At 50.5% G+C, this 70656-nt stretch overlaps 1 protein-coding gene across 1 annotated transcript; it reads left to right on the forward strand.

The window, feature by feature from the left end:
• The first annotated feature begins 23312 nt into the window (after nt 1–23312).
• Nucleotides 23313–39518, forward strand: VEGFA (vascular endothelial growth factor A). The gene is made up of 8 exons (XM_019738410.2): nt 23313–24420; nt 27429–27477; nt 30604–30800; nt 31542–31618; nt 32002–32031; nt 33930–34001; nt 35149–35280; nt 37562–39518. Exons 1-8 carry the CDS (start codon nt 24355–24357, stop codon nt 37581–37583), a joined length of 645 nt encoding a protein of 214 aa, XP_019593969.1. The 5' UTR covers nt 23313–24354; the 3' UTR covers nt 37584–39518.
• The last annotated feature ends 31138 nt before the right edge of the window (nt 39519–70656 follow it).

Consider the following 70656-nt stretch of genomic DNA (forward strand, 5'->3'; position numbering starts at 1 on the left):
TATTGATAAAGAATAAGTTGGGTGGGGGTATGCTGGCCAGGATTTCCAGTATGGGGATGGATTGGGGGGTCAATAGGTTCATAGAGAACAGTAGATATGCTCCACAGCTTTCCCCTGCATATATATATATATATATATATATATATATATATATATATATATATATATATATAAAATTTTTGTTTTAAGATTTTATTGGGGAAGGGGAACAGGGCTTTATTGGGGAATAGTGTGTACTTCCAGGACTTTTTTTTCTAAGTCAAGTTGTTGTCCTTTCAGTCTTAGTTGTGGAGGGCGCAGCTCAGCTCCAGGTCCAGTTGCCATTGCTAGTTGCAGGGGCACAGCCCACCATCCCTTGTGGGAGTCAAACTGGCAAACTTGTGGTGATTCCCTGCTTCTGATTAAGTCTTTAGAGCGTGGGAGAATGACAACGCAGGCTGGTCTTCTCTGACCTAAAAGAAAAGGAGGCCTCCAAATGCTCATGGTCATGATCGTTATCATCAAAGCCTCAGGCAGACAGGGAACACTGATCATGCTACAAAGATACTCAGCGCATGGCCCTCGCTCTCAAGATGCTTACAGCCAGGTTTGGAGCACCCAGCTCACCTGAGAGACCAATGAGGAGCCTATGGAGGTTTCAGGGGAAAGGCTTACTCATGCCAAGTGTTATCTTATAGGGATTATAAGATAGGTGGCTGTGACCAAGGAAGGTTTGAGGCAGGGAAGCGGGGGACGGTGAAACTCTCTGGGAGCCCTTGCCATCATACAGGTGAGAGCTAAAGAGGCCTCAGTTAGGCTGATAGTAGTGGGAAGACAAAGGCTGAGACTTAGGGGGAGGCATTTTGGAAAATAAATCTCCAGGACTCTGGCTATGGGGAGGGTGGGAGAGGGAGGAACTGAATGTGATTCTAAGGTGCAGAGCTTGGGTACCTGGGCGATGGTTGTGTTATTGGCGGCAGAAGGGAAAGTAAGGGGAAGCTGTGCTTGGATGGAAGGTGAGTTCTAGCTCAGCATGTTACATTTGAAGAGAAGCCACTCCCCTGAGAAGAGGGCAAGAATGAAGGCAAGCCATGCATACACAGAGTGCAATTTTGTCTTGAAGAACTTACACAAATATCAGCTGTCCTTCAAAGTGGTCAGTACAAGAGGCTAGACAATCTCCCCAAATAGCTTGCCTTTGATCAAAACATTTTACCCATTTATGGAATGGTTCCTGGGCGTCCACTAGGCACCTGCACAGTCTTGTGTAAGGACATGTAAACCGTTGAGTTTATGCCTTCAGGGAGTTTACCACCAAATTGGGGTGACGTTAAAGTAAAACTCATAATCAAGGGTATATGTATCTATGACTTCCCATCATACCGAATATATTAGATGTCTATTGCTATATAATAAATGACCACAAACTTAGCATCTCAAAACAACATTTATTGATGAGCCCACCGTTCTGCAGATCAGAAGTTTGGCACTGAGCGGCTGGGTTCTCTGCTCAGGGTATCAAAAGGCTAAACAAGGTGTTGGCTGGACTGAGTTCTGATCTGTAGGCTCTGAAGGAAAAATCCACTTCCCAGCTCATTCTTACTGTTGGCAGAATTTAGTTCTTTGCGACTGTAAGACTGAGAGTCTGTTTCCTTGTTGACTTTCAGCCAGGGCTGCTTGCAGCTCCTAAGGCCGCCTGTATTCCTTGTAACGTGGTCCCCTCCGCGTTGAATCAGCAATGGCACATCAAGTCCTTCTCATGTTTTAAATCTCTGACTTCCTCTTCTTTGGATAGCGAAAGAACACTCTTTGCTATTTTTCTTTTTCCATATATATTTTTTATTGTAGTAAAATACACATAACATAAAATTTACCATCTTAACCTTTCTTAACTGTGCAGTTCAGCTGTATTAAATACACTCATAACATTGCACAGCCATCACTCCCATCCATCTCCAGAACTCTTTTCATCTTGTAAAACTGAAACTCACCGCCCATTAAATAATAACAACTACGCATTCTCTCCTCTTCCCAGCCCCTGGCAACCACCATTACAGTTTCTGTCTCTATGGATTTGACTACTCTAAGGACTTCGTATAAGTGGAATCATACAGTATTTGTCTTTTTGTGACTGGCTTCTTTTACTTACTATAATGTCCTTAAGGTTCATCAACATTGTAGCATATTACAGAATTTCTTTCCTTTATAAGGCTGCATGAGATTCCATTGTGAATAATGCTGCTATGAACACAGTTGTACAACTATCTCTTTGAGACCCTGTTTTCAGTTCTTTCAGATAAATGCCCAGAGGTGAAATTGGTGGATCATTCTGATTTTAATAAAAAATAAAATAATTCTATTTTTAATTTTTTGAGGAACCTCCATACTGTTTTCCGTAGTGGCTCTATCATTTTACATTCCCACCAATAGTGCCAAGGGTTCCAGTTTTTCCACATCCTTGACAACACTTGTGATTTTTTTTTTTTTTTGGTAGCAGCCATCTTAATGGATGTGAGGTTGTATCTCATTGCAGTTTTTTGTTTTGTTTTTATTTTTTAAGATTTTATTGGGGAAGGGGAACAGGAGGGAACAGGATTTTATTGGGGAACAGTGTGTATTTCCAGGACTTTTTTCCAAGTCAAGTTGTTGTCCTTTCAGTCTTAGTTGTGGAGGGCGCAGCTCAGCTCCAGGTCCAGTTGCCGTTGCTAGTTGCCGTTGTTAGTTGCAGGGGGCACAGCTCACCATCCCTTGCGGGACTCGAGCAATTGAACTGGCAACCACGGAATTGAACTGGCAACCTTGTGGTTGAGAGCCCACTGGCCCATGTGGGAATCGAATCAGCAGCCTTCGAATCGGAGTTAGGAGCATGGAACTCTAACCGCCTGAGCCACTGGGCTGGCCCCTCTCATTGTAGTTTTGATTTGTATTTCCCTAATGATTTGTGATGTTGAGCACCTTTTCATATGCCTATCGGCCACGTGTATGTCTTCTTTGAAGAGAAATGTCTCTTCAAGTCTTTGCCCATTTTTGAATTATGCTGTTTGCTTCTTGTTGTTGAGAAAACTCTCTATTTTTAAAGGGCTCATGGGATTAGGTCAGGCCCATTGGGATAATCTCTCATTCTGGAATCTACTGTGCCATGTAACAACCTAATCGCAGGAGTGAAAGCTATCACATTCACAGTCCTGGAATTACAGGAGTCCCCCTTTATCTGAGGGGGACACGTTCCAAGACCCCTAGAGGATGTCTGAAACTGAATGAAGATGGTACTGAATCCTGTAAGTCATGTGAGTGTGGTCTCTCTCTCTCTCCTTTTCTCTGATAAATGATCTGATAACTGAGACAGCTACTATGTGACTATCAGGAGGGTAGTATATACAGTGCAGATACTCTGGACAAAGGGATAATTCACATCCTGGGCAGGATGGAGTGGGACAGTGCAAGACTTTATTATGCTTCTCAGAACAGCATGCATTTTAAAACTTATGAATTGTTTATTTATGGAATTTTCCATTTAATATTTTTGGACCAAAGTTGACTGCGGGTAATTGAAACCACAGAAAGCAAAACCACAGATATGGGGGGAACTACTGTACATAGAGTGTGTACACCAGGTCGCGGGGAATCATGGGAGGCCATCTTAGAATTCTCCCTACCACACTCAATTAGATGTGAAGTTTCTACAGCGGCCTACAGGACTTTACATGTTCTGATCCCTAACTACCTCTCTTCCAGCCATTTAGACATTATTTTCCTCAAAAAGGCAAACATGTTCCAACGTCAGGACATTGCACTTACTTCTCTCTCAGCCTGGAGCACTTTTTCCCAGACATGTGCGTGGCCTCCTCCCCTATTTCCTCCAGGTCTCTGTTCAGAGACAGGCCTTTGCTGACCCCATCTAAAATAAAAATAGTCCCATCCAGCCTGCTCGGTCTTTATCCCCTCACCTTGTTTATTTTTCTGCATAGCGTTTATTACCACCTGACATATTATATATTTATTGCCTGTGTTCTCCAACTAGAAGTAAGCTAAGTGAGGGCATTAACTTTGTTTTATTCACTATTCTATTTCCAGAGCCTAGAATAGTACCTAACACATAGTAGCTACTCAATAGAGATTTGATGAATGAATCATTGGATGTGTTTTCATACCTACTGAGAGCTTTCAAAATGGAAAAATTATTCTAGAGCACAAAATTGATGAAAAATTTTTCCTGGGTTATTTTTGTTCATAGTTTGAATTTTTAAATGTATTTAAAAGCCTTTAACTAGAGCAAATTAAACACAAAGTAAGCAGAAGAAAGGAAGTAATAAAGATCAAAGAAAATTAATAAAATAGGAAACAGAAAGACATTAGAGAAGATCAATGAAACCAAAGCTGTTTTTTAGGAAGATCGATAAAATTGATAAAACTAGCCAGATTGACCAGGAAAAAAAGAGAGAAGACACAAATTACCAATATCAAGAATGAAAGTGATGACTTCACTATAGATTATACAGATATTAAACACATAATAAAATAATATTATGGACAATTTTACTCCAATAATTTCCATAACGCAGATGAAATAAACAATTTTCTTAAAACACACAAGCTATAGAAGTTAACTCAAGAAGAAATAGAACAACCAAATGTCCTTCGATAGATGAATGGATAAAGAAGTTGTGGTATATATACACAATGAAATACTATTCGGCGGTAAGAAAAGATGAAATAGGACCATTTGTGACAACATGGATGGATCTTGAGAATATAATCCTAAGCGAAATAAGTCAGACAGAAAAAGCAGAGAACCATATGATTTCACTGATATGTGGTATATAAACCAAAAACAACAAAAGAACAAGACAAACAAATGAGAAACAAAAACTCATAGACACAGACAATAGTTTAATGGTTACCAGAGGGTAAGGGGGGAGGGGGGTGGAAGATGAGGGTAAGGGGGATCAAATATATGGTGATGGAAGGAGAACTGACTCTGAGTGGTGAACACACAATGTGATTTATAGATGATGTAATACAGAATTGTACATCTGAAATCTATGTAACTTTACTAACAATTGTCACCCCAATAAACTTTAATTAAAATAATAAAAAAAGAAAAAAGAAGAAGAAATAGGTAACCTGAATAGACCTATATCAATTTTTTTAAAAGTTGCATTTGTAGTTAAAACCCTTTCCACAAAGAAAACTCCAAGCCCAGATGGCTTTATTGATGAAATTTGCCAAACATTTGTGGAAGAAATAATACCAATTCTACTCAAACTTTTCTAGAATGTTATAGAGGAAAGAACACTTCCCAACTCATTTTATGAGGCCAACATTACTCTGATGCCAAAACCAGATAAGATTACAAGAAAATAAAACTATAGATCAGTATATCCCTCATGAGCATTGATGCAAAATTTTTCAACAAAATTTTTCTAAGTTGAATCGAACTCTATCACTGTAGATAGAGTCTCTGTCTCTATCTCTATATCTTTATCTCTACGTCTATCTCTATGATAATAAATCATGACCAAGTGGGATTTATCCTAGGGATATAAGGTTGGTAACATTAAAAATAATCAATGTAATTCATCATATTACTACATTAAAAAAGAAAAAAAAAGATCCTCTTAATAGATGTAGGAAAAGCATCTGACAAAATCCAATATCCATTCCAGATAAAAGAATTTCAGCAAACCAGGAATAGAAAAGAACTTCCACAACCTGATAATAAGCCTTTACATAAAACCTATGATGATGAAAGATTTAAAATCAGGAATGAGACAAGGTTATCTACTCATACTGTTTCTATTCAGCATGTAGCAGAGGCTCTAACCAGTGGGAAAAGGCAAGAAAAATAAATACAAGGCCTTAAGATGGGAAAGGAAGAAGTAAAATTGTCATTTGCTGATGACATGATCATCCAGGTAGAAACACTGATGGAATATGCTAGAACTAATAAATAGATTTAGTAAGGTTGCAAGATACAAGACCGGTATACAAAAATTAATTGTATTCCCATGTGTTAGTTATGAACAACTGAATTCTTTTAAAAATGATTATCCGTTGAACTGGGCTCTAAGGAATTCTTCAGTTCTGGGAAATTTTCTTAGATTATATCATTGATGATGTCTTTCCTTTAGTTTCTCTGTTTCTCCTACTATTCGGGTGTTCTGTTATTTGTATATTATTGTCTGAACGGGTCTTCCAATTTTATTGTATAGTCATGCATACCTTTCCGTCTTTTTGTTATTTTCCCTCTACTTTATGGACATTTCCTCAGTTTTAGCTTCCAAACTTTGACGGATTTTTTTTTTCATTTCTGCTAGCACATGTTTGATTTTTCAAGACCTCTCTTTTGTTCTCTTTTTAGAAAATACTATTGGGTTGGTGCAAAAGTCATTGCGGTTTTTGCAATTATTTTTAACTTTTTAAACCGCAATGACTTTTGCACCAACATAATATTCTGTTTTTGCTTCACTTTTGCAATGTTTTTTCTTATCATTCTCAGGATATAATGATAATGTGTTGTTATGTTTAAGCTTTTGTCTTGCTATGTAGTCTTGGCTTCCTCTAAGTCATTTTTTGTTCAGTTCTGTTTTGGTCTCTGTTTTTGGTGTGTTAGAAGCTTTCTTCAGAGGTCTCATAATCCTTGGTTGTTTGCTTATTTTTTAAGTGTGGATATCTGAAAAGCTGTTTGGAAGTGTGTGTATGTACATGTGTGTGAGCATGTGTGATTTGTCATCTGTGAGCCTCACAGTAAGGTGATGCCACTGACTGGAGTATTTCATGATGAAGTCTCCAATATTAGTATCTTTGGGTCTTCCCTTCCCTTCAGGTTGGTCAGATTCCACAGAGATACATCCTCCAGTTTCAAGCCTCAAGGACGAAGGACAGTGATCTGGGATTTCAGGAGGTAAGAGGATGCAGGTCTCAGCATCCACTATGTGAACATTTTCAGGAAGATACTTCTGCCTTCAGTATCCTGGGGTTCCCCTGTCAAAGATCCTCTGTTTTCTCCTCACCAGGGAACAAGTCTCCAGCCTTTTGCTTGAAAATCTGAAGATTTAACTGCTTTTACAAACCACTTTCTACCAGTCTTTTTTATTTATTCGATCCCCCTTATATTCACTTCCAGAAGTAACTAGTGCCACCAATTCCTGAGCCTTTTGGGGATTCTCGGGTGTAGATTAAATGGTGATGGCTTTCCTCATCTCCTACTCCATGTTCTTTACCGCTCTCCCACCTGCTTTATAGCTTCTCATAACGTGTTGCTGTTATCTTCTCTTTCATTCTCTTGCCTCTGCAGTTACACCTTGCCCCCTATCGCCTGCCCTTGTTGGTGTATACCTTAAGTAATCAAATTTTAGAAAGGCTTTAACTTTGCTTTAATGGAGTTTCAGGAAAGAGCAACAATGGATATAGGTGTTCAGGCTGCCATTCCCACCCCACCCCCAAGTCCCTTAATCCATTAGTAGAGGTCTTTATTATTGTCAGTTCCATATATAATATATGCTCTGCTCAGGAGCTAACCTGTACAGTCCAAGAAGGCAGGAACTGTATCCATCTGGTTTACTGTGGTATTTCATCCTCCAGAAGAGGGCCTGGTATATAAGGAAGTATCAATAAATATTTACTAAATTTATGCATCAACAAATGAGCTGCCTTCAGAGCCATTATTACATTAAAATTTTTCCTTAGTGTGTACAGATGGCCACAAGACTTGTGAAAAGATGCTCAATGTCACTAATCATCAGAGAAATGCAAATTAAAAGCACTCCTGTCAGAATGGCTATCTTCAGTAAATCAACAAACAACAAATGTTGGCTAGGATGTGGAGAAAAGAAACTCTCGTGCACTGTTGGTGGGATTGCAGATTGCTGCAGCCACTATGGAAAACAGTATGGCGCTTCCTCAAAAAAATTAAAAATAGAACTACCGTATGACCCAGCAATCCCACTTCTGGGTATTTAGCTTAAGAAATCCAAAACACTAATTTGAAAAGCTATATGTATCCCTATGTTCATTGCAGCATTGTTTACAATAGCCAAGATATGGAAGTAACTTAAGTGTCCATCGATAGACGTTTGAATAAAGAAGATGTGGTATATATAGTGGAATATTACTTAGCCGTAAAAAGAATGAAATCTTACCATTTGCGACAATATGGATGGATCTAATGGGTATTATGCTAAATGAAATAAGTCAGAGAAAGATGGATACCATGTGATTTGACTTATATGAGGAATCTAAAAAACAAAAAAACTAACAAACAAAACAGAAAGAAACTCATAGATACAGAGAACAAACTGATGGTTACCAGATGGGAAGAGGGTTGGGGAGCTGGGTGAAAAAGGTAAAGGGATTAAGACGCACAAATTGGCAGTTACAAAATAGTCATGGTGATGTAAAGTACAGCATAGGGAATATAGGCAATAATATTTTAATAACTATGTATAGTGACAGATGGGTACTAGACTTATATGGGATCATTTCATAAGTTATAACTGTCTAACCACTATGTGGTATACCTGAAACTAATATAATATGGAATGTCAACTGTAACTGAAAAATAATTTTCCTCAATGATGAATGCCAAGATTTCATCCTTGGAAACTGAATTGTACAAGTATGTGGAAAGAGCCAAAAGGTGTTTAATGCCAAGACATGTGACCTAGAAGAGTGAACTGAGCAGGTAATGACAACACCTTTTTTTTTTTTTTTTTGGTTCTAAACAATGTGTGGTATCAAATTATGAGATTGATTTCCTTGTTTGGTGTGCAACGAAGTCTGAGGTCAATTCACACAAAGAAATAAGGTCCAAAAGTACTTTGAGTAAACTTGGTTTCGTTGGCCTAGGTGTATAGGGCCCAATTTTTGGATGTATAAGATTTTGCAGGTAATTTGGAAGCAAACAGGGTATGATTTGGGGCAAGCCATTTAGGCTGCAGCTTTCCAAGGATGAAATCTTGACATTCATCATTTTCCTGTCAGAAAAAATAAAGTTGACTGGATGAACTCTCACTGCCTTTTCGGCCATGGAGCATGACTCTAAGTCTTTGGGGGGCAAGGTGTGACTGCAGAGGCAAGAGAGTGCCAAAGGTGATTCTAGGGGACAGGGGTCCATGTAGGCAGGAGGGAAGGGGGACTAAGAGTAGCAACTTCCCTGCAGCCAGAGTGGGGTCAGGCCGCTGGGTGTCTCTCCCTGGCTTGAAAGGACAATATCAACAGCCCCAAACATTTATTAGGTGCCTAGTCCATGCCAGCCCTATGCTTTATACACATCACCTCATTAGATCCTTGCCATAGCCTTGTGGGGTTGGTAGTGTCATCATCTCCATTTTCCAGGTAAGAAAACTGAGTCACAGGGCGAGGAATATAGCGCAGACATTCCAAGTCAGTTTAGCCGCAGAATGACAAGAGGACAATGGCAAAGGAGGCCAGAAGGACATACATTCCCCATAGCCAAGTTTTATTATAACAGCTGGGGAGTGATGGAGGTATACGTGAAAATCAGTCAGCAAGCGGTTTTCTGGTGCTTACTCCATGCTGACTGACCAAAGTTGCCAATTTAATTATCAAAATGTTGTTAAATTATTGATCAACAAAGGGTGAGAAAATAAGTTTTTCTTACAGACAGTTAAAATAGAGCTAGGATTGGGGTGGCCAGATGGCTCCGTTGGTTAGAGTGCGAGCTCTGAACAACAGGGTTGCCGGTTTAATTCCCACATGGGCCAGTAAGCTGTGCCCTCCACAACTAGATTGAAGACAATGAGCTGCCACTGAGCTTCTGGCCGGATGGCTCAGTTGGTTAGAGTGCGAGCTCTCAACAACAAGGTTGCTGGTTCAATTCCCGCATGGGATGGTGGGCTGTGCCCCCTGCAACTAAAGATTGAAAACGGTGACTGGACTTGGAGCTGAGCTGTGCCCTCCACAACTAGATTGAAGGACAATGACTTGGAGATGATGGGCCCTGGAGAAACACACTGTTCCCCCATATTCCCTAATAAAAAAAAAAAAATTAAAAAAAAGGTTAAGACTAAATTTAAAAAAAAAAGAGCTTAGGATCATTCTGGTGATTAGAACATTATGGTGATTGAGTGATCAAGGTAAGTGATTTTAAAGTAAGTGATTTTTCTGACTCACTCTGGGATGAGTACTTTTTTCAACCTCATTGGCTAATTTTTTTTTCTAAAACCCTAGTAAGGCAAGAAGACCTGGTGCCTCTTTCTGCAATGACTAAGGTACGCTGATCTCACTCTGAACTGGGTGAGATGGGACTGAACCTCCAACAGACTCTGACTTGAAACCCTGAAAGCATTTGATTGAAGTTTTGAAATCACCTTGCTTTATTGTTATTTCCTTCTTTGACTACAAAAAGGATATTCTGGTTTTCAGTTCATTCTTTTACTCAAACCAGAGTGTAGGCTCTGGAGCCAGCCAGCCAGTTTAAATCCCAGCTTTTAGTTCTGTTTTTCATTTGCTGTATAACCTTGGGCAACTTAAAGTCTCCAAGCCGAAGTTTTACAATGATAACCTACGTCACAGGGTTTTGTGGGGATTAATGAGATAACATAAAGCACACAGTAGGCGGTATCTACCATCAATATCACCGTCATTCACAGAGTCTACGTGTGGATATCTCCACCTGCAGGCCTGTATTAGTTCTTAGGTTGCAGTGGAGGGGATAGAGGTCACTGAAAAATACAATCCCTCCTGTGTAAGTGTGCTTGGAGATCTCTCTCTCTCTCTCTCTCTCTCTCTCTCTCTCTCACTCACAAAGTTAAATGCTTTGAACAGCAATTTGAGGATGGCATGAGAAGCAGAGACAGCTCCTGCTGCAGGAATTTTGGGGAATCCACTAAGCAGAACTGGTCCATGAAGTCTTCTTGTTTTAAGGGGTTACACTTTCACGGCTGGTGGGGCATAGACCAGGATAAAGAAATAAGCAGTGTGTGTGTTTGGGGCCGTCAGAAGACCTGTCTGGCTGGACTGGGATGCATGAGTAGGAAGGCACTGGGCAATAAGCCTTCAAAGTGAGCTGGGGCCACCCATCATCATCACCATCATCACCATCATCACCATCATAGTATTAACAATGGGAATAGCAATCACTGTTTAGCCTCTAATGTGTGCAGGCCAAGTTCTTATGCTACGCTCTTTCCATATATTATCTCATTTAATCCTCACTACAACCCTATGATGGAGATATTATCACAAGTTATCAAGGAAACAGGCTCAGAAAGGTTGGTTAACTTGCCCTAGGGCACACACCGTATTTCCCCGAAAATAAGACCTAGCCGGATAACCAGCTCTAATGTGTCTTTTGGAGCAAAAATTAATGTAAGACCCCGTCTTATTTTACTATAAGACCGGGAATATAATATAATATAATATAATATAATATAATATAATATAATATAATATAATATAATATAATATAGTATAATACCAGGTCTTATAATAATTTTTACTCCAAAAGACGCACTAGAGCTGATTGTCTGGCTAGGTCTTATTTTCGGGGAAACATGGTAGCTAGAAACTCAAAGGCCCACAATTTGCACGCACAAGTGTACTCACAGGGACCCAGGCTCAGACGACAGACAGTTACGTCCCTCCTCAGCCTTTGCTTCCCTCCCCTCTAGCTGAGTTAGGAGCTAGTTCTTTCCTTTGAGAGGTGCACTGTGACAGAGTGACCTCTTTGCTCATCCACCCCACCTCTGCCTCAAATATTCCTGTGGCTTTAGTCCCCAGGACTGGCAGCCCAGAGGGCAGGGCGGGGACTCAGATGAGGGGAGTGAGGTGACAGGGAAGTATTTAAGCAGGCAATCACTATCAGGGCCAGCCCTGCCCTTGAGAGTAAGCACCTCCTGGAATTCTGTGCCCTAGCTGCCTCACTTGCCTTGCCCTAGTTGTCACCCTGAATGGGGGTGGGAGGCTTTGCAGCTTTGCCGTGTGGGCCAAGAAGCCCCTTCTATTCCAAAGTCAGGCAGAAATTTCTAGGACCAGGCCACTGCTCTCCTTTCTGTCCCCAGTTGAACAGGGGGGCAGGGTTTGGTCTCAGATAATCTTTCCATTGTTTAAACCCACCCTTCTTGTCCCTGTACCCTCCAAGCAGCCACGCTCCCAGGCCTGGTTCATACGCTCCTGCACCTGGATGGCTGAGCCTGATAGCAAAGCCTCCAGCATGGTGCCCTCTCCCCCACGGCCAGGGGGTGGGGGCAGCTGGTTGGTCCCAAAGGCCTGTGAAGAAGAGAGCCACCTGGCTATGCCCCAAAGGCTGGGAAGTTCAGCACTGCTCTCCCTCGCCCTCTAGAGGCTTGGGGTGGCACTGGGTGAGGTGCTCAGGAGGGGTCTTGATTGAGGAGGGGGCCCTGGGCTTCCAAGAATGACTGAAAGGTGCCCATAGTCAGACAACAACTTCATCTGAAACCTGTTGCTGGAAAGTCCCCAGCAAGGTGGTGCTGTCTGCTCAGGCAGAAAGGGGGTTCAAAGCCCCCACCTCTGGGCAGGTGTGGAGGGTTCTTCCTTCTGTGGACCAGAGAAGTTGCTCCATAGCCTGCACCCTCCCAGCTCTGCTGGACAGCCCCTTTGCCCTTCTCATCTTCCCCTTGGGCAGCTTCAAGGAGGCTGGAGGCTGCCCCTGCCAGCCCTGCGGGAGGTGGGGACAACTGCGGCCCTGTCCTCTGACAGCCAGGAATCCCTAGAGCTTTAGGCCAGGAGGGGAGGATAGTTGAGGGGGGTGTCCCAAGGTGGATTTGTGAGGACAGAGCCTGGAAAGATGGTGGGAGAAATCTTCAACTCCTGGTTGAGTAGGACAGAGAAGGAAGAGGAGGATGACATGGGGAGAGAGCCTGGGAGAATGGGCAGAGGTGTGGAATGGCTTAATAAATCTTTCTAGGCCAAAGGACTGGGTGCTGGGGTCCTGGGCTTCCAGAGGATATTGGTGGGCCTACCCAGCTTCCTTGTAATACATAAATTATTTGCATATCTGCTCACCTGGCCCCATCAAGGTACCCTGGCCTCACCTCAAATTGTCCATTATTTGGCTGAGGCATTTGGGGGGGGGGGCTTGGCCCACTCTCTTGCTCATTCATTTCCTTACCTGGTCCTCGTTGCAGCAAAAGAAAAGGTATAAAGAGGGAAAGAAGGACTTCCTTCCTGGGTGGTTTTTCAGCCTCAGTTCCATTAGGAGACCAGAGAGCCCTGGGTTTGGGATAGAGGAGGAGGAGGGCCTATGGAATGAGTTACAGAATTGTCCGACCAGCCCAAGTGCCAGGCCAGTAGTAGAGCAAGGGCAGAACTTCTCCTAGAGCCTTATCAGGTGCCCCCAGGTGATGGAGGTGGGGGGATGCCCAAAGAAAAAGCAGGACTGGCTTGAGTGTCCTGGAAGTCTTGGGGGGAGAGAAGGCCCCTTATCCTCACAGTCTGTGCTGGGACACCCCCAGTCTTACGCCCCTCAGTGCATGGGCCCAGGCGAGGTGGGTGTCATCTCTTTTCTCAAACAGTGGCTCTGGGATCTCCTGCCCAAGCGGATGTCAAAGTGGAGGCACAGGCCCTGCCCTCAAAAGGTCCTGTTGTGCCTGGAGTGTGGCTGGGGGCACCGGGGCTGAGGTTCTCTCTCATCCCCTCCCATCAAGAAAGGGTCTTTCTCTCCATTTCCCACAAACACTTGCTTTGCCACTTTACAGCCTTCTCATTCCATTCCCCTGCTGCCCGGCTCTCGGCCCTACCACACCCCTGACAAATTCCTTCCCCCACTTCAGCTCCCAGATCAGAGACACAGGCACCCCACCCACCTCCTCTCCTAAAGACGGAGGCCTGGGAGCTGACATCCTGTCTGTCCTCTCCTCCTTGCTCTTCCCTTCCTCGCCCCTTCTCTCCCAGCCCCTGACATTTCATCCAGGCCAGGAATGGGCCTAGAGACCTCTAGATAAACATCCTGCTGCTATCATCCCATAAACCCCCCAGAGATGATGAGGTTGGTAGGCCTCTGCTTATCTAACTTAAATCCTTCTTGCTGCAATCCCAGCTCTTCTGGTTGACAGTAATGGGTAAACTCAGGCTGTAGGTCAGACAATGAACTGAAGAGTATGCTCTTCTTTGCCTCCCTGCCCACCTATACTCCAGTAATCTTTACAGCATCTCTAAAACGTGGTGACAAGTGGTGCTCCCTGGTCCTCCCTCCATCGCTTTCAGACAGCTAGGTCACGGGCCAGAGTGTCCACAGCTTACATCCTTACTGCTTGCTCCCCACCCCCTACAGCTATGGACTGAGAGCCCTAACAGGACTTTAGAAATCAGTTCACCCTTTACTCTATGGAGAGGATGTTGAGGCCAGAGACGGGCAGTGCCCTGTTCCAGGTCACACAGCAAGGCAGTGACAGCTCCTGGTTTTGAACTTAGTTGTCCTGACCAGCACAGCCCCACACATCTGAGGAGCTGCTCAGGAAGAAGCATTGCTTAATGGCAGGGCTGTAGAGACGTTCTTTGTATGAGGGGCTTTCAAGGTAACTCCTGTAGCGGTATTGGGGGGCACAGCAAGACTCTCCACAGCTCTGGTCAGTTTGCTTAGAACAGCTGGATTTCTCAGAACACTCCTCTCTTTTCTGAGGGGCCCCGTCATGGGTGGGGGTGGTGGCCATGATGGCGGCGGCGGCGGTGGCGGTGGCGGTGGTGTGTGTGTGGTTTATTAGTCCCTGTGGCCTTCAGCCTGGAGATCTGAGGAGCAACGGAGAGGAGATTGGTGGATGAGGGGTGGGGAGAGGGTCACATAGTGGGGGAGCAGCTCCCACAGGGCAACGTCAGAGGCTGACTCACTGTGCCTACCTCTGTCCTCTTTAAAGTCTCAGCTCATGCCAGTGTATTGGGGGAAGGGGTTGGTGCCCCTCACTGTACTCGTTGCTCTTTTTAGAGCTGCCACCCAACTCCCTTAGCACCCAGGTGGGCAGGAGACTGTCCCATCTCCTCAGAAACCTCCCTTCTGCAGGTTCACCCTTAGTCCCTGGAGGACCATTGGGAACTGGGGAGATGTGAAGACCATCTTTCCCTCTCACTTGTCCCCCACTGCCTAGCGTGGCCCCCAACAGTGAATGGGGGAGTGGGGAGCAGTCACCTCTCAGGGGACTCTGAGAAGTTTAGGCTTCTCACAGGCACAGAGAACGGCACTCAGCCAACAGGACTGGCCAGGAGGTCCCCTGGGACAGTGGGGACTGAGAGAAAGGAGGGAGAGCGAAGGAGGAGAGGAAGGATAATGATAGCCAAGGAAAGAGAGAGACGGAGGGAAAGGAAAATGCTCTGATGATTCATAACTGTGATCTGGGTACTTGGGGTTGCAATTCCAGCCCAGGTTTGGGGCTGCCCGTGTCCGCCATTTTTCCAACAGTGGCTACAGCGGTGAGGTCGTTGCTATGTTGGGTGTGGGCTACACTTATGTATGGAAAGTAGGGGGAATCCTGGCCTGGTCTTCCCAGGGGTGGAGGAGATATGGAGGCATGTAGAACAGGGCCCCAGACAGGCTCATTCTCCGCTGGGAACTGCACATTCCAGCCTAGAGTCGAGAGTGGACTGGGGCAGGGCAGACATGCAACTGGTACAGCCCAGCACAGCCACCGGATTGGTAAATAGCTGCTGTCCCAGCCCCTGACCCCCTGTATGTCTCTCTGGCCACCGCAGTCCCTTCTTGGGTCCCTTGGACCTCCCCACTATCCGGAAACTGAGGGGTTTCTGCCTAGCTCAGCAGATGTCCCCAGCTCTATGTGAACTGTGCCCAGGCCATAATGGGAGTTAAATATTTTAGCCGTCACCCTCAGCTGGGGGGCAGATGTGTCAGAGCTGGAGCTGCCCAGGGCCAGATTTTGGGTCTTGGGGAAGCTGGCAGCAGGCACAGCAGCCTAGAGCGTGCCCTACCTTACCTTTCCTGATGCTTCCAGCTGTGTTCTGGAAGGAGATATGTGTGGCATGCAGGGACATAGATGTAGGCAGGACCATCCAGGGGACCTCAGGGGGGCATGGTTCACACCAGCTGTACCCTCTGAAGAGCACTGCTGAGCCCCTCCACCTAGGGAGGAGGAGCAAACACTGGAGCCCTGGGCCAGCAGCTGACCTGACCAGCTGTACATGGCACCTTGCGCCAGTACCCTTCCTAGGCACTGCCTGCCTCCCCAGCTCGCTAGTCAGCTCTTGGGGGCACAATCCCTGTGTATCCCAAAGGTGCCTAGCTTCGTGCTGGACCCGGAGTAAGTGATTAAGTGGCCCTTGGAGAGGTAGAAATGGCACCAAGCTCTAAGTCAAGAGATCTGAGTGTAGGTGTTGCTTCTGTGTAGCCATATGGCTTCAGACAACTCTGGGCCTCATTCTGCTCATCTGGCCAGTGAAGGGATTTTCAAACTTCTTCTTTAGCAGTGGAGCCTTTTCTTCAAATGAAATCCTGAGTAAAACTCCAATCAGTGAGGCAGATAAAACTGGGTGTGCTGTGTCTGCCCACTCCCAGCCCTCCCCCACCCGCCCCACCTCTGAGGACCCCCCAAGGCGCCCAGGAACACGGTCTGATGTTCTCACACAGATACCCCTTGATTGTCTGCTTTACTGATTATGTGCAGGACATTAGGCCATGCTGCTCCTGGGAACTGAGGGGAGGTCTTCCTCACTCCTCATGGCCTGCCCTGCACTTCTGGATCTGGGAAGGCAGGCAGAATGGTGGGGGCGACTCCTCTCAGGGGGCCAATCATTAACTGGCTTTATCTTTGTGAACCATCGTAGGGGGCCTGGGTCATGGGCCAGGCTTCCAGCTCAGGCCCAGGGGCTCACTAGGGGAGGAAGGAAAGGACCCTTCTTGCTAAGAAGTTGGGGGCACTTTAGATCCCTCCCTCTCCCCCCCTTCCCCCCAGGATTTCCCTGAAGAAACCTACATAGCAGCCAACTCAGTGACAACCCGGTCACACAATTGCTTTGAAGAAAGGCTAAAGCAGGAACCAAGCCAACGTACCCCCACCCCTAGTCATTTTTGGCATGCATTGTGTGATTTCTTTCTTTCTTTAAATGGGATGGAATAAACCTATTTCCCCATTTCTGTCTGTTTGACTTTAGCTAAATGATAGTGGGTGTGCATTCTCTGAAAGTTTTTTCCCCCTTCTCCAGCCTCCTCCTCCCCTCTCTGGGCCATTGTTTCTCAGTCTAGTTGTGTAGGACACAGCTCCCTGGCCCGTGCTGGTATTCTGAGCCTTGTGCTCCCCCGGCTGAGGCAATCAGTCATCGATCAGCCACTCACAGCAGCTCACTGCAGCTCTCCCTGGCTGCCGGCCACTCACGATGGTTGCCGGCCACTCACGGCGACACACAGTAGCCCACGGCAGCACACAGCAGCCCATGGCAGCCCATGCCAACCTCCAGCTGCTCACCAAAGCCCAGCTCCAGGGAGAGCCGTTCACAATCTTAGGCTGTTGTTCACAATCTTAGCTGTAGAGGGCGCAGCTCACTGGCCCATGTGGGAATCAAACCGAAGACCTCAGTGTTAGGAGTACGGCACTTCAACCACCTGAGCCACCGGGCCGGCCCCTGAAAGTTTGCTCACAGACAGGGGTAGGGACAAGAAAAGGGGAAGGAAAGTAACATTATGTGACACCTACTACATGTCAGGATGTTTGCTTAATATTCTCTGTTCCTTGGTATCCATAGGGGATTGGTTCCAGGACGCCCCGCAGATACCAAACTCCTCCATGCTGGTTCCCTCGAATCCCTGGGATACAGAGGGCAGACTTTGTCTCCCTATAACCCTGGGATATAGGAACCATGACTCCCATTTTACAGATGAGGAGACTGAGGCTCAGACAGATGAAGTGACTTGTGCAAAGTCCCAGCTTGGATGTGGTGAACCAAAATTGAGTCTCGACTGTCTGGCTTTTTCCATTGCATGCTATGCAGGTGGAGGGTGGGGCAGGGGAGCTAGTGGGGGCTTTTCACAGTGAGGGTTCACCAAGCCAGTGTCTTTTCCAAAAGGACAGAGGTTCTGACCTCCCAGGTAAGAGAGAAAGCAGTCCCTTACTTGCTGGAATTTGAGGGTTCCTTGGAACCACATCTCCGGTGCACCACTCGGTGCTGTGCCTCAGATTTCACCATTTGTGCTGGATTTCTTTGAGTTAAGCATTGCCCTCTCTAGGAGCCTTTAAGAATACACAGACTCTGGAAGATGTGATCCTTTGCATCAGTGATCTCAGATGGAGTGTTTGGTGGAGCTGTTATGGAGCCTTAAAGCTTAGGGAATGTGACCCAATGCTTTTACCAAGAAGTAGCCTGAGGTTCAGAAAGGGGTACTGACTTGGCCAAGGTCACACAGCATATAGCAGATGTGACTTTTTTGCCCAGTGCTGTTTCCACACATCTATGGCAGGCAACAGGAAAGCTCTGGGCACCTGCTGAGGATAGGGAGAAGACAAAGCTGGAGAAAAGGTCTTTCTGCTTTGTGCCCTGCCCCAGCTGAGTGTACCTGTGCTTGTCATAGGCTGCTGTCCTCTGTCCTCCTCCTCTCACCCCTGGGCAAACAAAAGCATTGCTCAGTGTGCCGGCTGGACCTACCTCTCCTGTCTGCTTGTTTGTTTAAATTCCCTGGCAGAGACATGCTGTCCCAGAGGGCGGGGAAATCAGTGTGGGGCCCACCCCCTGAGGGAGTGTCATTGTCCTTGTGGGCTTTGGCTGGGAATGTTTCTGAAGAAGCCCTAATCCCCTTCCCTGCCTAGCCCTCAAGTTTCTATCACCCAGAGGAGCAGGGGGAGAGCTATGTGAGCCATCAGAATCCTCCAGACCTCACTTCCCCTGCCTGCTCTCTATCCCCATTCCACTCAGCTGGCTAAACCCCTGCTCTTCCATCAGGAGTCAAGTGCCACCTCCTCCAGGAAGGCTTCCCCTACTCCCAGCAATTATGCGCTCCCTTTGGAGAGTTTCTATTTTCAGTTTATTCTTTATTTCACCTCCACCCAGAAAGCCCCTTGCACAGTGTTGCAGCCCCAGGGCCCAGCCCCAAACGGGGCTCATTGGCTGAGTTTAATACTTGCTCGTGGAATAAATATCCGGTATTACCTTCCCGATGCCCATCCCAGCCAGTTTGACTGCAGCAAATCTCCCAGGCAGGTATCTTCACTCCTGATTTACAGACTAGGAGAACTGTGGGTCAGAGAGGTTGAGTAACTTGCCTAAGGTCACATAGTTAAACAGTGGCAGAGCCAGGAGTGCCACTTGGGTCCAATCAGACCCAAAGCTGCTGAGCTGTCTTACTTAGATGTCCCTGTATCTCCTATAATATCGGCACAGTGCCTGGTGCCTGCTGGGCCTTAGAAAAGATCTACAAGTTGGAATGAAATTGCTACTAGGCAGGGCCCAGGTCAGGAGGGAGGATGTAGCTTTAGGAGCTGCCACCTTGGGACATCACCTTCTTCCCAGCAGAAGGGACGTGGACTGGCACAGCAATGGGCAGGATGGAGAGCTGACTTTGAGAGGTCGCAAAGACGGGGTTGTCGGCAAGTACACATGCCTGGGCTGTCAGGAAGACGCAATCCAGGGAGACAGCTGGTGTTAGGGAATTAAACTGAGGCCCAAGAAGGAGAGGCAGAGACTTGGCTGGTGGGGTGGGGGCTGTCGTGGGTAGGTGTACTCCCCTAGACAGCGACCCTACCTGGCCCCTTTGCCCCCTCTCCTGCTTGCTCCCCGTCTCATACCCTCCGTCTCCTGACTGGCTCCTCAAGGGAGCTAAGCTCTCCAGCTCCCTCGGCTCCCATCTAGTTATTACTTGGCATTGTTACCTGTCATCACGGGAGTCAAACCTCCAGATCTACATGTGGCTATGATGCTGGCACTGGAAAAGAGGCCCTTCACCTTGGCGTTTGCTTTGTTTCTCCATTGCTTTGTTGCAAAGTTCTATTTAGAGAGAGAGACCCACAGCCAGACAGAATTGAGGGGAACCAACCCAATTCTCTTTCCATCAGTTCAACAGGTTTGTATTCCTGCCCCGGCTGCAGATGAGATCCAGGTTCTTCTCTGTACATGAGGTCGGAGAATCAAGTGAGGGAGAACTTCCTTCCATTATAGAAACCACTTGGAGAAATGTTTAGACAACAGCAAGACTCAGCGACTCTCCCTCACTTGGGAGGGGCTCTGTCCCTTTATCCATGGATTTGGAGGTTAACTGCCCACGCCCACACAGGCTGCGAGAGCTTCCCTGGACATCAGAGGTGACAGAACTTCAGGACAAAGTACAACTATTGTGCCTTGGGCCTGATCACTACTTCCTTTGTTTGGGCCCACAACTGGCGCCTGGCCACCTGTCACACTCTTCTCCACCTCACCCCTGCCCCTCTCTCCCACTCCCCCTCACCTGGAACACCTTCCCCTTCCTTCTAGACTCCTTCTGCACTGCGCTGAGCCAGAGGCTGAGGCCTCCCCAGGCTGGAGTGCAGCTGAGGTTGCCCGTTGAGGGGACCCAGCATAACCTCTGTTTGGGCTGCTGTCTGCTCCGTGCCTCACCCCCCACCATGTTGTTGGATGAACTTGAGTCCCTCCGTGTCCTTGGGATTCTCTGGAGGGATAGTAGGCCCTGACATTCCCTGTCCTGAAGCCACCTGAGGAGGGCAGAGAAGTGCAATTAAGCTTGTGGATTAAGTCGGTGGGAAGAGAAGGTGCTGTAGAGACAAGATTTGGTCTCATGATTATTGATTTGTTCCTTGTTCTGTGTTGTTTCTTGTTCCCGGTTTTGAAGACTCAGGTGAATTGGGCTCTCAATTTGATGATAATGTGGTCATTGGCTGGGTCCATGACAGTGTATTATTGTGAAAGCTGGGGATGCCAAATTGGGGGAGGGGATGCAGCATCAACCCCTCTTCTCCAAGTCATCACCAGGTTGTGTCTCTGAAATGAATGTTGGAGATGGGACACCCCTCCCCACTCTGGTGAAGGGTGCTCAAAACCCCTCAGGCCAGGCTGCAATTCTGCTCCCCTCATTCCTCTGATTCCTTGGGTAGAGCTCACAGAGGGAACTTCAAATAGGCCATTGTAACACACATTGCTGAATGCCACCAAAGGGGGATGGTTGGCTCAAGTTGGGGGAGAGTCCTGTGGTTATTAAGTGACAATTGATGGCCACCCCTCCTTGGAACCCCTCCATCCTCCTCCCAACTTCAGGATCCTTTACTAAGACCTCCTCTTCAGGCCTCTCCAGGGGCTGAGGAAGTCTGAGAAGAGAAGGGATACAGAGCTGGTGCCACTGGGGGCCTCTTTTCTGGCCTCTGCTGGCCCCGGGATAGGGATGACGGAGGGGGTCTCTGCCAAGGTGCCCACATCTTGAGCTCTGGAGGTGTGAAAGGCAGACCAAGTTGGGCAAGGAAGAAGTTTAGCAGCTTCCCTTCATATCCCATGGAGCAGCTTGGAGCATGGAGTCTAGGTGAGGAAGCCTGCCTGAGAGAGGGCCCAGAGCCAACAAATAAACATTTACTAAAAAAGTAAATTGTAAAAAGACCTTGTTCCTGCTGCTGGGGAGACTGCCAGGTGGTAGACACAGGACTGAGGCATGAATGATGGAAAGGGTAGGATGGGGTTGGGGGAAGCCAGCCCCTCTGCTCATAGGGGCCTCAGGATACCACTCCTGTGGAACTGGGGTACAAAAGGGGTAACCTCGCACTCCCTCCAAACCACAGAATCATGTGCTGCAATGGAGACTGGCTGAGTAACCTCCTTGGATTATTTTGGTCAACCTGGGGGAAGTCGCTGCACTTTCATTCTCAGCCTAGGCCTTCACAGAGGCGACCAGGCCTTGGCCAGGTCTAGATGAATAATGAGCCTGATTGGTCCCTCTCTTCCCACAGGTATCAGAGCCCCCTTTTGTTCCCTGGGGGAGCCTGGGAGCTGCTGGGTCCAAGCCCAACCAGGACTTTTTCCAGGCTGGTTTCTATATGCAAGGGTGGGGTGGGGGGCCTTGGGGAACACTTAGAGAAGACATGGGGCATTGGGAGAGAGAAGAGAGGCCACCAGCTGGGAGAAGTGGGCAAGGGATCCTGGGGGACTGAGGGTTGCTGAGGACAAACCCCCAATACTGTTCAGAAGAGGAACTGTGAGCCTGGGTTGGGGCTGATGGAAGCCTTGGCCCCCAGCCTGGTGGGAGCTCCGGGCAGCTGGCCTACAGACGTTCCTTAGTGATGGTGAGTAGGTTTGAATCATCACTCAGGCCCTGGCCTCCATCCGCCCCCACCAGCCCCTGGCCTCAGTTCCCTGGCAACATCTGGGCTAGGGGAGCAGGAACAAGCGCCTCTGTCTGCCCAGCTGCCTCTCCCCTTGGGCTCTGCCAGACTCCACAGTGCATACGTGGGCTCCAACAGGTCCTCTTCCCTCTGGGCCACTGACTAACCCCAGAACCACACAGCTTCCCGTTCTTAGCCCCACAAGCTTGGCGCCAAATACTTCCCTCCAGGGACGCCTCCTTGGACACTTCCCAAAGGACCCCAATCACCCCAGTCTGTTGGCTGCAGCTCATTCTGAATGTCAGCAGGCCAGCTGAGGACTCCAGATGGGCACATTGTCCAGATGGATATACCGGGCCCTCTGTGCCTAGCACTGGGCTCTCTGTACCTGAGGCCATTGGAGCCCCCCAAATGCCTCTGTTTGGGAGGGCAGAAACGGGGGGGCGGGGGGGGGATCAGGGAGTAATCTTTCACCCTCTTCTTGAGGCCCATTCCCTCTTGAGCCGGAGCTGGGGTGTGCAGATGGTCGTCACTAGGGGGCGCTCGGCCTCCGCAGGGAAGCTTGGTGAACTTGGGAGAGCAGCATCTGCGTGAGTGAGGACGCGTGTGTCAGTTTGAGAGTGTGTGTGTGGGGGAGGGGGGACCTGAGAGTGTTGGGGGGGGGAGAAGAGCAGGGGTCACCCCAGGATTCCAGTAGATCTGTGTTTCTCTATCCCTACCCGTCCCTGTCCGACCCCCCATCCCCACGCCCTCTCCAATATTCCCAGCAAAGGTAGGGAATACGTAGCTCTAGAGCCCTGTCCGCATATAACCTCACTTTCCTGTTCCCTCCCGGCAAATACCGCGTATGGGTCTCCGAGCAAAGGGGATTTGATGGGTAATTTTCAGGCGGTGAAGCTCGGTGGGTGTCAAGCTTTCTCTTCACTGAGGTGGGTGGGGGAGACTAGGATTCACTAGGTGTCCCCAGGCGAAGGCAGTGCCAACGGACCTGGCTGAGCGTGGAGCGGCTGGAGGCGGAGGGGGTCTGTTTCCTCCTCGGGGGCGTGTCAGAGGCGGGGTCCGGGAGGGCGGGGACAGAACCAACAGGCCTTTATCTAGGCGGCTGGTAGCGGTGAGAAGCGCAGAAGCTTGGGGCAGCCGGGCTGCGGGGAGGCCGCGGCTCGGGGGGCGAGTGGAGCAGGCGGCAGCAGCGCTCAGTCGGAAGACGCAGCAGCGAGACGGACGAACCCGCGGAGTCACCATCCAGGGGTCTCCGCACTGGAATTTGATATTCATTTATCTACGGTTTACCCTCCTTTTTTCTTAAACATTTTTAAAAACCGTATTCTTTTCCGTTTTAATTTATTTTTGCTTCCCATTCCCCACTTAAATCGGGCTGGCCATTTGGGGAGATTTTTCCTTTACTCCCCCAAATCACTCCGGATTTTGGAAACCAGCAGAAAGAAGAAAGAGGTAGCAAGAGCTCCGGAGAGAAGTCGAGGAAGAGAGAGAGACGGGGTCAGAGAGCGCGCGCGGGCGAGTGAGCTACGAGAGGGACCGGGGTAAAGTGAGTGACCTGCTTTTGGGGGTGACCGCCAGAGCGCGGCGTGAGCCCTCCCTCTCCGGATCCCGCATCGGACCAGCAGCGCTGACGGACAGACAGACAGACACCGCCCCCGGCCCCAGCGCCCACCTCCTCCGTGGCCGGCGGCCGACGGGGGACGCGGCGGCGAGCCGCGGGAAGGAGCCGGAGCCCACGTCCGGAGGCGGGGTGGAGGGGGTCGGGGCTCGCGGCATTGCACTGAAACTTTTAGTCCAACTTCTGGGCTGTTCTCGCTCCGGAGGAGCCGTGGTCCGCGCCGGGGCAGCTGATCAGAGCGGAACCGGGAGAAGTGCTAGCTCGGGCCGGGAGGAGCCGCAATCCGAGGAGGGGGAGGAGGAAGAAGAGAAGGAAGAGGAGAGGGGGCCACGGTGGCGACTCGGCGCTCGGAAGCCGGGCTCATGGACGGGTGAGGCGGCTGTGTGCGCAGACAGTGTTCCAGCCGCGCGCGCGCCCCAGGCCCTGGCCCGGGCCTCGGCTCGGGGAAGAAGAGGAACCCGCCTAGGCGTGGAGGAGAGCGGGCCGCCCCGCAGCCCGAGCCGGAGAGGGAGCGCGAGCCGCGCCGGTCCCGGCCGGGCCTCCGAAACCATGAACTTTCTGCTCTCTTGGGTGCATTGGACCCTTGCCTTGCTGCTCTACCTCCACCATGCCAAGGTAAACGGCCGTGCCCGCCTGGCGCTGCGGGCCGCTGCGAGTCCTCTCCCGGCTGGGGACGTGCGTGCGAGCGCGCGCGTGGGGGCTCCGTGCCCCACGCGGGTCTTTCGGCACCGGGCGCGCGGCTTTCCCGTGTATTCTCGTACGTGTAGGGGGAGGGGGCGCGCGCTAGGTGGGAGGGCACCAGGATAGAGTCTCACCGCCCACGCGGGCCCTGCCCACCCACCAGAGTCACCGCACGTACGATCTGGGCCGACCAGCGGAGGGCGGGAGCCGCAGGAGGAGGCCGAGGGGGCTGGGCTTGCGCTGCCGCCGGCTGCTGAAGTTTGCTCCCGGCCGCTGGTCCCCGAAGAACTGGAAGTCCGGGCAGCGGGGGCGGGAGCCGGAGCCCAGCGGGCAGGGGGGTGCTCGGACCTTGGACCGAGGGAGGGCTGAGAGCGTAGAGGGGGCAGGGCGCAGGCGCGAGAGGGGGCTTGCTGTCACTGCCACTCGATCTCTTCGGCCCTCTCCTCGAGTTTGGGAAAAGTTTTGGGGTGGATTGCTGCGGGGACCCCCCTCTCCGCCAGGCCACCTGCGCGGCGCCACCCCCGCTCGTCCTCGCTCGCGTCCCGCTCCGTGCCCGCCCTCCCCCGCCCGGCCGGGCGCGCGCGGCGCGGAGCCGATTACATCAGCCCGGGCTTGGCCGGCCGCGTGTTCCCCGAGCCGCCGCGGCCCGAATGGGGAGCCGGGGAGGCGAGCGGCGCCCCTCCCCCCGCCAGCCCTCCGCGGGAAGGTGACCTCTTGAGCTAGCCCCGGCCAGAGGACCCAGAGAACCCTGTCCCTTCCCGCTGTCCCTAGCCCCTAACCCCCTCCTATGCTAGGAATTTCCTAAGGCCCCTTGCCCAATTCCTCACTAGCGTGGAGAGAAGCCCCTGCCACCCCTTTAGTTTTTACTCCCTTCTGCTGAGAAGACCCATCTAACCTCTGTCCAGCCCCAGAGTCCAGGGAAAGGATGGTTTCTGTCAGAGTCAGGGTGCCAGGGCCCACTCGGGTGCTTTGTTGAGACTGTACCTCAAGTCCGGACTTGGTGACAGTCAGCTTTCCTCCCTTCCCCCACACTTCCGAGTGAGCTGCTCTTTAGCTTTTATGAGGGTGGGCCAAGGGAAGGTTTAACGAGTGTCATTACCCCACTTTGCACTTTTTGTAACAATGGTTTGAAATTTGCTGTGACATAAGCAGTGTAGGACTAGCCTTTTCTGAATCTTTGGAAGGAGCTCCTGCCAGCCTTGCAAACACACTTTGTCCTGGTAAAATGGGACATTGGGGCAGGAGCAGGTGGCTTTTTGGAACTCCAAACTTGCCCACCCAACTTGCTTCTCAAAGCCAGCTAAAGAGGTCATTTTCCCACCCTTCTTCTTACACCTTCCCTCAGCCAGAGTCCCCTTGGAGAGAGGCAGAAATGGGCTGGGGTCCCTGCTGCCACCCAGTGTTCCTCAGACCCTGGCACAAAGGCCTTGGCTCTGGGCCTCCAAGTTGGTGGGGGAGGGGGGAAGAGTGGCGGACTGGCCACAGTGTGACCTTCAGAGGCCCCCAGAGAAGGGCACCTGGCCCCTCCCTGCCCAGAAGCGCTCCTCCCTGTGCCCCCTGGCCTTGGAGGGGAAGTTTCTATCCCCTTTCCTTGTTGGGGCCCAGGAGGAGTGGAGGGCATACAGAAAATGTTGGTAGAAGGAAGCCAGGGGGTGTCCTGGGGATGGGCGAGGGGCTGAGGGGAGACTCTGGGGGGGCCCCTAAGGGAGCTGCAGTTGGAGGCTATCCAGCTGGGAGTCTAGAAACTGTTATCTGACCTTGGCCCTGGGGGCAAGGCTGGGGGATCTGGGGTGCAGTTGGGAGTGTGTGAAAGGCAAGAGAGATCCAGACTGTGAGACTCCCTCTCAGAGGGTCTGCAGTTCTGTGGGCTAGAGGGCACCTCTGCTGCTCCGGATCTGCCCTTGAAGAGGGGCAGGTGGGGTGGGCAGTTAGTGAGAGCTGGAGATCCTCTGGACCCGCTGGGAGAAGCCTTTGCCTGGTGCTGTCAGGTCCACATGGTTGGGCTTGTTGACCTTCACAGCTTCTGGGGAAGGGAGGAATGATCTGGTGGGGGTGGGGAGAGTTGGGGGAGGCCTCCCGCCTAGGTAGTGCAGGGGGCCCCCTAGGGGTTGGGCAGTGCTAGGGCATAAAAGTCTCTCCTGGTTGCATTTGAGGAAGGTGCCCAGGTGACGGACTTGGGGAACCCTTCATTCTGGGAGGGAGAAGAAACCAGGGAGCAAAGTAGGAGTGTGAAGCTTGAGGTTTTGGAGATATGTTCAGGCCCTGGCTAGATTTGTACATGGGGAGAAATGGGGCTTCCCCTCCCCCGGGGCTTCCAGGGCTTCCAGATTTTACCTTTCAGGCAACCTGTGGGTTTGCCGACTATTCCTGAGAGGTGAAGAGTTTGGATGGGGGAGGGTGGTGCCCTTCGGTCATCTGCACCCCCTCCCTTCCCAGCACCAGCTCACCCTGGTATTTGTCATGTCAGCAGGAGAAGGTCACCATGTTGTTTTTCTCGCCCCCAGTCCTTCCTTCCTGCCCCAGTCCAAATTTGTCCTCCTGTTTGACCTTAATACTTACCGGTGGCTTTGGACCAGGGAATCAGGGTGGCTGAGAGGATTCACTTACCTTAGGTCAGCAATGGGCCAGTGAGAGCCAAGAGAGGGAAATGTGGGGTAGGGGCGGGGACCTGGGCAGTGGAGCATTCTGGAGTATTCCTATTGCATTTTGCCTCTCACTCCTCAGTGTCTGGTCAGTCTTTATCTTGGGCTTCGAGTTGGAGCAGTTCAAGGGTGGTGGGTGGGCTCTGTGCTGTGGGGAGTCCATGGTGCTGCCCAGTTCCTCTCAGAAGGCTTGGCAAAGCCAGAGGCTGTGGGCTGGGAGGGCCAGGGGAGGGAGCGGGGGCAGGGTGGCTTGTATGTCCCTGCTCATGCCCATGCCTTATTCTTTTGTTTTGTCTTCAGTGGTCCCAGGCTGCGCCCATGGCAGAAGGAGAGCAGAAAGCCCACCAAGGTGAGTCCCCTGGCTCTTGGATGGAGGTCCCTTTGCCTCCCGTGGGTTGGGTGAAGAGGCCTAATTACTTCTTTTCAGGTGGGGGGAAGGAACTGGGGCCCAGGAATTCAGGGACTGGGAAAGGACGATATTAACCCTTCATTCTGGGGGACTTTCCTACTCAGGCCTCTGCTAGAAATAGGACTTACAGCCTTTTTCTCCTGCTCTTTCCAGTAAAGTTTTCTTTGGAGAGGGAGCTGTGAGCACAGACCAGGAAGACAAACAGTGTTCAAGGATCCCAGATGTTGAGGGAGGTGTCCCTTGTCCCCACTACTCCCAAGGGAGGATAGCTATTCCTTGTCACTTCCAACCCAGCCATGTTCCACCTTTGGGGCCTATGTGGAAGGGGGCTGTGACCCTTGCCACCCAGAGAGCTGGCCGTGTGTGAGCTGGAGGTGCAGAAGGCCCAAACTCATGGGACCCCATTCCCCAGTTTGCATTCCTTTGGGGATGGAGAGAGGAAGCCCTGCAGCCTCCCGCTGCCCTCCGGGTGGAGGAGGTTTGGGTGCTGTGAACTTCCCTCCTGGGCCAGCAGAGGGCTGGCTGTAGCTTCCAGGCGCCCCGCCCCCCTGCCCAAGCCTAGTCGGCCTGTCTTTTGTTCCCTTCGGTTTGAAGTAGGGAGCCTGCCATTTCTCTAGGGACGCCCAGGCTCTCCCCACTACTGAATGTGAAAGGAGTGCCTGATGCCACCCCCCATAGCTCCCCACCTCTGTGGAGGGAAGGCCCTGGGGTATTCCTCCAGGCGAGCTTCCCTGACCTAAATCCAGTGGGCTCAGGGTAGTGGCCAGGGCTGTGTTTGCTCTCCCAGGCCGGTTCTGCCTCTTTCCTGGCTCAGAAACCCTTTCCTTGGCCCAGGGCCTGGCTTCCCGGCCACTTCACAGCCTGTGGCACTGACAGGCCACCAGTTCCCAGTGGTCTCTATGGCCTGGGAGAGGCAAGACAAATAGTCTTTGTTGGAGAAAAGGTTGTCTTCCGAATTAAGGAAAAACATGGAAGTCTGATGTTGGAGTGTCTGTGTGTCCACGCCCTGTGCAAAAGCAGGATGGCTTTCTTTGGAGGCAGTGGCTGGGGTGTGAAGGGTCCTGCTGAAGTTGCCCCCTTCCCCTCCTACGGGCCTTGGGAATTCCAGGGAGCTTTTCCAAGGAATTTTCTTCCAGGATCTTTTTACCCTCAGCTATCCACCGCCATGGCCCAGGCCAGACTTTTCTGCTATCCTATCCTGGGTGGGGCCTGTGGCCCTGAAGCCTGGGCCACCTCTGTCCTCAACCATGACGAAGTGTCAGGTCAAGAAGTCTTGATTAGTCATCTTCTTCAAGATAGACTTGGCTTTGAAAAGGACTTTTTCACGTCCCTGGTCGTGTTTATACTCTTTTTTTGACTATGCTTCACCTTAACCCTTTTGGGGGGTGGAGAAGAATTCTGTGCTGTTGCCTGGATGGGAGAAGTAGAGACCTCAAGCAAGGCCAGAGACTGGCTTGGACACCCCTACTATTTCTGTTTTCACACCTGTGGCCTCCTCACCCCCTTCACCCCCGGCCCACTTCCCCTCAACTCTCTCAATTCTTCTCAATTCACCTATTGTGCACACAATCCTAGGCCCCTTTTCCTTTGCTCCTTGGAGGGAGGAGGAAGGGGAAGCTCGGCTACAGTCTCTGGGGAAAGGCAGCCTTGGTGCGGTTCCAAAGCTGGTGTCACCTGGGCTGAGAAAAGGGAGCTTGTTCTCAGGGCTAGAAATGGAAGACAAAACTCCACATTTTAGCCTCTGTTTCAGTGTCTTGAGAGCTCAGCCCAACTCACTTATACAGATGTACAGCGTGTGAGGCACAGAGAAGGAGGAACTGACTCAAGGTCATACCAAGTCCTGGCTAGAGCCCAGCCTCCTCTCTGGCTGGGTGCTGCTTCTTACCTCCTGTGCAGGGGAGACTCATTTTAGGGACAGGATTGCTATGTGAGGGTAGTGGGGGGGGGGCGGGGAGGGTGTGATGGTGTGTGTCAGGCTGGGCCACAATTTGGAGTAGTCATTCCAGAGGGAGTCCTGAGTTTATTTATTCTCAAGGGCCCGCCCCTGTGGCCCAGAATTACCCCTTCATGCTCCAATGCACCTCAGGCTCTGTGGCCAGCCTGGGAAGCTGTCTTTGCCCTGGTCTCCCTCCAGATCAGCTTCTAGAAATGCTCTGTGGCTGCAATGGCAGCACCGTTTTTTCCATGATGCAAGCAGTTTGCCCTCTTGGGCGGGGTTATCGCTGGCTGGCAGGGCCTGCTCAGTGTGCCCGCCCACTGCCACCTGCTGATTCCAAGCCGCCCCATTCACTGTGCCGATGCCCACTACCTCCTCAGCCCATGTCTGGGGAGGGGTCTGGCAGGTGGCAAAGTGCCCCCTGAAGCATCTCGTCTGTTTTCACATGATGTCAGCTAGGAAAGGCTTTGATGTCCGAGGTGATTTTAACTCTACCACTTACTAGAAATAGGGACTTGGGGCAAAGTTACTCAGCCTTTCTGAGCCCCCAGTTCCCCATTTGTAAAATGAGCGTCCTACTAAAACCTCATAGTACCATGTACGGAGCATTGTTTGAGATGCCAACTATGGATTACCATACACAATAATAAGTACTCATTAAATGATTGTAGGTCGGTTGGTAGATAATGGCAGTGGCTGTGGAGAGGTTATAAGGAAATGGGGAGTAGGTTGGCCAAGCTAGCTGTTTCTCCTCTCATGGGAAGCTGAGAGCGCCCCAGCGGGTATACTCCCACTCAAACTGTCCTTTGGCATCAACGTTGACCCAGGAATTGGCTCGGCCGTCATGGTGAGGCAGGGACCAGATGTGGCAGGCCGTCTCCCTTGGAACCTGACAGTATCCTGTGATCTTTGGCATAAAAACAGGCCTTCCTCCGTGTTGACCGTGGAAAGCTTGGGGAAGGACTTCAACCATAGTTGGAGGGACTTAAGTAGGTTTATGGAAGGACTTGCCCTATGGTGGGTATCTCTCACAGAAACCCTGAGGAGTGAACTTCCTAAGCTGGTGGAGATAGGGGCTGGCCATCTTTTGTGTGACCTGCCGGGCTCATGTGTCACCCCGTCCCATGCAGTGGTGAAGTTTATGGATGTCTACCAGCGCAGCTATTGCCGTCCAATCGAGACCCTGGTGGACATCTTCCAGGAGTACCCCGATGAGATCGAGTACATCTTCAAGCCGTCCTGTGTGCCCCTGATGCGGTGTGGGGGCTGCTGCAACGACGAGGGCCTGGAGTGTGTGCCCACTGAGGAGTTCAATATCACTATGCAGGTGGGTACCCGTGGGGAATGGTCAGGGGGACACTTGGGAGGAGGAGCCAGACTCGCCTTGCGCGGCTCCTGGGCCTGAGTCAGTCAGGCGGAGGTGCGAAGGGTCTTGCCTCTTTGGGGAAAAATATGCCTGCATTTCCCAGCCCAGGTTTCCAATGAGCCCCGACCACCTCTTCCTCCTCCTTGACCTTTTTTCTCCTGGACTCAGGAGGAGAGTGACACCTGTTATAGCAGTGTGTTTCGTGTTTCATCCAACCTCCCTCTTTGGGGCTCTGTTTGGGAAGCTGGATGAGAGTGATCTGTGGAGAATTGAAAAGCCAGTTGTTTGGTGCTGCCTGGTGACAGGGTCCATCTCAGCCTGGTGGGAGGGAGGCAGCTTGAGAACCTGTGGGAGGGAGGGGCTCTTGGGTTTCTGCTAGGGGTCAGGCTGAGCCTAGAGGGGATAAAAGGGGGGGAGAGGTGGGGAGTGGCAAGAATCCAGGACCTGAATTCCCAGCCTGGCCAACCCTTGTAGCCATGTCTGCCCTCAAGAGGAGCAGGGGCTCCTTGAGGTCAGCAGGGCTGGGGGAGTTGGGATGGGCCTGAGGCACTTTCTGGTACAGCCTCTGGTCCCCCTACCTCCACCACCCATCCCTGCTCTGTAGAACCCCTGGGTGCTGCGTGGCAAGAGCCACAGGGGTGTCCCATGTGGGTATGGCTGGCTGGGTCACTAACCTCTGTGATCTGCTTCCTTTTCCTCTAGATTATGCGGATCAGACTTCACAAACTCCAGCACATAGGAGAGATGAGCTTCCTACAGCACAACAAATGTGAATGCAGGTGAGGATCGAGTCACGGATTCATTCGTTCAGCAAACCGTGGCAGGGTGCCTGCTCTCTGCCAGGGTTAAGCGTATTCCATTTGTTAGCCTGTTTTCACCTTCCAAATGTATAATCTTGGGCATTACACATTACACATTGGACATTTGGATTTTACTGCAGTGTGCCTCAGCTTCCATATCTGTAAAGTGGGTGCAATAATAGTATGTACCTTATAGCATTGTTATAAGGATCAAGTGAGTTATATGTAAAGAGATTAAAACTGTATTGATGTATCATAAATACTATGTTAAGTTTTTATTGTTTAATTATTATCATCATCGTTATCATCACCGTCTGAACCCCTCTCTGTTTTGTTCTTTTCTCTTTCCCTACCCACTGCAGACCAAAGAAAGATAGAGCAAGGCAAGAAAAGTAAGTGGATATGACTTTAGTTCTCCTCCTTTTCCTTGGTTGGTTTTCTTGGTTTGGGGCTCTTGGCTTCCTCTCTCAGGGGGTCTGATGGCTTCACTGGGTTAGGGAGTTGGTCATGAAGACATGTGGTGGCAGCATTGGGATGGAGCAAACTCCAGGATTATGGCTTCAGAATTAGTGACAAAACCCAGCCTGGAACCTGGAGCCTGGAGCTTCCTTTGGGAGAGATGACGTGTTCCAGGTCTCTAGGTCATTCCTGGCCAGGACTTGAAGTTTTGGTGTATTGAGGGGCAGCGTGGACATTGGCTCCCTGGCTTGCTTTGGCCTCCCATCACCCATAGCAGGGAGAGGAGGGGGTGGCAGAGCTTTTGTGTGGTAGACGAAACGGCCTCTTATGGTGGCTGCTGCGGTGGTACCGTTGGATTTGGGGCCAGTTGGGGTGTTTCCTTGGTGCATGCCCTCCTATAGCAGTGAATCAGACCTGGGACTCTCAGTCCTCTTGGCCAGGGAGAAAGAGTTGAATGTTGGTCATTTTCTGAGGCTTCCAGTTACTCAGTATGGAGTGTCGAGTCAGGATGGAGCAGGGATGAGTGGGGGCAAGGTCTGGGGTAGGGAGCCTTCAATACAGGGTGAGCGCTGGTATGGGGATGAGTCTACAGGAAAAGAGACTGAGAGAGAGCACCTCTGCCCTTTCCTCTCCCCACCCCCACCATCCTATCTGCCCCGAATGGTCTGGGGACATTGAAGCCCCCTAGGCCTCAACCCCTTGCCTCTTCCCTAAGTCCCCGACTTCCAGGATTGCTGGGCTATCAGCAGTGATTTGGGAGAGTAAGCATGTGTGCATGTATACATACACACACACACACACACACACACACACACACACGCACGGGGAGAGGGGGAAGGCGTCTGTGTGTGTGTGTGTGTGTGAATGTGAGTGAAGACCTTCCTCCTTCCAGCACTTTCTCCCAACAAGAGGGAACAGACTTGCCTCTCACCTTGATCCCTTCCCCTCTCTTTCTTCCCCTGTGGCAGACATTCTGAAGCGCATTCTCTTGGGCCTGGCAGGTGTGGAGAGTACTGGTTCTCTTGAAGTGGACAGGCTTCAGCCTGCCCCCCTTGCCCATTCCCCAAATGCCTGCTTTGCCCACAGGGAGAGTGGGGGGCTCGCCTGGGCTCCGAAGAGAGTCTGGTGAGATGGTGTAGCAGGCTTTGACAGGCTGGGGAGAGAGCTCCCTGCCAAGTGCCGCCCAGGCCACTCCTCTCCATGCCTCCTTAATGCCCACCCCACCCTCCTGCCAGCCTGCCTGGGGCTCTGAGGACATCCAGCCCCACCTCTCAACCCAGGTTACGGCTGGGCAGGCAGGTGATTTCTATGTACTCCCCTTGGTTTTGTGCCAGCCCCAAAGTGGAGCTGCTTTCTCATATTTGCAGAGGCAGGGCCCCTTGTTGTTGCATTTAGAAATGAAGACAGAAGCACCCCGTACCCCCCATCCCCTCCCCCAATCATGTCAGGTCTCTGACCGAATCCCCAAACTCTAGCCTACCTTTTATAGCCCCCTGACCTTCAGGGTCAGTCTTGTACATGGTGCTTTGCCCACTGCCTGGGACCAGGAGCCACCATGAGCATGGGGGCCTTTGGGACCTGTGCCCTCCACCCAACCTCTGCTCTCTGCCCAAAGCCTTGTTGGGAGTTGGGTTTGCTGCCCCAGGGTGGCCAAAGTGAGAAGAAGGAGCCATCGAGTACCTGCTGCCCCAACCCACATGTGTGTGCAAGTTCTTTCCTGGAGCCCACCTGCCTTCAGTCCCCTGAGCGTATCCTGTATCCTGCCTTCCTCATTGCTGCTTTTCCTCTCCCCTGCCCCCTCTCTCTCTGGCTCTGTTTTTTTATTTTCCAGAAAATCAGTTCGAGGCAAGGGAAAGGGGCAAAAAAGAAAGCGCAAGAAATCCCGGTATAAATCCTGGAGCGTGTATGTGGTGCCGCTGCTCTCATTCCCTGGAGCCTAACCAGGGCCCCCAATCTAACTGCTGCCCACAGGACCCCTTAACCCTCCTCCCTCCCTCCCTCTCTCCCTCCCTGGCTCTCATCCTCCCCTCTGCCCCAGTGTCTCTCTCTCACTCTCACTCCACTAATTGGCACCAATGGGTAGATTTGGTGGCGGCGTTGCTGGTCCAAGGTTGGGCTGGGTGGGTGGGCAGAGGGGGCCAAGAGGAATCAGGGAGGGGGCTCTGGCTTGGCTGGGCACTACCTTTCTCTCACCCACTGGGCACTGGTGACGGGCCCATGTTGGCACAGGTGCCAGCCAATGGTACCTGCTTACCCAACTGGCTTCCACTGCTCTAGGCTTCTGCGCTTGTCTGGAAGCTGAGGGTGGTGAGGAGGGCAGACCAGGTGTGAGGAAGGGGCTTGAATGATATGAGGCAGCTTGTTGTTGGCCGGAGGAGGAGGTTGGGTGGGTTCAAGCACCATTTGGCAGCCCCTCTTATGGACTTAGGGCCTCTGGAGGGGAGTCCCCTATTCCAGCCCAACCGTGACACACACAGAAGCCTCCCTATAGGGCAGCTGCTTCCTCTGGTTTGGAGGCTGTGGTGGACCCTGCTCGGGGCCCTTTGGTCACCAGTGGCCTGGCCTGTGGACACTGCCTCTGGGCCCAGCCTGCTGTCACACCCTATTTCAGCCCACCTCTGGTGGCAGAGCCTGGGCATGAGCCCTCCTTGCACAGGGAGAAGGTGGCCCCCAATTGCCGTCCCCATCAGGTGAAGAGTCAAGGTGTACTATTTTGGGGACAGTAGTTATTGGGGCCCTATGGCCTGAGACTTGCACTTGTCCCCATGGAACCACATTGCCCCTTACTGCAGCCCTTTCCTTGCACTCTCTGCCCGTCTGTGTCTGCCTCTTCCTGCGGGCAGGCTTCCTAGCCATTGCTGCCTCTTTCCGCCGCTCTCTCTGTCTTCTGCTGTAGCACTTGGTTCTTTCCAGGGTGTGGAAGGATGTGGGAACCCACGAGCCGGGTGGGGGTGCCGCTGTGCACACATTAGGGGATGTTGCATGGGTTTTTTTTCCTCTTTCTCTGCTGACGCTCTAGCTTAGATATCTTTCCTTTTGCCTTTTTGCAGTCCCTGTGGGCCTTGCTCAGAGCGGAGAAAGCATTTGTTTGTACAAGATCCGCAGACGTGTAAATGTTCCTGCAAAAACACAGACTCGCGTTGCAAGGCGAGGCAGCTTGAGTTAAACGAACGTACTTGCAGGTTGGTTTCCAGAGGGTGAGCGAGTCAGAGAGGGGCTTCACACAGAGGTGGAGAGAGAGAGAGAGAGAGAGAGAGAGAGAGAGAGAGAGAGAGAGAGATTGAGAGATTGAGAGCGCACGAACGTACCTGAGAGGGGCCAGCTGCTTGCTCGGCTTCTAGCTGCCTGCCTGCCTGGTGACTACTACCTTCTTGGCTCTCAAGGCCTCTGCGGTGGGTGGCGGGCACTGTCCTGGCCTGGCAGGGCCCGTTCAGAGGTGGCCCTGGTTGCCTGAGTGGTAGACTGGTGTGGCCTAATATGGTGGTATGGACGCAAGCTGTGTGTTGTGTCCCGTGGTCCTGCTCGTGGTTGGTTGTTGGTCCTGATGTTGTGATGACTACCTTTGCTACTAATACTGAGGAACCTTCCCGGTGTGGGGGACGCTGCGATGTACAAAGTGAAAACACTCTATTGAGAGCCTCGCCCTCTGAAGTCTACACCACTGGGCTTCTCATCCCTCAGTGTCTCTCCACAGGGAGCAGGGGTTGAGTCCCTCCTCAGACTGGGGTTCTGGAGGGCATGGGCTTTGGCTGTTGTTGGTTTAGGGCAGGTGGGCGATGTAACATCTGGGGACACTAGATATCTTTAACACCTAGCAGTCATGGTGACAACCTCAAATAGCCCACATATTTCCAGATGCCCCCAGGACAGGTGGAGGGGGGGGGCGTGCCCACTTTCCTAACATTAGACTGAACTTCTCATACCCTGGGCCTGGTTTTTATTCACCTGTGTGACACCCACCCCTCCCATTCTCACCTCCAAGGCATCTGTATCTCTGTTCTTTGTCCACAGCGGGGACCAAGGGGACCAAGGAAGTGTCAATTGAGTGAATATAAGAGTGAGTTCAGGGAGTGAGGTCAGGAGCACTAGGCCATTTTGGCCTGTCCGCCAAGGCAGGGAGCCTCTGAGCCCACAGAAGTGTCACCCAGGGAGGAGGGGCTTGTGTGGGGATTCCCCAGGCAGGGCCAGGGTGTCCCCTGGCTTGTCCAGAGGCTCCATTAACCAAGTCCTTGGAGTGTGGCTGCCTCTTCCCATCCAGCATGTTCCTGTGGCTTGTGAGTGTTCAGAGGACGCTGACCAGGTCTTGGGGTGTTGGTGTGGGGCTCTTGTCTGTTTTGGCAGTATGTGAAGACAGGAAGTGTAGGCTAGTATTGGGGTGGGGTCTCAGCCTAACTGCAGGGTTGGATGAGGCGTCTCCATCCCCCCCAGAGGCTTCATGGGAGGTAAGGGACTTGCCATTTTAGGGTTTCTATACAGATGATTCTGCAGAGATACTGACTCTCTGGGATGGGAATGTCTGAGGTAACCTGGGAGCTAATTGAAGTTACCCCGACTTCCAGAGACCTTCCCCTACCCCTGACCTGGCTGTATGGGGAAGTTCAGTACCTCAACCTGGAGGCTTAGCATCCCGATTCCCACGGTCTCAGAAGGGAAGGGCCTGCTCTGACTCCTCCTCACAGTTGGGAGAGTAAAAGACATCAGACCAGGGCCAGGGGCATAATGAGAAAGTTCTAGGAGTCCCTTCTGCTTCCGTGCAAGTAGCACAGCCACCAATTTGTCTCTCCCCACCCTGAGTTAAGTAGCATATTAGGAAGGAAGGCAGCCTGGGACCCAGAGCCGGCTGCCGCCAGTGAGCTCAAGAAAGATGAGGCTTGTAGCCGAGGCTGGGAGAGAGGACATGGAGAAGGGGGTTGTGTCCCTTACCTTCCTGGGGCCTCAGACCCCGCTGGCTCCCCCTCCCTTGGGAGCCTCACTTCCCCAGGGGCAGTGCCTCCCCTTCAGCTGGCTGTGCTCTTTCCCCTGGCTCCCCCAAAGCAGCCCCATAGAGACTGAGCTGAAACACCTCTTTCAGGGCAGGGACCCTTTCCTGATGAACTTGGTCCAACTCTGATCACCCATCAGCTCTTAAATGTCAAGTAGCGACCGTTCTTTAGTACTTACTCATTTGTTGCATGTTGATGAGATGTCCTCATGGTCTTGTTTTGTCTCAACAAGATTGTAAGCTTTAGAGGGCAGACTGGGAGCCCTGGGCATAGCTACTACTCAGACAGTAGCTCAGACAGGCCGGGGGGGTGGGGTGGGGGCCTTGGACAGGGGTGGCTTTCTCACTCACCCCAGGGCTTCCTGAGGCAGGACCTGTCTGCTGCAGGGACTCTGGCTGCCAGGAAGGGCAGGCTGCCTACCTCACCACCAGGTCTCCTCACCTGGCCCTGACAGCTGGCCTCTGTTTTCCATTCCCTGCAGATGTGACAAGCCAAGGCGGTGAGCCCGGCTGGAGGAAGGAGCCTCCCTCAGGGTTTCGGGAACCTCTCACCAGGAAAGATGGCTACAGAATGACTGATAGAAAAAGCACGCCGCTGCCACCACACCACCATCACATTGACAGAACAATCCTTAATCCAGAAACCTGAAATGAAGGAAGAGGAGACTTGCGCAGAGCACTTTGGGTCCGGAAGGCGAGACTCCGGCAGAAGCATTCCCGGGCGGGTGACCAAGCACGGTCCCCCTTGGAATTGGATCGCTATTTTATTTTTCTTGCTGCTAAATCACCGAGCCCGGAAGATTAGAGAGTTTTATTTCTGGGATTCTTATAGACACACCCACCCACATACATAACGTTTATATATATATATATATATATTATATATATAAAAATAAATATATATATTTTATATATATAAAATATATATATTCTTTTTTTAAATTAACATTGCTAATGTTATTGGTGTCTTCACTGGATGTATTTGACTGCTGTGGACTCGAGTTGGGAGGAACATGTTCCCACCCAGACCCTGACAGGGAAGAGGGTGGGAGGAGAGACTCTGGCATCACCTTTTTGACCCTCTTAGGGAGGCCAGGGTCCCATCCTTTGCCTAGGAACATGCGAGGCCAGGGCATGGGGGCAAATTTGGCCTGCTTTTGGGAACACCGACAAACCCAGCCCTGGTTCTGAGCCTCTCCCCCAAGTCAAATGGACAGAAAGACAGACGACAGGTACAGGGAATGAGGATGCTAGCTCCCAACAGGAGTTTGGGGAGCCTCAGGACACTTCTGTGCTTTGGGGATCCCCACCACATGCTGCACGGGAATCTTGCTCCCAGAGGCACTGCTTGGAAGATTTAGGAGCCTGGGCAGCCTTTACCTACTCTCACCTGCTTCCGAGAAGCCCGGGAGGCCACTGACAGATGTCTTGGCGAAGACAAAAGAGACATTGGTGGAAGATGGATAGCCCGGTGACAGCTCGTCGTCCGAGGGAAGGGCCTCCTGCCTTGGTCCTTTCCCTATTCTCCTTCCTGGGTGCAGCCCAGGAGGGCCTGACATCCTCAGACCATTGAAACCACTAGTTCTGTCCCCCCAGGAGACCTGGCTCTGTGTGTGTGAGTGGTTAATCCTCCTCCGTCCCCCGACCCAACCCTTCCCGCGGCACAGAGAGACAGGGCAGGATTCACATGCCCACCATGGAGGCAGAGAAAAGAGAAAGTGTTTTATATACGGTACTTATTTAATATCTCTTTTTAATTAGAAATTAAAGCAGTTAATTTAATTAAAGAGTAGGGTTTTTTCAGTATTCTTGGTTAATATTTAATTGCAACTATTTATGAGATGTATCTCTCTCTTGCTCTCTCTCGCTCTCTCTTATTTGTACTGCTCTTTGTGTGTAAAATTCATGTTTCCAATCTCTCTCTCCCTGATCGGTGACAGTCATCAGCTTGTCCCGAACAGATATTTAATTTTGCTAACACTCAGCTCTGCCCTACCCTTTCCCCTGGCTCCCCACCACACATTCCTTTGAAATAAGGTTTCAATATACATTTACATACTATATATATATTTGGCAACTTGTGTTTGTGTATATATATATATATATATATATATATATGTTTATGTATATATGTGATTCTGATAAAATAGACATTGCTATTCTGTTTTTTATATGTAAAAACAAAACCAGAAAAAATAGAGAATTCTACATACTAAATCTTTCTCCTTTTTTAATTTTAATATTTGTTATCATTTATTTATTGGTGCTACTGTTTATCCATAATAATTGTGGTGGGAAAGATATTAACATCACGTCTTTGTCCCTAGTGCAGTTTTTCGAGATATTCCGTAGTACATATTTATTTTTAAACAGCAACAAAGAAATACAGATATATCTTAAAAAGCATTTTGTATTAAAGAATTTAATTCTGATCTCAAAGCTCCTCCTGGTTTCTCCTTCTCCATTGAATCCTTGTTCCAGACTTCCTCCTGCCCCCTTTCCCTCTTCCCTTGGGGAATATGGCATTTATCTTAGGTCTGGGAAAAGGGACCCCAGCTGTGTTATATATGGGGCCCCCCACCTTACGGTGCTGGGGCCCAGAGTCCTTCCATTCTGCCTGGGCTGGTCCTGAGGAACCTGTCCATTCTCTTCCATGATATGGTGTATGTGTGGGTGTGCGGGGTGGGGGTGAGTGCTCTGGAAATGGGGGAGGGAGAGACAGCTCCTTAGACAGGAGCCAAGGCCCTGCAGTGAGTGGTGCTGCCTTCAGGAATCACGTGATCCTGGCCCTGTCCCTTGATCAAGGAAGGAACAGGCCATGTGTCTGACCTTGCTGCCCAGGGGCAGGAGGGAGCTGGCTTTGGCTACAGGGCCCTGTAGGCTACAACACGCTGAGAGTGGGAAGCGGTTGCTCACAGGGGCTTGGACCCCAGGGTATAATTTAGTTTTACTTAGTGAGTCCTGGAGTTCCTTGAGCCCCTGTAAGGTAGACCCACAGCTCTGGTTGCCCCTGAGGGGACTTTTCTCCTGCAGTCCTTGGGAAGGTAGAAGCTGTCTGGGTCTTTGGCATTTATGAGCAGTGCTTCCAAATGCACTTCTCGAGCCTCTCTTTTATTGCTACAAACAGTATTTATTGGGCCTGCCATCTCGCTAGGGCAAGGGATGCTATTAGGACTAAGGCACCATTCCACCCTTCATGGATCTGGTGAGGAGACACAGAATTATACATCCACACACAGGGAAACGTGAAATATTATGGGGCCATCTGATCCTGCGTGGGTGTGGGGGATGTATTGGGAGTGGCAGAATCTGGGGGGGCGGGCTCTTACCCCTTAAAGAAGACAGATGGGTTGGATGGAACGTGGAAGGGTTGAAGCAGACATCCCAGGCAGAAGGGATAGTGTGAGCAAAGGCATGGAGGGGGCACTAAGGAAGGCAGTGGGTGAGGGGTGGAGGCTGGAGAGAGAGGCAGGGTTAGCTTGCAGGGAGCCTGCAATGCCGCCCCAGTGCCAAGAGCCGACGACCTGTCAGAGACGAGCAGCAGCTGAGGGGCTTTAAACAGGGAACATCCCAACAGTGTGGCAGGCAGGAGGCAGGGAGGCCAACAGGAGGCTGTTGCAGTCCCCCAGGGGGAGGTGTCGAGGGGGTGGTGACTTCCTGAGAGTGATTGGGGAGGGTGCCCTCTGTCTCTCCAGACTATACTGTGAGGAAGACAGGAGGCAAGGTCCCTGCCCTCATGGAGCTTTTGGTCAAGTAAGCACTGGTTTTCCAAGCACCTTCCACCTGCCAGATCTGACATTGGTGAACGATGAATCCACACAAAAATGCCCTGTAAGATGGGGGTTCTTGTCATTCCCAGTAGGTATTTGAGCCTCTCAATTGGCCTCCTGGATGCTCCTCTCTCCTCCGTTTAGTTGATTCTCACACAACAGCCAGAGTGAATATGCTAAAATGTGAGTGCAATCATGTCACCTTTAGGCTCAAAACCCCGTGGAGACTCCGTTTTAGTCAGAGAAAAAGCCAAAGTCTGTACAATGGCCTTACAAGGCCCTGCACCATCCAGGCTGCCTCCACCACCCTCACAATGGTCACTCATCTCCAAACAAACTGGCTGCTTCTTTGTTCCTCAAACAGCAGGCATGCTCCGTCCTCAAGGCCTTTGTGTTGGCTGTTCCCTCTTCCTGGAGCTCTCTCTTCCTCCAGACATGGCATGTGTGGCTCTCTTAACCTGCAGGTTTTGTTCGCTTCTCACCCTTCTGACCACTGCATTCCTTTCTCACACTGCACTTTTCAGCACCTCCTCTTTTTCCCATTGCACACGCCGTCTTCTGACATACGCTAGCACAGAGCTGTCCAACAGGACTGTAACGTGAGCCACATATGGAAGTGAACGTTTTCTAGGAGCCAGATTTTAAAAGGTTAAAAGAAATAGGTGAAATTGATTGGAATCATATATTTCCTAAAATATGTGATTCCAATCAATTTGGAAGAATATATCAAAAATACCATTCCAACATCTAATCAATATAAAAATCAATGAAAGGTTTAACTTCTAAACGAAATCTTCAAATCTGTTGTGTATTTTGTTTTTATTGCACCTCTCCATTGGGGGTAGCCACATTTCCAATGCTCAATAGACGCACGTGGCTAGCGGCTACCATTCTGGATAGTATGGCTCCAAAATGTAATCTGCCTATGGTCTGTCTTCACCTTTACGCTCCCCCCCCCCCCCCCCCAGGATGCAAGCTATGTGAGGGTAGAGATTTTTGTCTGTTCATTGTTGTCTCCGGCTCCTAGAATAGTGCTTGGAACATTGTACATGCTTGATAAACATTTGTGAATTGACTGACATTGTTGAAACTGAGGCCTGGTGACTGAGGGTTTCACCCCAAGATTGTAGAGCTGGATGAGGGGTTGGTGGAGGGGCTTGCTAACAGGTGGGGATTTGAGCATGGCTGGGCGAGGAGAAGGGCTCAGCCTCAGCGGTAGGGATTAGGGACAAAGGCCTCTTCGTGGGTGCCAGGCTCTGTCTCCTCCTTTTAGCAATCCTGGAGATGGGGCTCATTATTTCTGCTTGGCAGGGGAGAAGCAGGAGGCTCAGAGAGGGTAAATAACTCGCCCAAACATTTACATACAGCCAGTACATGGCCAAGCTAGAATTTAAACCAGCTTTCCTGACTCCAATTCTAGTGCTCTTTCCATCACACCATGGTTGCCCCAGGCTAGGGCAGAGCATCAACAAATAAAAATGAGTCGTCTAGACTGAATACAAACAGGCAGAAGAAAAGTGGGACAGGGGGAGGATGTGGTGGTGGCCAAACCCAGGGCTGAAATCCAGACTTACCCAAGTGTGGTAAGGCAAGGCAAGGGACGGCAAGAGATGTCTCCAGGGGCTGAGGCTCGTCAGCGGAAGATCCGAAACCCAAGTACGAAAGAGATTGCAACACACAGCCTTGGAAGAGAGAAACAGTCTTTAAATAGATTATGGAGAAAAGAAGGAGAAAATGAACATGCTGCCTCCCCCAATGGTATAAGTCCCGCTCACGCACCTCTGCAGTCTTCCCAAAGGACTGCTCAAGGCCCAGGGAAGGCCCAGTCAAGGCCCAATGCCTCTGTTCTCTGTGATTGGGCCTGCCACGCTGTCCCAGTTCGTCTTCCCTCTGTGGGACTCACCCCCTCCCGTCCCCCAGTCTGAGCAGCATTTTCTCTGGAGATTCACAATGCTCCTTCTCAACTCTGGTCTGCCTACCGAGTCCCTTTCCCTTCTTCCTAGGGACTGACCTCCTCTAGTCACAGCCCCAGAGGCCTTCGGGGTACTTGATTCTCCGAAGAACCTGCCAGGCTTCTCTCCTCTCTCCCGGAAGAAGTTTGAGTGGATCCGTACAGACCTTGGTGATTCTGGAAGTCTAACCACCCTGCTGGGGAGAGAAGCCAGGTGGAGAGAGGCTCAGGTAGAAGCAGGACACAGCTGTTCCGACCACCCCAAGCTGCCTCACTAGACATGCGAGGGAGGTCATTTTGGATTCTCCAAACCCAGGTGAGCCATTCTAACCAACAACACACAAAATAGAAAGAAGCCATCCCCCACTCAAATGTAGAGAGTTGTGAACAAAGGTATGGGCTGTTATTGTGTCAAGCTGTGAAGTTTTGCACTGGTTGTAACTGTTTGCAATCATAACGTAGCCACCCAACTAAACTAAACAGTCACTTTCTTGGGGCTTATACCTTTGTCCCTTTCCATCCATAAGGTTTTACTGGTATGCATGATGCTGTCAGGAAGGTAAAGGGAGGTCCAAGGATGGAAGGACATATTTATAAAAGGATCAGAGACCAGGGGTCTGTCCTGTTGGGAAGATTCAGTGCAAGGGCTGAACTCTGGCAGGACAAAATATTGTCCAAATTTCTAGAGTGAGGACAGGAACTCCGTTTTATTGAAGTCTCACCAAGAGAAAGTGGGCCTCACCGACAGCATGAGGGAGAGAGGCTAGAGGACAAGAAGAACTGGCAGAAAGAGAAGCACAAGGGATTTGGAGGAAAAAGCTAGAGACTCCTTTCCATCCCTTCCCTTCCTCCCTCCCACCCTCCAGCATTTATGGAATATCAGCCGTATGTGCTATGCCCTGGTATAGAACGGTCTCTCAGTTATTAGAGGTGACGTTAGCCTACAGCAGCCTAGAGACAGGGGATAGCTTAGATGACCCTTGCGAGACCCCACCAGGTTGGTCTTGGAGTTGTTGGGAGGGAGACAACTCAGCTGCATCCACAGGACTTTATCCATCAGGACACCGGAGGTGGGGGAGGGCAGGGAAGGAATCAGTAAATATTTATAATCTGCCTGGAAAGGGAAAATGCAAGCAAAGATAGGGCCTGGTTGAACATCTGTAGAGGAGAGGACAGGAGCAGGAAGAGCTAGAACTGAGAGGAGCAGTGATTCAAAGGGAAAGGACCCGTCAGGCACAGGTACCTACGGGAGGAAGGCTGGGCCTGGGTCTCCTCAGGAGACCTGAAACAGGTTTTATAAGGTTGCATTTGCCTTTGGAGGGGCTAGTCTGTTCGTGAAGGAGGTATAAGTGCTGGGGCTCTGGGAGCTCCCAGCCTGAGGCGGGTGATGGCCCTCACCCTCACAGTTTCTCGTTAGAGGGAAGAGACAGAACCCCTGCCATCAGATATTTTCTTGATTAAGATGAAAACAGTTCTCAGGAGGCAGCCTTTGCCCTCATTTGGCTGTTGTAGGTGTTTGGAATCACCGGATATTGATCCCGATGAGCCCTTTCGGGGCCTGAAACCCTGTCTTTCCCTCTTCTCCCAGCACATTTAGTCCTCGCGGGGCTTCTCTCCCCATTTGTTATGAGACAAGCGAGCCTCACTAATCTGCAGCCTGATGTTTCCCCACATGTCCCCCCACGGTCCCTGGCTCTGGCTCCAAATGGGGCAGATGCCAATACGTGCCCCCCCTACTGGCCCCCCCCCGCCCCCAGTCCTGTCTCCTCTGCAGAGGAGGCCTGAGAACCCCTTTCATCAGTTGCTCAGGCCCCCTGCAAGGAAACCATGTTCTTACTCTCCACCCTTTGTGCAGCTGATCCAGCCATCCTGGGACTGGAAGTGGGGAGATGGCCTGTGAGGCCCCCCGCTTGTAGGGACCTCTCCTCAAACGTCCTGCTGGGTGCCTCTGCAGAGCCCCGTCTAGGCCACCCTAAGCCCCACCAAGACTTCTGGAAGATCTTGGTTGGAATTCCTGGGTCTGCCATTGGCCAAATTACTTCCCTGAGTCTCAGCTTTCTGATCTCCAAAGTAGGGACAGTCATATCTGCATTGTGAGCTTGAGAGGATGGATGAAGGGATGGCATGTGACAGTACGTGGTACAGTAGCTGGTATGCAGGGTGTGCTCAAAAATGGTCATTGTAATTATGCTGGTGTTTCCACATCAAGGCTTTTTCTTCTCTGAGCTCCCACTTGAGTATAATTTGGCTGGGTGGTTTTCCTCCTCACTTTTTCATTATTAAGTTGAAATTCCATGACAGGGTTTTACACCCATCTTTGCGAGTCTATATCCTTACTTTCCCTCTGAGGAGTGAGGCAAGTCAGGGCGGGTTCAGCCCTGGAGCCAGGACTGGAGAAGAGGGGTTGGACCAGAGGGAAGGAGGGTGTGGAGAGAGCCTCTCCTGGTCGTGGCTGAGGCCCTGTGGTTCTGCGCTTGCACTGAGTATTTGTGGGATTAGTGAGCAAATGAACCAGAACACAAAGCCAATCTTCGCTCACTGGCCCCCCAAAACACCGAGAGTCTCCGTGTGAAAGAGGAGGCCTTGTTCAACCCTTATACACACAGCTGGGCTCCGGCAGAAAACCTTGAGGTCTGGGCAGGGCTGAGGGACAGCTGCCCTCAGATTGTTCCCAGCTTACATCTGAGGGGCCTACAAGGGAGACCCTCAGGAGCGTCCATCTCAGAAGCCCCCCAAGACTAAAGCGCTGTCATTCAGGATTTTCAGGGGGAAAGGTTTGTGGTACAGGTATGGGGACGGACTTCTGGGACTGAGGCAGGGGAGAGAAAGGCCTTCCTTGGGACTCTGAGAGCTCGGAGCTGGCATCTCCTGGAGAGGCAGCAGGAGGATAGTTTCTGGAGAAATCTTTAGGGAGGGTGTTTGCATATCTGTATGCTTTTGGCTTCCAGAGGAATCTCCACCCCACCCCTGGTCTCTCTGCTTCATTCCCCAATGCTTCCCTCCCAAGCTGCCTGAGCCTTGCTCCTCTCTATCTTGAGACAGAAAGGATGGCTGGGCCTTGATTTAGGGCCTGCTGGACGCTATGGGGGAAGGCAGGCACCCTTGAAGCATCTTCTCACCCAGAGCACGATCTCAGGCCACAGGCCTTCTTCTGCACGAGCATATCCACACAGGCTCGCGCCCGCGCATACACAAGTGTGACAGGGGTCACACTCCCAGTCACGGGGCGGCTGCCTGGTTGGGTAAGGGTTCCTGGGGTGGGGGCTGTGAGGCCCAGGGGAGGGATCTAGCTTCTCAGGACTAGCCCCCAGGGGACTGGGGGGGCAGGGGACAAACATGGCTGTAGTCCCATGACCCCAAGCTGCCCTCCGGGAGCTGCTGTGTTCAGCAATAAACACCTCGTGGCTGTTAATAGAACCCTTTATCTGGCAGCCACAGAACTGATAACACTGGGTCACTTCGGGCCCATCCCAGCCTGACTGCCTGGGTTCAAATCCCAGCTGCTGATTCTGGGTGCCTGATGTCCAAAACCCAAACCCAAAACGCAGCCCCAACTCTGACAGCTTCTAAACAGAGTCTTGGGACAAAATTACCCTTTTGAGTCTCTGATGTCATCTGTCAAACAGGTACCATGATACCTGAGGCTCAGAGAAATGTGGGTGGGCTTAAGGTAGTGACTGGCGAGTAGTAAGTGCCCCCACAAGGTCAGCTCTTGTCGCAGTTGTGACTGGGCATGGGGTGGCGGGAAGAGGGTTTGGGGTCAAACGTTGGGCTGTACATTTGACAGCAGTAGTTTTCTAGCTCTGTGACCTGGGCTAGTTGCTTGACCTCTCTTGGTCTCATTGTCTTGATCTGTAACACTGTGGTGATAACACCTAGTTTCCAGATGTGAATGTGGATTAAATTAGATAATGAACATAAAGTATTGACACTTAAGAGGGGCTCAATCAAGATAGTACTTGTTAAATGAATGGATGAATGTTAGTCATGCCACTCTGTCAAGATCCCCAAGGGCAGGGACAGATTCCGTCTCATCAGCCTTGGTGCCCCCTGAAGCTAGAGAGCGACTCTGACTCTGGGCTTGCTTCCTTGAGGCTGATCTACAGAACCCAAAATACGTTCAACATTTTAGATAGTTTATTCCCTTGGTTGGTGTGGAATGTGAAAAGAGCCAGTGTAGAAACCCACAAGGCAAGAGAGAAACAACGTTTCCTTTCCTCTTAGTGAGGAGGTGCAGGCAGGGCCTGCGACCCAACCCTTAGCCCCCCTCCTGGCCCTGGGGAAGGGAATGTTTTTACCCACAAAAGCTATGAGAACTCAGGGAATGCCCTCCTGGTGAGGCCAGTGGGATCACCCCTTTCCCTTCTGGCTGCAGCCATCCCAGCCACACTTCTGGCACTGCACTACTCCAGTGTCTCACTAAAAGCCAAAACTATGGATATGTGTGTGTGGGGGGGAGGTGCGGGAAGGAAAGAGGACAGAAGAGACGTGAGCGTGCAGGGAAGAGCTCAGCTCAATGCTGGTAAAACCCTCCCCTAGGCCGCATGACTTCAGAGAAACTGTCCCCAGATGCCAGTGGTTTGCCAGGCCCAGCCGTTGGTGTTTGCCTAACAGGAAGTTCCCCCGAAGATTGTCTTATCTTGACTGGCCTGGCGTGGCTGCTGAGAAGGGGCAGAGGAGGTCATTCACTCTTTTGCCCATCACCACCATGTGCCTACTCCAAAGGCCATTCCTCGCCTGCCGCATCCCAGCCACACTTCCTGGGGTTGGGGGGAGGTGGCTGCGCAAGCTGGGGTGTCTGGGAGTCTGAAGCCTGCCTTCTGGTAGCTGAGGGGGTCCCAGGGACTCTCATTCTGCCCCCTCCCTCGTCCCCCTGATCAGTACCTGGTACCTGGAGACCCCGAGTGTCTCCTGCTGTCTGGTAGTGCTATGTGGGTCTCAGGGCACCCTGGTCAGCCTGACCTTTTTGGGTCTGAGGATGGGGTGCCACATATAGCGAGTCAAAACACAAGCTTATCCAGTTAATTTTCCATCGTTTATCTGAAATTCAAATTTAACTGGGCGTTCTGTACTTAATCTGGCAACCATAGTTGGAGGGAGTGGCTTGACCTGCCTCTCAAATGACTCCTTTTGGGGCTTTGATGCTTCTCTCCCCCCTCCCCTGCTTCTTGCTTCTTTGCCAGTGAAGTTCCCAGAGTAGACATAGCGATCAGGCCCTTGTTCTGGAGATTTCCTCAATTTCTGCCTGCAGCCGCGATGGGAAACACATTAGGAGCTCTCTGAGGGCAGAGAAGCAGGGTCCCCCCCCCGCCCCCCGTAGGGGTCTTGTGCCTCTCCCCTCAGACTGGGAAGCTCCTTTTCCCCCTCTCCATCATCGCTGGGACCATTCTCTAGAGGAACTGGATGCTGACACCCAGGCCTGACCTTTTCCATAGGCTCAATATGTGCTGTGAGAGCTGGAAGAGCCTGCTGGTCAGCAAACATTCATTTCATCTTTTCTGACGTAAGCCAGGGGTAATCTCCCCCAGCTTTGTTTTGGTAGGCAGCTATCTCAAGAAAGCCCCCGGGCTCTGGACACTTACAGTGGAAATTCTTCCATAAGAGCCACCTGAGCTCTGTCAATGACCAGCCCTGTGATGCTGGGCAGGCTCTGGCTCCTCTCTGGGCCTCAGTGTTCCCATCTGTACAATGGCAATGCATCTAGCCTGCTGACCTAGGAGCAGTGTTTTCCCAACGGCAAATTATGACCTCTCCATGGGTCATGAAGTCAGTTTTGTGGTTTGCCACCAACATTGTACTTTTTCTTAACTATGAAAGAATATAGGGTAGAAAATATTCAGAGAGGCTTGCGGGTAGTAAGGATAAGCATTGTTTCTTGAAACTCTTGGAGGATGTGTGTGTGTGTACATATGTGTTCAGGGGTCACAGAGTAGAATATTTCACATGGGTTATGGTGAAACAAAAACGTCAAGAAGACAGTATCTTAGCAGCTGTGACAGAAGAGTGGCCGGGGCAACTGGAGACCCTGAAGTGGGTATGTGGTCCTTCACCTCATGTCAGGCCTGCCAGCAGCCCCCTCTTCGAGGCTCTTCTTTGTTCTCCCAGGCCTTATCTTAGTGCCCTGCCTCTGTGGGTCTGGGACACCCCCCAACCCTCTCCGGCCCCCCACATGTCAGAGGCCAGGTCCCTCCCAGCTGAGAGCCTCAGGGGCTAGTCTGGTTCCCTGGCCACCCCACAGAAGGTGCTGAGATCCTTAACCCGGTGGTGACCAGCCCTCCCGGCTGCCTCTCTCTGCCCCACAGTAGCAGGATATTGGGAAACCAAAGCTCTGGCCAAGTGGAGAAACATTGCTCCCTCCCTAGCTTTCCCAACTGCCCTCCACCCTGCCAGGGCTGATGCTCATTAACCCCTTCCTGGGGGATGGGGGCCCTCTTTGGGAGTTGTGGGGTCTGGGTGTGTAGACATGAGAGAGAGAGGGTGAGGGGCTGGGGGCCCTTTGCTGTGTGACTTGACAAATCTCTGGCTTTTTGAGACTCACTGCCCTGTCTTTCCTCTGGGGAATAAGATACAGGTGTGACCCACATTCCCGGGGGGATTTGAGGATAAAACAGGTAGAAGGTGGGAAAGACCTGGTAGATTGCTATTTGAAATGTTACATCGCTGCTTCCCTCTTTCTCTGTGGGTGCCATGATCCTGGGGTCCAAATCACATAGGGTAAAACAGGCAGAAAGAGGAACTGGCCCTGAAGTGGGGTCAGGATCACTTGGGAAGGGGAAATTTTGATTTTGGGTTTGGAAAAAAAGTGGGAACCAAAAGCTCTTGACCTGTAGGGCTCTCAGTGAGAGGACAAGAACAGCCCTGCCCTCGGGGCCACTAGTCTGAAGGGGAGACACAACCCTGCCCTCAGGGAGCCCTGGTCTGGGGGGTGGGGGAGCCCTGTGGAAATCCATCTCCTTGGCCCTTCCCCTAGAGGCCCCAAGCAGGCTGGTTTGGGGAAGAATCTCCAGGGCACTACTATCCCTTCCCCTGCAGCGCTAGGCTGTGGCCTTAGGTGTGGTGTGATCTGGAGTGTCCCAGGAAGGAGTCCTCCCCGCACCCCCGCACCCCTGCACCCCCGCCATCACCCTCCTAGCTCTCCCTTCCCTGACTGACCACATGTCAGAAATCACTGCATTCAAATCCCGCCTTAGATTAAGGGCTACAAAGGATCCTGGAGATCTGTGAGTCCTAGATCCGAGGAGGAAACTGAGACCTAGGGGAGGACGACCTCTTCCCGAGGTCACACAGGAAGTAACAGCAGAGCCAACACCCAGACTCGTACTCTGGGCTAGATGGAGACTCTAGGGGATGTGGGACCACGCAGCCCATGTGTGAAGGTGCCTACAGAGAGAGAGAGAGAGAGAGAGAGAGAGAGAGAGAGAGAGAGAGAGAGAGAGAAAGTAGGAATCTGGTACAAGCCACTCTCAATCCTCTGTTTGTTGACATAAGTGTGCTCTGTGAGGGGTCTGGCTATTAGTCTTGGTGCAGAGTGGAGGGGGAGGGACAGCCTACACGAGGGATACCAGACAGGTCTTGTTCTATCCCCATGGCAAGTCCACCCAGCCCAACCCTCTTGGGACCAAGGGCAGAGGGCAATGAGTCACAGATGACTCAGGTGCTGGAGGCCACAGCCATGCGTGGCATGTGACAGCTAAGAACTGAGTCTGTTTCAGGACAGACAGGTGACCCAGGAGGCTGACACTGCGAGTCTCCTTTCCTAGAGGACAGGAAGGCTCCTATTCACAGCCTTGGAGCCTGGGCCCCTGTGACAGGGCTGACAAGGTGACCCAGCCCTCCGGCTTTTCTTTCCTCCCGTGGCTTTGATCCACTGGCTGGCGGAGCAGTCCTCCAGTGGGAGGGCTGTGCTGGGATGGGCTGTGCTGAGCCATTTCCACACCCCGAGAGGTGTGGAGTGAGGGTTCTCAATGGACAAGAGTTTTCCCAGCCCTTTAGAACCAGTGTCCAGCGGCACGCGGCTCTGCCCTAAGAGCACAGTGTCTGACCATGGACAGACCTGTCTTTGCCTGAAGCAGGAAGCGCCAAAACCTTGATCTGCTGTGTGATCTCAAGACCTGGGCTGCAGGATGAGACGGTCTAGGACGTGGACAGTGTCCTGGGTTTGAATCTTACGATGTGACCTGGAGCTGCACGGTTTCCTCTCAGCGCCTCAGCCCCACCCTCTGTACTATGAGGGGTTGTGTTTGAAAGTTTGGGGGTTCCTTTTAGCTTTTCTCCCATCAAGGCTTGAGGGCTGGGCTGAGGGCAAGGCCTAGAAGATGTCCTCTCTCTCGCCCCTATACTTGAGGTGAGGAACCGGGGAGGGGTGGGCTGAGGAAAGGAAGTCCTGGCCTGGGAGGTCATGCCCCAGGGTCCCCGTCCACCTGAAATACCCTGCTGATAACAGGCTGAGCAGCCAGGACCAGACACTGTAATCCACTGCACTCCCTCCTGCCAAGAGCCTGCTGCAGTGTTTCCTTCTGCTTTCCACACCTGTTTTCTAAGAACCATGGGAGGGGAGAGGCCCTCATCTCCATGGGGTCAGGCTAAGTGAAAAGAGCTGAGGGGAAGGAGGGAGATGAGGAGAGAGGGAGGGTCAGTAAGGGGGGTGGGAGGAGAGAGGCAGGGAGGGAAAGAGGATGAAGGGGCAGAAAGGAGATTAGAGGGGAGCAGAGAGAGGTGTCCTTAGACAGCAGAAGGCTTTTCTCTGGTTGATAGATTGAGGAAAAGGAGGGGAGGAAGGGTGGGCGTCCATCCTCTGCCCCTCAGCCTCCAGCTTAGATGCTCCTTCTCAGAGCGACCCCATTACCTAAAGTAGACTTCCTCCCCCATCACTTTCTATCCATTACATCCCTTAATCAGGGAAAGGTGGGTCACATCATGTCAATGTTTGCTCAGCTCCCTGCAATGGCTCCTCATTTTCCTCATATTAAAAAAGCCCAACTCCTCACAATGGCTTTCAAGATCCTTCATGATCCTTTCCCAATCCGCTGACTCTTTGAGTTTATCTCCAGCTCCTGTCCTTCTCACTGCTTTAACCCCGCTGGTCTTCTTGCTGCAATTTATACATATCAGGTATGCTCCTGCCCCAGGGCCTTTGCACAGCCTTTCTCCTCTGCCTGGAATGTTCTTCCAGATATCTGCAGAACTGACCCCCTCACCTTCTGCAACTTTTTGCTCAGACATGACTTTCTTAATGAGGCCTACCCTGAGTATCCTACTTAAAATGGCAATATTCTTCCCACACTCTCATCTCTCTTACCCTGATCTATCTTTTTTTCCTAAACATCAATCACTTTCTAATGTCACTTACAAAATGCATTTATTCATTATGTGCATTTTGTATTGTCTCTCTCCTGTCAGTAGAATTTAAGTTCCACAAGGGCAGGTCTCTTTGTCTGTTTTGTTCACTGATGTATCTTAAGCATGCAGCGCATAGTAGGTACTCAGTTTGTTGAGTGAGTGAATAGCACCTATCACTGTTGGAGACATCCTTTTTTTCTCTCTTTGCCTCTACTACTTACCTACTCCCCACTCATGCGTCCACCTACCTGGTTATAATCTGACTCCCCATTCAGAATAACAGTTCTGTGAGGGCTGGGGCCTTGCCTATGTGTTTACTGGTGTGCTCCCAGCACCTGTCTAGCACAGAGTCGGCCCCCAGTAAATATTTATTTGTCTGTTGGAGGGCAGGGGCCTGAGGTAGAGACCTGGGAGAGTAGGAAAGCAAGACAGCTACAAGGAACAGGCCTATCAAGGGAGCATTTGTGAGGAAGAGGATGGGAGGGTGTCCACTGGTCACTTCAAAGCCCCTTAAGATCCTCCGTCTAAGCAGGAGATGTGTTCTTCCACGCCTGTTTCACACACACACACACACACACACACACACACACACACACACTCCAGGATGACCACACATCAGTGTACAGAGCAGAGAGGGAAGCAAGGCTGGAAACTGTACTGTCAGGTTGATGGTGGCATCAAGCTCACCCACGGGGACTTCCTGGAGGAGGTTGTCTGATGCTAGACTAGCACAGGAGGAAAAACATCTGCCATCTTCAGTCAGAAGTAAAGAAGGACCACGTGGAGGGACTGGGATGGAGGAGAAAGAAGAAGGATGTGGCAGAGGTCAGCAGAGGCCCAGGAAAGAGGCAGGACTGAGACCGGGCCTGAGACAGAGGTGGTCAAGGCCCCAAGGGCTGGGTTTGGGGTCGTGGGGGGCTTCACAGGATACAGAGTAGAAAGAAGAGAGGCTGGGTTACCCAACCAGAATACTTAGAGGAGGGAATTTGCCGGGCGGGCCTCCCTCTGCGGTTTGCATCGACAGGTACAGGGGAGGTGGTTAGTGTTGTCCTGTAACCCAGGAGGCTCCTGCTGTAATACCCCTGTTTCCCTCAGAATGTGGCACTGAGAGTATGGTTTTATATGTGATTCCAGCTGATACTTCTTTCCAATAAAAAGGAACTCTTGACTTATAAAAAAAGAACCACGCCAAAATCAATGATCACTGTTGCTTCACACAACGTGGAAATGGAATAAGAGAGTGAGCAAGAGTTAAAGAACCGTATGAGGCCTGCCTGCCAGCCGGAGGCCCAGCCCAGACACTCTCGCCTTTGCCTGGAGGGAGAGGCCTGGCCACCTGCTGCACGGTGTGGAAAACCCAGAAGGAAAGCAATTTTGAAATTCTATTCATGATTGAGACACGGCTGGACATTTTGGACATTTTCAGAGCTTGGCCTCTGCACCCCCATCGTCTGTCACAACCTCCTTTGAATTCTTGCAAAGGCTCTATCTTTTGCTGTGATATGGACACACTGTTATACAGCACATTCACACGGAACAGGTTTTGTGGGCAAAGGACAGTGAGCTTTTTTCCTCATACACAACTGCTAACCCATGGCTTCCTTCCTAAGCTGTTACTTTCCTATACCTGTAAATGGTACCACCCGTGGTGGCTCAGGCCCGAAGCCTGGCATTCGTATTGGATCAGCACTTTGGCTTTTATCCCCCCATCCAAATCCATCAGCAACCCCAGGGCCTGTTCTACTTCAAAAATATTTCCACCCGTTACTCCCCTCTTCCCACGCTCTGGCCTGACCTCTGTCGCTTCCTTGCTTCCCTTCAGCCCCTCCAATTCTTGCCCCTCCCAGCAGCCAAGATAAGCTTTGGTACAAAGACAACAGGACAATGATGACGAGGACCACGTGACGATGGCTAGATTATGTTGCCTCTGTTTAAACCCTCCCTGCAGGCAGCATAAAGCCTGCCCTCCTCACCTGTCTCCTGACCACTTCTTCCACCTTGAGGGCTCCTCTCACCCCCTGCACACACTGATATTTTTGTTGCCGAACATATCAGTTACATGTCTGCCTTAGGGACTTTGCCCTTGTTCTTTCCTCCTTCTGGAACATTCTGACTCCACACCTTTGCATGGATGCCTCCTCCTTACCTTTCAGGACTGAGCTCAAATGTCACCTCCTCCAAGAGGCCTTCCTTGAACACCTCTCCCCTCCACGATATCAATTACATCACCACGCTGTTCAAATATCACCCTGTTTATGTTTTTCATAGTATTTATCTCTAGCTAAATTAATTTTATTTATTAACTTGTTTACTGGTTTTCCCTCTCTCTAAGATTCCAGGAGGACAGGAACGTTGTCTGGGTGATTTACTACTGTCTGCCCATATCTAGTGTTTGGGGTTCAGGACATATTTGTTGAACGAATAAATGAATGAATGAATGCTCCAACTCTGCCTTTGCTGACCTCCTGGAAATTTTGCAACCTCTCTTGCGCAGTCAGGAGCTTGGTAACCTGTTTGTACTCTCATTCCAAGGATTTTAGGCTTGCTTGGCCAATTAAGTGACTGCTTGTCAATTCTTGGCAGCCCACCCCTGCCAGCGGGGCACAGAACACATAGTAGGTCTTGGGACTGAGTTGGTTAATACAGTCTGGCTCCTGTACTGATTATCTGGTCACTTCAAGCAAATCCGTATATAAACCACATTTTGTGGTTTATATTCCTCATCTGGAAAGAGGAATGTGCAGATGTTCTCTAAGATTCTGTTTGACTTTCAAGGACCAGGATGGAATTAGCCAGTTCAGGGATTTTAGTGGATTGAGAAGTTATAGGTGCGGGGAAAGGGAGAGGGTGGTGAGCTGTTTGGAGGGGGGCTTTCCTTCTAAGGCCTTGAGGATTGGCTTAGGGGGACACTTTAGGTGAGGTTTGATCTTCAAGGTTCAGGATTTGTCCTTTGTCATTTCTTGCTTCCCTAGGATTGTGACCACGGGAAACATGACCTGAGGATTGGGACAGCCTCTTCCTTTTCCTGCTCTGTCATAGAGCAAGGGTCTCCAAACTGGGACAATTGAACCCCCTGAAACTGCCTGCACAGACTTGGGGATATGCAGATCAATGTATTTTAGGGAGAGGAAGTCCTTGCTTTCATTGCTTTCTCCAAGGGAGCTATGGCCTCTAATGTTTAGGAACCCATATTTAGAAGGCCAAGCTGAACTAAGAAGATGAGTGACAGGAGAAGAAGGACAGAGTACCCATCCCCCTCATTTTTTCCATGTCTTTTCTCGACCTCAGTTTCCTCATCAGTAAAATTAGAAGTTTGAATGATCTCTGACAGCATCCCGCATTGAGAATTTTAATGCCTTGTTTTATTTCATGTACATGATCCCATTTACTCTTTCCAAAAGCCTGTGAAAGTGTCTCCTGTCAGTACAGCACCCCCCCTCCCCCCCGTTTTTCCAGATGATAAAACCAAGGTTTGGTGAGATTTGGTGACTTGCCCAAGGTCACACAGCCTGCGATTGGCAGAATGGGCCCAAAACCCGGCTGCTCGCTGAGAAATTCCAGGGCTTCACTTGTTCTACCCATCAGCGTCCCACACAGTGAGGCTTCGACAATTCTCCCCGCACAGGCTAGTCTGGGCCAAGGTGAGTGAAGACAGGGAGAAGAGGAAGAGGTGGGAGGAAGAGCCCAGGCCCAGGTGGAAATCCTCAGCTTCTTCCAGCAAATCCAGAAGGCTTCCTGGAGAAGGGGGCATGCGGGGAGCTGGAGAGCTGGGGCTGTGGCATGGAGGAGGGAAAGAATTCCCAGGCGGCCCTAAGCATCCTTTCTGGTGGGTTCTCAGGTATTTATAGCCTCTTTGGATAACTGGAATGCAGGTGTGCGCTAGCTTGCTATCGGACTTTGGGCTCCACTGCAGGCCTCAGGCGAGGGAGATTTTCGGAATGTGCCCCTTGCCTTCCAGGGCCACCTTTGGCCTCACCTGCTGTTTACCCTCCTCTTCCTCCCCCTCTGCCCCCCTTGGCAGTCTGAGCCAGTGCCAGGAAATTGTTGGTCAAAGGTGAGGTCACCAAGAACGTGGAGCAACAACAGGTCCTCACTAACCTTGTTTACCTGTCAGGTACCTATTGCCTTCCCCTTCCATTGTCTGTATCTCCTGCTCCCTCAGAAGCTCAGATCCATGGGCGGATGTTGGTGGGGATTTCCTCAAGACTGACCCTCCCAAGAGTTTCCCCACTCATCCAGTTTCTGGTATGTGGTCTATTGATCTGTTAGGTCACATTTCGGACCATGTGGTCGCCTGAATTTAGATGCTGGCTTTCCAGTCCAGTGAGGCTGCAAGCTCCTCAAAGGAAGGGCTGTTTCTTTACTATTGTATTCTGAGGGCCTGGCATTTAACGATGTCTGTTTCAATGGACGATGGATGGACAAATGAGACTAATGTCCTGGGTCTATAGTTCAGAACTCACCTCTTCTGGGAAGTCTCCTGGGATTCCTTCTACCCTGTTCCTATCATCGTCTCATCCCTATCTTTGGTCTGTCAGTCATCTGATTTCTCCTTGCTGTTGCTCTCAGATGATTTCAGATGGGTGCGTTCAACCACAAGTGAGCTCTGCAAAGGCAGAAACCATGTCTTCTTATTCTCTCTTGTGGCCCTCTGACCACCCCACCACAGTGCCCTGCATATAGCAGGCCCCTAATATTGATACTCACCAACTAACTGGCCTGTGGGATCTGGGCCAACGGGGGCCCAGGAAGGTCAGATTATTTCTCCAGGTCACCCAGCTTTTTGGTGACAGAGCTTGGATCTGTCCTGGCCCGACCTGCACATCATCACTCAGACTTGAGGTGCCTTCTATGTGCATTGCTGATATTTTAAAAACTGCTAGCATTCATTCAGTCCGTCAAAAGATGTTTGCCCAGGTCTTCAACGTGGCAGGCACGGTGCATGCTCTGTCGCAGAGTCAGAGGTGATACAGTTCCTGACCTCAAGGAAGTACAATCCACTCAGGGAGGTGAGATATTTACCAGAGCCGTCCTCAGTGCTGGAGCCAAATGTTGGGACAGTCAGCGAAAGCTTCCCCGAGGAGCTGGCACCTGAGGCACTTGAAAGATTCTTTCACAGCTATTCATTTGGTGTAAGCCATTTAAGAGAGATTTGCCAATCTCTGTTAGCCCAAGATATGCCTGTGACCTCTTGTGGTCCTGGTCACAGGAAGCAGGGTGAAGGCAATCCCCTGTGTCAGCAGCACTCCTTGCTCCATCATTGTCACCAAGCGCTGCAGAGCCACAGACAACGGCTGGCAAGGAGAAGGCCCATCGCCTGCAGGCAGACATGCTGGGCTCACAGATAGGCAGAGACACTCCTGAGGCCCTGCTTGCTCCCATAGACCACCTCTGTGGTCTTTGCCGGTACTTTGCTGGGCCAGTACCCTGGGCTCTGGGCTGGGTGCTAGGCACAGAGGGGTGCTCCTTATCAGGGCTCCCCTTCTTACACAGTGACAGATGAGCATTGAAAGGATGGCCCAGACTAAGACACCTGTTGGAAGGAGGTGGGGTATGAACGAAGCCCCACAATTCAGGCAGAAGGATGCCCATCTGAGAGAGTATGACTCCTGGAGACCTAATGCACGGCAGAGTCCACTAATCATGGGCAGGGCAAGCCTATCAGAGGGATAGAGTGGGGAAGGGACTAGAAGAAGGCTCTCTCCGGGCTGGACTTTCCGGCCCAGGGGCCTGTCTGGATAGGCTCCCACACAGCTCCTGGCCTTGTTTTCCCCAGCAGCCTCAGGGCACAAAGTCCAGTGGGGTGATTTTGTCATCTCTTCCCAGGGCAGCCTTAAAGGGCCAGCACCTCTTTCTGGGATTAATGATTACCTGTTGGGTTGCTCATAGACCCAGATGTCATTGTGTGTGAGAGTGGATGGGAGGTGGTGACAGAGGGGTGGCCCCAGGCAGGACTGGGAAGAGATCTGAGGAGGATGGTGGCTCTTTTGAATCCATCCTCTCAGGGGCTGCTTCCTCTCTTGGCTCGTGTTGGGCCGTGAGGAGAGACCTGTGTCTTTAAAGCCAAACAGCCCAGGGAACTTGTGCTCCCAAAAGGGAGGGTAAAGTCCAGGGAGCTGCCCCCAGTTCTGACAGGAGAGCAGTTTGGGAGAGGAAAAAACATGCCAGGCTTAGGATTCCCATAGTAGAGGGGTGTGTGTGTGTGTGTGTGTGTGTGTGTGTGTGTGGAGGTGAGGTGAGGAGAGGGGGCGGTCTCTTAGCCAAATGAGATGGCAGAGCGTGTCTAGGGACCTCAGGAGAGCAGGCCTTGGCTGGGCAGGTCCCTGAGGCCCCTCCCTCCATCCCCCTGACACATTCATGTGCCACAGACTTGGAAGGTGCCTCCGTGTCACCCCATCACAGCCCAGCAACCCCTAGGCCTTCTTCTGTGCTCCATCTCTGTCCCACTGCCCAGCCTGGAGGGGCAGAGTAATAAGTAATGATGACAACAAGAGCCACCCTTTGTTGGGCCCTGGGAATAGTATCTAGATTCGCTTGTACCCCTTAGTATAAGAGCCCTGGAGAAGGGGACAGATTTCACTCCCATTTTTGTCAGAGTGGAAGCAGAGAGCTTATGTAACTGCTCAAGATTACACACAGAGAAAGGGGCAGAGCGGGACTTGAGGCCTGGTCTGTATTGCATCAAAGTTCTGTGCTTTTTGCCACCGTGGGTGATGGGCTGTGGCCCTGCTATTTCCCCAGCAGACTGGCTTCTCAGCTAGGCCTCCAGGAAGCTTTTGAGATTTACCCATCCACCCGCACCCACCCGCAATGCCCCATGAGAATTAGTGCCCTGAACTCAGCCAGGCTGGATTGTCCGTCACTGCCTTGGGTTCTGTGGCTACAAGTGTCTGTGGACTTCCTGCAGCCTGGGAGTCTCCTGGGGGACAGGGGCAGGGGCTCAGAGGGGCTTGCTGAGTAGGACCGCCCTGGAGGAGGCAGAGGGATGGACAAGGTGACCCTCATAGTAGAGCCTTCTGTGGAAAGGGAAGAGTCTCACTCTCCTTTCCTGCTTCTGATTCATAGAGCTCTTCATGAACCCCTTTCTTTACTTAGGGGTTTAAATCTAACGATTTCCACCAGACTCCCGACGGTGGCTTTTAACTGTTATCATCTGTCTCAAATGCCACACGCTCACGATTTAATCTTCCTCAAGCCCTTTGCACACACAATTTCCTATGGGATTGGCAGAGCAGGTTTTATTAATCCCACTAGACAGAGGAGGAAAGTGAGTCCTTGAGTGAGGAAGTGACACTTCCAGAACATAGCAAGGCTTGGTGACAGAGGCCAGCTCTACCCTCATGGACACTCAGCTCCTTATGGTGCTGCTTTCTCTGTTGCCTCTGTCCTGTCCCTCCCTCAAAGAAATGTTCTTATTTCAGCCTGGCTGGCTTTGGAGTTACACTTTGCTCCGAGTTCTTTCACTTCGTTTTTGTTTATTGTGGTAAAATACACATTACATAAAATTTACTGTCTTAACCATTTTAAAGTGTACAATACAGTTCAGTGTATAAAGTACATTCATATTGTTGCGCAACTATCATCACCATCCATCTCTAGAGCTTTTTCATCTTGTCCAATGAAACTTGGTACCCATTAAACCACTCTCCACTACCCCTCCCCCCAACCCTTGACAACCACCCTTCTATTTTCTGTCTCTACGAGTTTAACTACTTTAAATACCTCACATAAGTGGAATCACTTATCTTTTTGTGACTGGCTTATTTCACTTAGCATAATGTTCTCAAGGTGCATCCATGCTGTAGCATGTTGCAGAAGTTTCTTCCTTTTTAAGGCTGAATGATATTCCAATATAGGGATATATACCATAATTTGCTTATTCATACATCCCTGGGTTGCGTCCATGTTTTATCTATTGTGAATAACGCTACTATGGACACAAGTGTACAAATAGATTTTCAAGACCCTGCTTTCAATACTTTTGGATATATAACCAGAAATAGAATTCCCGGATCATATGATAATTCCATTTTTAATTTTTTGAGGAACCGCCATATGGTTTTCCCCAATGGTTGTACCATTTTACATTCCTACCAACAGTTCACAGGATTCCAGTTTCTTCAAAATCTTTGCCAACACCTGTGATTTTCTGTTTTTTTCTTTTTCTTTTTTTAATAGCAACCATCCTAATGGATGTGAGGTGGTACATTACTATAGTTTTGATTTGCATTTCCCTAACGATTAGTGATGTTGAGCACCTTTTCATGCCCTTATTGACAATTTGTGTCTTTTTTTTTTTTTTTTTTTTTGAGAAATATCTATTGAAGTCCTTTGCCCATTTTTGAACTGGTTTTTTTGTTGTTGAGTTTTAGGAGTTCTCTATAGTATATTCTGGATACTAACCCTTTATCAGACATATTAATCTCTATCAGAACATATGTGGGGACAGAGTCCCAGAGAGCAGTTTCCAGGCTCTTGACCTCACGTGGAAAAGTGCTGGCTCGGGCAGTAGATGGCCATCAGCTGTGATCAGATGGCCATCAACTGTTACCGGGGTTAGCCATTAGCCACTAATATAACTGCCGTGGCTACGCTAGGGGGTGGGCTGGTTGGTAGAGAAGCGGATGTCGGATTGCAGATCATGTGGATTCTACTTCCTGTGTCTCGCCCAGCCACCAGCAAGACTGGGGTGCAAGAAGACCCCTCGCCTGGGGTACTGGCGGATGTTTGCTTTTGTGTCTCCATCAGCCTCCATCGAGAATATAGTGGTATGACTCCCCTATCTGTGGCTCCATTGGTGCTCCTTTTTGGCCTCTCCATATCCTGTGTTCTTGTGCGGGGAGCGCGACCAGAGACACCGCATGACAATACATCAGTAAATGTTTTCTCTTGTTTTGTGGGTTGCCTTTTGACTTTGTTGATAGTATCTTCTGATGTACAAATGATTTTAAGTTTTCATGAATGTCCATAGTTCTTGGTGCTGTTAGCGTGGCCCCTTCACCTGGCTGCCAGAGTGTCCTGTTACCTACATCGCCTGTCTCCAAGCACTGATGGCCCATTTACCTGGCCGACCTCACCCACCAGACAGAGAGCTCCCTAGGGGCCAGGCTGAGATCCATATTTCCAGCACTAGCAGAGCGGCTGACATATAGCAGGAGCTCAATGTGTGTTTGGAGAACGGGTGAAGATGACCTAAGTGTGATGACAGATGATTCAGGCTGGGGGTAGGGTGGTGGGACAGATGAGGGGCTCCTAGTACCATGGAGAACGAGTGAGAGACGGCCTGCCGCTGCCGTACAGAAGAGACAGAGCAAGATGGCGAGGAGCGGACTCTGGAACCAGAGTACCCCGTTTGAATCCTGTCTTATTGCCTTGGGCAAGTGACTTATCCCTTCCATGCCTCAAATTCTTTGCCATCTTTGAAAGGAAGTAATAATGTATCTAGCTTAGAAGGTTGGTTATGAAAATCAAATGCCTCATGAAACACTGAGACACGGCTTAGTATGTCATAAACATTATACAAGTGCTGGCTATTATTACTTCATTATAGTCTCGTCTCTCTGAGGGCAGAGAATACATTCCCTACATCTTTGTAGGCCCAGTGCCTAGCACAGTGCCCAGTGCAGAGCTGGCACTCAGTCTGTATTTGTTAATTGAATTAAATTGTCTTTTGTCAACCAGACAGTCCTTCCTTACTCCGCCCTTAGTTTGTCCTGCTGCAACTTTCTGACACTTTTAGTCTTGTTCTCCATTGTCCCGCTAACAGTTGGGTCTTTATCGTCCCCCACCAAGGAAAGGGCTTCTAGGAAGGTAAACTATTGGTTCTCAGCCCTCATAAAGGGACTTCATAAAGGGATCCTGGGGCTGGATGGGTTGGGGTGGCAGGTCAGGAGTGCGGGGGCTGGGCAAGGGCTGCTATTCTCCATTTTCTTTCTCCTCTGTATCCCCCTGCCCCAGGTCACAGAATCATGGAATCTCAGGGCTGTTCTACTGCCACAGAAGGGCTTGGACCATTCTCTGCCTGTTTTCCTTACAGCTTGCCGGCGGCCTGGTTCTCTCTCGGAATCAGGGAATCAGAGAGAAGGCCCTTAGCCATTCTGAAAGGGTGCTGTTCTTGTCTCCTTCCAGAGACTCTCTCCTATGACTCTTTTGATGATCTCCTTGGCATGGCTTCTACTCCCACGGGCTCCCAGGAGCCAGGACCTGGAGTGAGGTGGAGGGATGTCCCCGATCCTTCTCTGGGCCCAGTGGCAATGGGCAGTCTCCTCTGTGGGCTGCTCCACTGCCCTCCGTTCACTGGCCACTACTGCCACAGCTGGCTGTGTCCCAGGAGTGCCAGGCTGACATGGGCCCAAGCAGTCAGCTGTGCCCTCTGCCCAAGGGTCAACCCTCCCTGGATTCTTGATGTCCCGAGTCCCCTGACATCACCTCAGATCCTGTGACTTGCCCTGCCCACTCAGAAGGACCTTGTCCCTAAGACCTTTGGCCTTTCCTTCGATGCTCATGGGCAGTATGGTAGGTAGGTCAGGTGCCAGTGGACGATGGGGAGGCTTGGAGTCTGGCTTGGGGCCGCAGGCGGGTGTACAGCTTTGCCCTGCATGGCTGGCTCTGGGTGTAAGTGCAGTGAGTCACACTACCTTTCAGGCAGTGGTGAGGAGAGAGGGCAGGGCATTGGCACTGAGTATGTGTGAGTGTGAGGGTGGGGAGTCCAGGTCCACACCCCAGATGTTCCCATCTTCTGAGAAGCCCAGTCGCTGCTCTGCATCTCCGTGGGTGTGAGATGGGCTTGTGCAGGTGTATGGTGTATGAGTGTTTGTGCAGGGATGTGAGGATGGGGACTGTGTGGTATGAGGGTTGAGTGTGTGCTCGTGTGTGTGTGTGTGTGTGTGTGCAGTGAGTGGGGATCTGTGTTAGTGATGGGGAGGGCATTGAGTATGATGCTGGGCTAGGGGCTGAGTGGAGGTCAGAGTAGAGAGTGACCACAAAATTACAAGGTACCTTGATTTCTCTTTATTTTAGTTTAACCTCAGCCTCTGCCAGGGGATAGGTTGCTTAGTAATTGTTGGGAGTGGGAGGGAATTTAGGGCTTCCTTGTTGGCACCTCAGCTGCTGACTATCATCTGAATGATGGAGGAGAGAGACCATACCTGCAGCAGGCAGGGCCAGCCCTTGGTACTCACACCCTGGGCCCTGGTCTCCGAGTGTTTATGACTGTCTGTGTCTGAGTGTGTGTGTGTGTGTGCGTGTGTGTGCGTGCGTGTATGTGCGTGTGTGTGAGTGTGTGTGTGTGTGTGTGTGGGGGAGACAGAGAGAGAGAGAGGTGCTTCAAGTCTGATGTACCCTTGTATACATGTGTACATGGGTGAGCCTATGACCTATGATGGGCTCTGCACGTCGGTTTTAAGGTTTTGTGTATTCATGTGTGTATATCCATGAGCAGTGCTATTCTATTTTATTTTATGATTGGGGGAACATACCAGAGTCACACTTTCAAAATTACACAAATAGAAACAACATTCTAGCACTAAATGTTAACATGACTTTACACATATACATTGTTACATGACTATACACATATACATGTAAATACTATTTTTATATGACTTATTTGACATATAGCAAAATAAATGCCTTCAAAATATTGTTGAAACTTAATTTTCTTACACCATTAAAATATGTCATTTATTCTCATATTTATTGTTTTACATAATAACACAAATAATATTTTGATCACATGCTTTTATTACCACCATCAGAATATGCTATTTATTTAATTGTTTATGATCTTTCTTTCCCATTAGGATATAATCTTTTTGAGGGCAGGGATTTTGTCTGTCTTACTCACCTGTTGTATTCCCAGGTCCTAGAACTGTGCCTGGCGTGTAGAAGGAGCCATATAAATATTTTTGTAGAAGTGAAAGGAAAAGCATTTCTGAGAGGATGGCATGTAAGTGGAGTCCTGGAGGATAAGGAAGCCTTCACCAGGTCAAGAAGGGGTAAGGACTGTTCTAGGTGACAGGCATAGTACGTACAAAGGTCCTGAGGCAGGAGGGAGAAGAGTGCATTCTGAGGAACTGACAGGCGACTAGTGTAGTGGGAGTGCTCTGTGTGTGTGTGTCTGTGTGTGTGTGTGTGTGTGTCGGGGATGGGGGGTGCATATAGGGCTTTCTTGGCTGTTTGAAGGAGTTTGGAAAGTCACTGAAGAGTTTCAAGCAAAGAAATGATATGATAGGATTTGTGTTTTTAAAACACCCGTTTTGTGGGAGGAACCTGGACTCGGTGCTAGAGATAGCGTGGAAGCAGCAGGACAGGCAGGGACCTGGCGCTGTCCTCCAGGGGACAGATGGTGGTGGTCCTGGCCGGCGTGGTTGCTGTGGGGATGGAACTATTAGGACAGAATCAGGAGTTGACTTGGCAGGGTTGCACTGATAGGCTGAGTATATGGAGTTGGGACGTGAGGGAGAGGGAGGTGCTGGGAGTGGTTCCAAGATTTCTGGCTGGCTTCATTGGTCAGCTGGGGAATCAAGCGCTTCCTGTGCGCTGGAGACTTTGCTCACCACGCCACTCTCCCAGTGAATCTTCACAGCCCCCTGAGGCAGGTCAGATGATAATCCACGAGGAAATAGGCTCAGAATGATAAGACCTCGGCTGTAGGGTTACGCATGGTGCAGTGAAACCATCCTATCTCATGCCATCGAGGCTTGTGGTTGGCTGGTTGGGATGGGGATCATAAAATAATGAGACCGAGGCAGTGTAAATATTTCATTTGAATGGGAGACCTCTGGATGTGCTACCATTTGCAGCCTTTTGTTGTATGGCTGAGGCTTTGTCCTGGGCACCGGCCCACCTGAGCCCTGAATGGTCTTTCTTGCATAAATCACTCCGTGACACTCTGTCTTCTTTGGGTTCCAGTTTTGGCTTATTTAAAGTACAGCAAGAACTTCATATCTCTTAAGAACCAACCGAGGACAGAATTCTTCCAGATTTTTAGACCTGCCCCTGCCCCCAACCCGGCGTGCCAGCATAGCACTACTGTTTACAGCCGGTCGCTTTCATATCTAACTTAATGGCATTTTTCCCCCAGCAGTTTGCTATTACCAAACTCTTCCAAAGCATTCAACTTGGATTTTTAAGCAAAAAAGAAAACGCTTTCTTTTCACCATCATATTTCATTGTTTTGTGTCATATTTAATTAAATTTCATAATTACAATAACAAGTGCCATTGGCAAACAGGTTTGGGGACAAACAATGTGGTTTGCTGGTGGGAGCAGAAACGGACAGGCATATTAAAGAGCCCCCCCGCCGGGGGCTGACTTGAGCCCTCCATGAGGTGGGCACTGTTCTGCAGTCTTCACGGGGGGAGTGAGGGTTATTGAATGAGGCCATAGGTGAGGTCGGTCACCAGATGAGAATGTGGGCAAGGTAGAGAGTTATGTCTGGGTGGTACTCTCTGTTAAGTTTTACCAGACGACAAATTCCAGGTTCAGTATTTAATACACATAGTTGGAGCCCTTGGTAATCAATATGAAATGCTGTCTGTGGTTTAAGTGCTCAGCATTGACTAGGTGTAAAAGGTATGCTTTGTGCCTTAAATAATTGGGTCTATTAATAATGAGCTGGACTGGGAAAGGTGGCATGGCTGGGAGTGGCTGGCACTGTGCCCTCTTTGTTACTTAGGTATCTGCACTTGGCTAGGTTTGGGTCCATGCTGAAGGCCAAGTTTCTGCCTTCGGAGAACTTCTATTCCTAAAGAAAGTAAAGGTGAGATTCCCTGAAGCAGCAGGGATCTGAATTTGGATGCTGGGAAGGAGTGACCTTCTGGTTGGGGTCACACACCACCAGGGCGTGTGTCCTGCCACCCAGCCACCGGGGCAGCAGAAGCACAGAGCTGGCACTGTGCCCACCTGGCCCAAGGCAGGACACAGAGGGTGGGGACGTCATCTGTGAGGACTGCAACTCCTTCTTTTCTGGTGTTGGGGACCATTTAATCTCTCAGAGGGTTTTGGGAAGTGAATGGAGGAAGGAGGAGGATTGGTTGGCAGAGTGGTTGTGACGGGGGAAACCGGGACAAAACTGAACCTGTCCCCTCATTCATAACAGTCGGCGAAGGGAAGTCAGTTCAGTTCAGTTAACCATCATTTATTGAGTCATCGTGCTAGGTTTTGTGAACACCAAGAGGAATAAAACACCGTTCCTGCCCTCAAGGAACATATCATCTAGTCATGGAGGTAAACCCCAATAAGAGCATTTTCATATAACACATCTGTCAGTTTGGAATGTATTGGGTCTCAAGTTAACAAAATACCCAATGAACAGTGATTTGAACAATAAAGATGTTTATCAGTCTCACACAGCAGGAAGGCTGGAGTCAGGTGGCTCCAGGTTGGTGAAAGGACTCAATGGTATTACTGAAAACGCGGGCTTTTTCTATCTTTCTGCTCTGCTATCCTCACTATGTTAACATGCCAACATGCTTATTGCCTCATGCTTGCAAGTTGGCAGCTCTGCTACTTCCTACAATTATATTCAAGGCAGAAAAGACAAAGGCCAAGGAGAAAATGGGAGCTATATCTTTATCTTTTGCTTCCCAGAAGCCTCTTCAGAAAAGGACCTCTCGTGTCTCATTGGCCAGAACTGAGTGGGAAGGCTGTAAGGGAGGTGGGAAAGTGAGGACCAGGCAGCTGGGAGCAGGATGCTCATGATAGCTTAGGTGAACCTTGACTCATCCCCTGAGCCTGGGTATATTGCCACCTGAAAAGGTAGGGGTTCTGGTGGCGGTGAGGAAGGGTGGGGAGTAATGGCTATTAGGTAGAATGCCGTATGTGGTAAGAGATAAGATTAAGCCCAGATGCAAAGAGAAACCAGAGGAGCAGAGTTAGCGCTACCTGGGGGGGGGGGGGGGGGGTCAGGGAAGGTTTCCTACAAAGGTGACCCCTGAGTGAGGTCTTGAGCACCTCTATTGAGAACAATTGGAGGGTCATGCTAGGTAGAAGGAACAGCAGGAACAGAAGCATAGAGAAATAATATAGTGTGTCTAGGGAAGTGTGCGTAGTTAGATATTTAATTAAAGGATGAAGTTAGAGAGAGAGTGAGAGGTGGGTGGTGCAGGTGGAGAGGTGACAAGAAACCAGACCGTGGTGGGTTTTGCAAGTCATGCTGCAACCTTGGCTTGTATCCTGCAGGGTCTTGAATGGCTTTCAGCAGTGGAGGGAAGGGGTGGCTGTGCAGTTTAGAAAAATCAGTGCTGGTGCAGAGAATGGATGATAGAGGCCAGGAAAAGCTCCGACTGAAGCAAGGGGAGTTCTGTCAACCCTCCAGCTGAGAGCTGCTGAGGGCCTGTCCAAAGTAAGCCGGCCAATATTTCAGTGACAAGATAGGCAGGATTCCATGGCACAAATCTCTGGAGGGCAGGATGTCTTAAGAGGGCTGGGAAGCTCCCAAAATGTACATCAGACTGTGCAATCACACACAGGGTAGTCTGTGTCCCTGCGATGAAGAAAGAGGGGAGGTGGCCAAGGAAATGAGTGGGTGGCATGGGAGCTCTTTGCCAGATCGATGTTTTAAGAAGGCTCGAACAGAGATAGGGCTATGGCCTGTAAAGATGGTGTCTGGAAGACAAAATTAGGCAGAACCTTGTGAAAGATAGTTTAGCCTGGATCAGAGCCCATGGAGCCGGAAGAGGAAAAGGCTGTGCTGGGCCTGATGGCATAACCCTGATGGAGAAAGGGTGGTGTGGGGACAGAGTCCCAGAGAGCAGTTTCTCGTGAAAAGGTGCTGGCTCGGTTATTAGATGGCCATCCGCTGTGGCTGGGTGGCCATCAACTGTTACCAGTGAGCCATTAGCCACTAATATAACTGCCGTGGCTACGCTAGGGGGTTGGTTGGTTGGCAGAGAAGCACAGATAGAGGATTATGGATCATGTGAACCCTACTTTCTGTGTCTCGTGCAGCCGCTAGTGAGCCTGGGGTGCAGGAAGACCCCTTGTTGGGGTACTGGCAGATGTTTGCTTTTGTGTCTCAAACAGCCGCCAGCGAGAATATAGTGGTATGACTCCCCTATCTATGGCTCTGTTATTGTTCCTTTTTGGCCTCACCGTGTCCTGCGTTCTGGTGCTGGAAGTGGCACCAGAGACCCCACATGACAGGTGGTGACCTGGGGGTTGTATTGCTGCCCCTCTGCCTGAGACCTGGACTCTGGCCTTCAGACCCAGGGCAGGGCCACAGTGGGAGAGGAAAGGAAAGTGGGGCGGTGGGGGGCCCTGCAGGTGGAATGAGCACCAGCTGCTCCTGGCGTCTGCAGGGGAGCCTCTCCTCATAAAACAACATTTCAGGCACAAAGGAAGCTTGTGAACAAGACTGCTGGGTCCACTTGGTCCCCTCCGAGGAAGCTCGGAGCACAGGGGCGTGATAAAAGGAAAAGGTGGTTCTAAGTTTCAAAAAGAGGAGGAGGTTGGAATCTGCAACTACACCGCTGAGGGCAGTCCTGGCCAGGATCCTGGTAGGTTGTAAAAGGAATAGTTTGTGAGCTCTTAGAAGGAAGGGGGGTCACCAGTTGCCAGTACGGACACTATGGCTACTGTGTCAGTCCAGTTAAAAAAAACAACATTGAGAAATAGATAAGAAGCACCCATGGAGTAAAATTCCAAAAGTACCAAAGAGTGTACAGTGAAGTCTTACTTTTGACCCCTAGCCTCCCAGTTCTCCTCCAGTTGCCGTTGCTTAGTCGTATTATCTGTTATCTATCTATCTATCTATCTATCTATCTATCTATCTATCTATCTATCTATCATCTATCTATCCTTTAAAAGAGCAAATTGTAGCATATTTCACTTGCCATTTTTTATCTAACTTTCTTTTCTTCTAACAACATCTTAGAGAGTTTTACACGACAGGGTACATGAAGCTGCCTCATTCTTTCAACACCATTGGAGCACAGTGGGATGAATGCCTTGCCATTTATTCAACCTGCCCTCCACCATCTCCAGCCTTTCTCTTTCTTATCAACATTTCCACAATGAATGACTTTGCCTCTATGTCTCTTCCTTCTAAGAGCTCTCAGAGTGTTTGATATATGTGATATGTGTGTATTTCTATAGAACAGATACTCAGAGATAGAATTGTTGAGTCAAAGAATGTATATATATGTTTAATTTTGATAGATACTGTCAAATTCCTTAGAAGTTGTGTCAATTTTTGTCCCCATCTTGAATGTCTGTTTCCCTCTATTTTGGCTAACAGTGTGTTTTCTGACTTTCAGGCCTTACTGATGCTGCATGATCCGATAGAAGAAAACCCTTGTTTTAATATGCATTTTTCTTATTAAGATTTCTGACTAATGGATTTTCTGACTCTGAGGAGGATTGGAGACTGAAAGATGCAGAAATTGTGGGAAGTGTGGGAACTCAACACAGTTCTTGATTAAGTCTCTCGGGTTCTTCCATGGTCAAGATGGACAAGTATAGCTGGGATCCGGAAGTGGTTTTTATGCCTCAGTTGCTGGATAAATGGTCATCCATTCATTCAACACACATTCATGGAATGCCTACTATTTGCGTTTCTCTAGACACTGGGATACATCAATGAACAAAACAGAACAACAATAGAGAAAATTCCTTTGTGGAGCTTGTGTTCTATAGCAGGAGGCAGACAATAAATGAAACCAGAATAAATAAGCTAGTTATGTAGGATATTAGAAGGCTAGACCCCAAGAGTATTGTTTAATGAATCCACGCTGGTCTAGGAGAGGAGAGTTAGCAACAATGCTACGTGGCCAGGACTCTGTCATGAGTCCTGTCTTGTTCATTCAGCAAATATTGATGTGTAATCTGCTATGTGCCGGGTACTGTTTGAGGAGTTAGGGACACAGCTGTGAATGAAACGAAAATCCTTGTCCTTTTGGAGCATGTATTCTAGTAGTAGGAGATGGATGATAACAAAATGAGTAAGAAAGGTATGTAGTATGTTAGAAAGAAAAAAGGTGCTATGAGGAAAAGTTAAGTGGTGATGTAGAGTGTCAGAGACGGGTTGTGATTCCAAATGGGGTGGGCAGGGAACGCCTTGCTGACAAGGTGACATGTGAGCCAAGACCTGAAGGAGGGAAGGAGGAGCCACCAGGCCATCTGGAGAGGGATGACAGCTGCAAAGGCTGTAGTATCCTCGGGGTGTTGGAGGGGTGGCAAGGAGGTAAGGGACTTGAACAGAGAGTGAGGGAAGGGGAGAATGGAGGAAATAGGGCAGAGAGTGCAATGGAACTGGATCACACAGGGCCTGGGGGCCCCAGTGAAGCCTTCACCCTTTACTCTGAGTGAGATGGGAGCCATTGGAAGGTCTGTGTAGAGGAGGGTTAGGATCTGAATTAGGTTTTCATAGCATGATTCTGGCTGCTGTGTTGAGAATAGACTGGCAGGGGCGTTGGGGGGCAGGGCAGGCAAGGGCAGCGAAGGGAAACTGTAGTAATCCCAGGAGCAAGGACAAAAGTCATGAGCCTCTTGCAAAAGTCCAAGTGAGAAATGATAG

The sequence above is a fragment of the Rhinolophus sinicus genome, linkage group LG05 (assembly GCF_036562045.2).
Source record: "Rhinolophus sinicus isolate RSC01 linkage group LG05, ASM3656204v1, whole genome shotgun sequence".
In the NCBI taxonomy this organism is placed as follows: Eukaryota; Metazoa; Chordata; class Mammalia; order Chiroptera; family Rhinolophidae; genus Rhinolophus; species Rhinolophus sinicus.

Excerpts from the sequence above, each read along its gene's own strand:
- VEGFA (XM_019738410.2), top strand. The coding sequence starts at position 24,355 with ATGAACTTTCTGCTCTCTTGGGTGCATTGGACCCTTGCCTTGCTGCTC. Across the intron at positions 24,421-27,428 it reads TCTACCTCCACCATGCCAAG|TGGTCCCAGGCTGCGCCCAT; the intron begins GTAAACGGCCGT and ends TTTTGTCTTCAG. Across the intron at positions 34,002-35,148 it reads CGGTATAAATCCTGGAGCGT|TCCCTGTGGGCCTTGCTCAG; the intron begins GTATGTGGTGCC and ends GCCTTTTTGCAG.